This window comes from Triticum aestivum, chromosome 6B (genome assembly GCF_018294505.1).
Source record: "Triticum aestivum cultivar Chinese Spring chromosome 6B, IWGSC CS RefSeq v2.1, whole genome shotgun sequence".
Classification (NCBI taxonomy): domain Eukaryota; kingdom Viridiplantae; phylum Streptophyta; class Magnoliopsida; order Poales; family Poaceae; genus Triticum; species Triticum aestivum.
This window is the reverse complement of record NC_057810.1, coordinates 91,961,109-92,033,197: the sequence shown is the minus strand read 5'-3', so window position 1 is coordinate 92,033,197 and position 72,089 is coordinate 91,961,109.

Genomic DNA, 72,089 nt, shown 5'->3' with positions numbered 1-72,089 from the left:
TTGCATAAAAGTAAATACTGAAAAGTAAAAGATAGGCCCTTTGCTGAGGGAAGCAGAGGTTTCCATGCGCTTATGTGTTTGTATGCTCAACCAGTTCGTACAAAAGAACATCACGTTATATTGCCCCTTATGATAACAACCAGTATTATGCAGTCCATCGCTTTTATTCTTTGCCATCAGAAGTTCGTACAACGTTCAATTTTCTCTTACACTAATTGATCTAACACTTTTAGAAGCAATTTTTATTATTGCATCGATGACAACTTAAAGGATCTTGCTCAATCCATAGGTAGGTATGGTGGACTCTCAAAACAGGATTTGGGTTTAAGGGTTTTTGGATGCACAAGTAGTATCTCTACTTGGTGCGGAATTTTTGGCTAGCAAAGATAGGGGGCAAGCACCACATGTTGAATGATCTATGAGGATATAACTTCTATGTGAATATGAACAAACATAAATCATTATCTTGTCTTCCTTGTCTAACGTCAATAATTTTGACACATAATTTTTTTATGGGGGCTCACAATCACAAAAGATTTCCAAGATAATATATGTGCATGTGAAATTTCTCTTCCTTATACTAATTATTCGTGAATTGCTTGTATGACCAATATTGTGATTGCCACTCTTCAAAAGATTTCACTATCCAAACCCAATGTGAAGCTACCACTAGCCATGATATGAGAATACAATTTCAACTTTATGATATTCAATTCATTCAACAATTTACTCATAGGATATAAGTGAAGCACAAGAGTAAATGACAAGCTACTCCAAAAAGATATAAGTGAAGATCAAGCGAGTGGTTATGTAAATGGGTAGCTATTTGAGGACTCTCTTTTATTTAAAACTTTCAGATCAAAGTATTTTATTAAAACAGAAAGCAAAACAAAACAAAATGACATTCCAAGCATAGCACAACTCATGTGAATAAGCAAAAACTTAGGCTCAACCGATACTAACTGATAATTGTTGAGGAAGAAAGGTGGGATGCCTACCCGGGCATCCCCAAGCTTAGATGCTTGAGACTTCTTGGAATATTAACTTGGGATGCCTTGGGCATCCCCAAGCTTGAGCTTTTTTTTCTCCTAAATTCCTCCCATATCACTGTTTCCCTAAATCTCAAAAACTTCATCCACACAAAACTTAACAAGAACTCATGCGATAAGTTAGTATAAATCAATGCAAAACCATATCATTCTCTACTGTAGCAAATCACTAAAATTATTATTTTACATTGCATACTAAATGCCTCTGCATATTTAATACTCCTATCCTCAAATAGAATCATTAAACAAGCAAATATATGCAAAAAATGCAACCATAACAGCAATCTTCCAAAACAGTATAGTCTGTAAAGAATGAATATTCATCATACTTCCATAACTCCAAAAAATTTGAAAGAGTTACCACACTTTTGAAAATTTATCAGAGTTTATTTTGAAAAAAAGTTTCAGCATTTTATCACATTCTGACTTTTCTAGGGAATTTTCGCAACATCGGTAAACTTTCTGTTTTGAAACAGCAACTCATATACTTGCAAGATAAGCATGGCAAAGGCTATAATTGACATTTTAATTGAAAAGAAAGATGCAAAAAATTATTATAAATAACATCAAGCAAATCCTAACAAAATAAATTGACACTCCAAGCAAAACACATATCATGTGATGAATGAAAACAAAGCTCCAAGTGTGGTTACCGATAATGTTGGAGACGAAAGAGGGGATGCCTTCCGGGGCATCCCCAAGCTTAGTTGCTTGGATATTCCTTGAATATTACCTTGGGGTGACTTGTGCATCCCCAAGCTTAGGGTATTTTTACTCATTATTCTCCTCATATCGTAATCATCGAAAACTTGAAAATTTCAATCACACAAAACTTAACGGAACTTCGTGAGAGGTTAGTATGATAAAGAGCAAACCATTTGACTTTGGTACTACCAAATACAATATTCATAATTGTTTCCACACAATTACTACTGTAGAATATCATTTCCACAATTTATATTGAGGAATATAAGCCATAGAAACTAGGAAACAAGCAAACTATGCATCAAAAACAGAATCTGTCAAAAACAGAACAATATGTACTAATCTGTACTCAATCCGTACTTCTGCTACTCCAAAAATTATTAAACAATTATGAACACGTGATAAATTTGTATATTAATCTTTTGCAAGAAGAATCAACTCAAAATCACTCTTCTGTGAAAAATGAGAGTTATTTTCGTGAGCGCAAAAGTTTCTGTTTTCCAGCAAGATCAAATCAACTATCACCCAACATGATCCCAAAGGCTTTACGTGGCACTTTATTGAAACAAAAACAATAAAACATGATTACTACAGTATCTTAACCACATGATCACACAAAAACAGTAGGTAAAAGTGTTGGGTTGTCTCCCAACAAGCGCTTTTCTATGCCAAACACGTAGAAGATAAGAATTGAAACACAAAGAGAGCATCATGAAGCATATCACTAGCACATTTAAGTCTAACCCACTTACTATGCATAAGGATTTTGTGATCAAACAAATTATGGGATCAATAATCAACCAGCATAGGAAGGTAAAACAAGCATGACTTCAAAACTTTCAACATAAAAAGAGGAAACTTCATATTATTGCACTACCTACAAGCATATGTTCCTCTCTCCTAGTAATTTTCAGTAGCATCATGAATGAATTAAACAATATAACTTTCACATAAAGCATTCTGTTCATGACCCATAAGCATAGAAATTTTATTATTCTCCCCATAAGGAAATTTATTCTCATGAATATATAGTAGTGGGAGAAGTGTCAACAAAATAACTATCATGTGATTGAAAATTAAAATCATAATGAGAAGTTTCATGGTTATCATTATTTTTTGTAGTGTACATGTCATTACCATAATCATCATAGATAACAACTTTGTTCTCATAGTCAATTGAAACCTCTTCCAAAATAGTGGATTCATCACTAAATAAAGTCATGACCTCTCCAAATCCACTTTCATCAATATTGTGAAAAGATTCAACACCCTCAAATATACTGGGATCATTACCTAGAGTTGACACTCTTCCAAACCCACATTCATCATTGTAATCATCATAAATAGGAGGCATCCTACCATTATAACAAATTTGCACATCAAAACTTGAGGGAATAAAAATATCATCTTCATCAATCATAGCATCCCCAAGCTTATGGCTTTGCATATCACTAGAATCATGGATATTCAAATAATTTATACTAGCAACATTGCAACCATGCTCATCATTCGTGGGTTCTATGCCAAACATTTCATGGCACTCTTCTTCTAACAATTGAGCACAATTTTCCTTTCCATCATTTTCACGAAAGACATTATAAAGACGAATAATATGAGGCAACCTCAATTCCATTTTTCTGTAATTTTCTTTTTATAAACCAAACTAGTGATAAAACAAGAAACTAAAAGATTCGATTACAAGATCTAAAGATATACCATCAAGCACTCACCTCCCCGGCAACGGCGCCAGAAAAGAGCTTGATGTCTACTATGCAACTTTATTCTTGTAGACTCGTGTTGGGCCTCCAAGCGCAGAGTTTTGTAGGACAGTAGCAATTTTCCCTCAAGTAGATGACCTAAGGTTTATCAATCCGTGGGAGGCGTAGGATGAAGATAGTCTCTCTCAAGAAACCCTGCAATGAAACACAAGAAATCTCTTGTGTCTCCAACACACCCAATACAAATGGGAAATTGTATAGGTGCACTAGTTCGGCGAAGAGATGGTGATAAAAGTGTAGTATGGATAGTAAATATGAGTTTTTGTAGTGCTAAAAATAAAAAACAGCAAGGTATGAAATAGTAAAACGGAGCACAAACGATATTGCAATCATGGAAAATGAGACCTAGGGTGCATACTTTCACTAGTGCAATCTCTCAACAATGCTAACATAGTTGGATCATATGATTATCCCTCAAAGTGCGATGAAGAATCATTCCAAAGTTCCAGCGGAGAACATACGAATACATTGTCTGTAGGGTACGAAACCACCTAAAGCTATTCTTTCCGTTAGATCAATTCAAGAATTTGTACTAAAATAACACAAAGCTATTCTTTCTGTTCGATCTATCCAAGAGTTCGTACTAAAATAACACCAATGCAAATTCATATTCATAATACTCAATCCAACATAAATAACTTCAAAGAGTGCCCCATGATTACTATCGGAGAAATAAAGACAAGAACGTGCATCAACCCCTATGTGTGGGATTAACCCAATGTCACCTCGGGAATCCGCGAGTTGAGTGCCAAAACATATATCAAGTGAATCAATACGATACCACAGTGTCACCACGAGTATTCAATTGCAAGACATATATCAAGTGTTCTCAAATCCATAAAAGTATTCAATCCAATAAGAACAAAATCTCAAAGGGAAGAACTCAATTCATCACAACAAGATAGAGAGGGGAAAACACCATATGATCCGACTATATTAACAAAGCCCGCGATACATCAAGATCGTGACATCTCAAGCACACGAGAAAGAGAGAGAGAGAGAGAGAGAGAGAGAGAGAGATTAAACACATAGCTATTGGTAGAAATCCTCAGCACTGTGGGTGGATTACTCCCTCCTCATCATGTTGTCGGTGTACTAGAGTAGGGGTACCCTAGTATCCCGAACTTGTGCACGGGCAGTTGCAGCACCCCGCGACAAGGCTTGCCGGGTGACCGCCAAGGTCCTCCGTGGTTCCTGTGGAGCCATTCAAGAACAAAGTATTCAAGCCAAGGAGACAAGGCCCCGGCAAGAGGAGCTTGCCGGGAAGGCCAACCAAGGCATCTCAAGGAACTTGCCGCGACGCGCCACGCATCCCGGCGAGGCCCGGTGAGCGACAAGCTTCCGGACGCGACAAGACAACGACCGCGGCAGGCGCTTGCCGCGGCAAGCTACCACTCTGTACCCGCGCTCCAGCACATCCACCAACGTGTCGCCCTGGGGCCTTTCCAGGCGCGCGTGGCAAGAGGCTGTGCAGCCAGCGGTGCGCGGTGGCAAGCGACGCTGACAAGATTGCCATCGTGGCGAGCGGTGGCGTCCCTGACGGTCCCTTTTTGCACTATTTGGGCGACGTAGACGGGCATTTAATGCCTTTGTCCCCTGCCGCCAGGGTTAGGTATGATACACTGTACAGGTAGTTGTACCAACCGCAATTCCTTTTCCATTTTTACCCTTGTCTACATTGCCACCTGTCGGAGACCCCTTTAGTATATAAAAGGAGGCCCATGCGCAACGTAGAGGGGGGTTCGAAGGCAGAAAGACACTCACGCTCGGTCTCGTTAGCAGCTAGTGTGTACTGTAGCACTCAGCGCTCCCGAGCAAGAACTCAATACACTCAGACATGCAGCAGTAGGAGTATATCTCTCCGGAGAGCTCCGAAGCTGGGTAAACTGCTCGTGTGCTTCGCCTCGATCCGCTCTTCGTGCGATCTCCGCCCCCCGCCGAACCGAAAGGGGCTCGGTCCGCCGGTCCCATAGGTGTTCGTGGATCAGCCTCCCCGACATCTTTCGCGCGCCAGGTAGGGGGGCGTTGAGGTTGTGTGAAACTGATCCGGCGTTCACACGAGCTAGATCTTCATCTTCTTCATCGACATGCCACCGAAGAAGAAGGCTTCGGCGGCAGCTGTTCCGTCCACGTCGATCCCACCACCACCGGAGCAAACGGGTGGTGGGGTAGACGCCGGCGGAAGAACGGGCATCGACGAGGGAGCTCACGGTGCTGCCAGGTCCAAGGACAAGGCTGCGTAGACCTCGGCGTTCGTACATGCACCGCGCCCATCTCAAGAGGCGCAGGACCGACAGCGTCATGGTATTCGCAGGGCCATACGTTCATTGGACCAAGATCGAGCTGGTGGATCTCGGGGTGCTCAAGACCAGCATGCATGCCAACATGCTGGCACGAGCGAGACACGGTCGCCTGGACGGGATACTGCTCCTTCTAACATAGTTAGAAGTCCGAGCATATCCCGCTCCTCGCACCGTTCGCCACTGCCGCCCACCACTCCAACAGAAGCTTTGGCGCGAGCTCAACTGCTCCTGGATTACCCTCCAACGATAGACAAGATCGATGAATGTAGGGCCACCATTCAGAGTCTCATCGGCTTCGCCAACGGCGACACTCCGCGGCAGCTGAGTACATCGCTGCCGCTGCAGGACTGCCAGGCACGAGCCGATGGCGACGAAACCGGTGGGGGTGCAACCACCATGCACTCTCCACCCCGAAGGCCAAGATCGCCGACTCGCCAGATCCACCTCGACAGCGACTCCACCGCATCATCAGATCCACGAGCTCATCGCGATCAGCGCCAAGTTCTTCACGAACGACAACAAGAAGACGCTCGAACTCGCATCGAATGCCAAAGAGAAGCGTGGCGTTAATCGGACCAGCGCGCTGGGCCCTTTGTCGACATGCATGCACCAGGGGAACCAGGCGACTTGCCGTACGCGGTAGGTTGCCCTGCGTTCACTCGTGAGCTGCGGCAAGTCCAGTGGCCCAGCACGAAGAATTTCAAGCCAGACGTACCAGAGAAGTACGACGACAAGTCGCATCCGTCGGAATTTCTCGACGGTTGAGTCCATTGATGGAAGCTTATGTTGATGAAGTGAGAAAGCTAGAAGATCACTTTGACGGCCTACAGATGGAACATGTTCCAAGAGCTCAGAACGACGTTGCCGATGGCCTGTCGAAGTGCGCCGCACTTAAGTTACCTGTGGAACCAGGGATCTTTGTGTTTAAACTGACTCAACCATCTGTAACACCATCAACTGGACAGAGCAAGAAGAGGAAGTTGATTTCTGGTGACTATTTTCCGGCAGAGCTCCCCGAAGCCGCCGCCAAGAAGGTCCTCAAGATCAACACCAAGGGTGCTGAGGAGCAGTCTGCTCCGGCAAGACCTAGGGTTTGTTCCGTTGAAGCAGACGCTCCCGAAACTTTTGCTCCGGCAAGCTTGCCAGGGAACGTCAAGCTCTGGCTGAGCCGCAAGTTCTCGTCATAGAAGCGGATGTTCCCGCAGCAGCAGATGTGCCTTTAGTCCTTGTTGTCGAGCCACAAGCTCCAGCATGGGCACAGCAGATTGTCCGTTTCCCTCAGACAGGAGAACTTCCCGAAGAGCAAGAAGAAGCGAAAAGAGTAGCCCTGCAGTCAAGTATGTACCAGTTTGTCGACAACACACTGTACAGAAGAAGACTCAACGGCGCGAAATTGAAGTGTATTCACCGGGAAGACTGACAAAAGCTGTTGGCAGAGATACATGGAGGCATATGTGGTCACCACATTGGTGCAAGAGCACTTGCCGGCAAAGCGTTCCGACAAGGTTTCTTTTGGCCGACAGCCCTCCAAGATGAAACTGCACAAGTAACCAAGTGTGAAGCGTGCCAGTTCCATTCCAAGCAGATACACCAGCCAGCTCAAGCTCTCCAGACGATCCCTTTATCCTGGCCATTTTCGGTCTGGGGGCTCGACATCCTCGGCGCCTTCCCCCGAGCTGTCGGGGGCTTTGATTACTTGTACGTTGCAATCAACAAGTTCACAAAGTGGCCAGAAGTGGAAGCAGTGAGGAAGGTGATAGCACAGTCAGCAGTCAAGTTCTTCAGGTCGATTGTTTGCCGCTTCGGGATCCCTAACAGGATCATCACCGACAACGGCACGCAATTCACGAGCCGCACCTTCATGTTGTACGTCCAAGATCTTGGCGCTAAGGTCTGCTTCGTTTCTGTTGCTCATCCAAGAAGTAACGGTCAAGTGGAGAGGGTGAATGCTGAAGTGCTGCGGGGGCTCAAGACCAGGACTTTCGACAGGCTGCGCAAGTGCGGAAAGAACTGGATTGAGGAGCTGCCGGTGGTTCTTTGGTCGGTCAGGACGACGCCAAATCGAGCCACTGGCCAGACACCTTTCGCTCTAGTCTATGGAGCAGAGGCAGTTCTCCCCACGGAACTCGTATACGGGTCACCTCGAGTGCTCGCTTATGATGAGCTTGAGCAAGAGCAGTTGCGACAAGATGACGCGCTGCTCCTTGAGGAGGACCGTCTTCAGGCTGCTGTACGAGCTGCTCGATACCAGCAAGCTTTGCGCCGCTACCATAGCCGCAAAGTTAATGCCAGAAGTCTCGAGGAAGGCGACCTTGTTCTTCGGCGTGTTCAGTCCGCCAAGAATTCCAACAAGTTGACGCCAAAGTGGGAAGGCCCTTACCGGGTGAAACGAGTCACTAGGCCTGGCGCTGTCCGCCTTGAGACCGAAGATGGCATTCCGGTGAGCAACTCCTGGAACATTGAGCATCTTCGTAAGTTTTACCCGTAAGGCGCAGTTGCCGGAACCTGTTCCGGCAACCACCTTCCGTACAAGTCTTGCCGATGTTGCATGTAATCCTTTGTACGAAGCCGGGCGCAGACCCCGTGCATAGGTAAAGCTCATGTGCTCCGCACATCTTGTCATTTTCATGCTTTCTACGTTTCTTTGCATGCATTATCTGACACTTTGTGCAGCGCCTACTCCCGGTAAGCAATAACGAGCCGTAAGGCCCCATATCTTTATTTTCTCTTCTTTCCCTTTCTCAAAGAAGGGAAGGTTCCCTCGCCCACAAGTTTGCCGGGGGGAAAGGAGAAGATAATGGTGTGGACCAAGCGTCGTTCGAGGAAGTTTCGCCTTACCGGGAAGCAAACGATAGAAAAGCTAAGTTGCTAAAGTTTGAGCAAACAATTTTAAAATTTTTAAGTTATCTTCCTCGAACGACCGTGCTTTCTATGGGAAACCTGTGCGCGGAGGAACCAACTCGTAGCTAGTTGCGCCCTTACTTTGTTTCGAGTCCGCTCAATAACTTAAGTGAGCTGCGACTAGTTGCGACAAGGTTTCTTGTCGGTAGCGGCACCGCCAGCAGGCTGCTGACGTCCCGCACTCAGCGCTCGCGGCTAAGGTGCCTGCGCCGACAAGTTCCCTAAAAGCGTAGGGCAAAAACATACAAAGGAAGGAATCAAGTAAAGGAAATAACATAGCAATCGCTACCCAAAATAGAGTCATATTATAAGATAGCTTGTCGTAGCTCTAACAGATTATTCTCATAACATGACCAGCAACGACAAGAAAAAGAGAAAACGGGCGGCCTAATCTACGCGATCGCCCTCAACCCTCTTGATCCTGCTCATCTTGTCCACAATGGGTGCGACAAAGGTCTTGAGCACTTCCAGATCAGCATCCGGCGGCAAGGTCCTGAGGACGTTGGTGAGGTTGAGGCCTGGGTTGTGGAAGGCCACCTTCACCAGCACCTTTTGAAGAGCTCCCGTGTAGATCTTGCGCGACTCATCGGCCAACTGCTTTGGGATCTTCTCCCGGAGTCGCTGGAGGGCCACCGCCATGCCTTTGAAGAACAAGCTGAGCTTGGCGCTGGGTTGGAGGTGCTCATCAGAGGAATACCCGAGATCCTCCATCCCCAGCTGCGCCAGCTCCCTGTCGATGGCTGCGGCAACACCCACGATCTCTCCCATGACGCCGCATTCGACGCGTGCTGTTCGAGGAGGGCGCGGTGGATACAGAGTGAAATACGGCGTAAGCCAAGCCGCGCGTGCCCGTGCCCTGTTTTGGGCCTGGCCCAACAGCGCTCGGCACCGTGTGTGGCCCAGGCCCGGGGGCTCCTGACGGTGTACTAGAGTAGGGGTACCCTAGTATCCCGAACTTGTGCACGGGCAGTTGCAGCACCCTGCGGCAAGGCTTGCCGGGTGACCGCCAAGGTCCTCCGTGGTTCCTGTGGAGCCATTCAAGAACAAAGTATTCATGCCAAGGAGACAAGGCCCCGGCAAGAGGAGCTTGCCGGGAAGGCCAACCAAGGCATCTCAAGGAACTTGCCGCGATGCGCCACGCGTCCCGGCGAGGCCCGGTGAGCGACAAGCTTTCGGACGCGACAAGAAAACGACCGTGGCAAGGCGCTTGCCGCGGCAAGCTACCACTCTGTACCCGCGCTCCAGCACATCCACCAACGTGTCGCCCTGGGGCCTTTCTAGGCGCGCGTGGCAAGAGGCTGTGCAGCCAGCGGTGCACGGTGGCAAGCGACGCTGACAAGATTGCCATCGTGGCGAGCGGTGGCGTCCCTGACGGTCCCTTTTTGCTCTATTTGGGCGACGTAGACGGGCATTTAATGCCTTTGTCCCCTGCCGTCAGGGTTAGGTATGATACACTGTACAGGTAGTTGTACCAACCGCAATTCCTTTTCCATTTTTACCCTTGTCTATGTTGCCACCTGTCAGAGACCCCTTTAGTATATAAAAGGAGGCCCATGCGCAACGTAGAGGGGGGTTCGAAGGCAGAAAACACTAACGCTCGGTCTCGTTAGCAGCTAGTGTGTACTGTAGCACTCAGCGCTCCCGAGCAAGAACTCAATACACTCAGACATGCAGCAGTAGGAGTATTATCTCTCCGGAGAGCTCCGAAGCTGGGTAAACTGCTCGTGTGCTTCGCCTCGATCCGCTCTTCGTGCGATCTCCGCCCCCCGCCGAACCGAAAGGGGCTCGGTCCGCCGGTACCATAGGTGTTCGTGGATCAGCTTCCCCGACACATGGTGGCCAACGGGATGATGAAGATGGCCACCGGTGATGATTTCCCCCTCCGGCAGGGTGCCGAAACGGGGTCTAGATTGGATCTTGTGGATACAGAGGCCTTGCGGTGGTGAAACTTCTGATGTAGGGCTGCTTCTGATGGTTTCTCTATTTATACAAATTTTTGGCGTCGGTCTCACATCCATATGGGCCTCGTGGTGAGCATGATACACCGGGGCACGGGCAAGAGCCCAGGCGCGCCCCGGTGGGTGTGCCCACCTTGTGGCTCTTCTGGCCCTCCCACGAAGCTTCGGGGGTCTCTTTTGTTCCAAAAAAATCATCAAAAAGTTTCACCTCATTTGGAGAACTTTCATTTCTGCACAAAAAGCAACACCATGGTAGTTCTGCTGAAAACAACGTTAGTCCGGGTAAGTTTCATGCAAATCATTCCAAAACAATATAAAATTATTGTAAAGATGCATGATTACTTCATAAATTATAGATACGTTGGAGACGTATCAGCCGCCACCAGACCCGCCTCTTGAGTTGCCGTCTTTACACTTGTCTTCTTGGACTTTCTTGGGCCTTCTTTGTTGAGTTGCCAATGGTGTAACCCGGCCCCTCCTGGGCGGGTCACACCTCGGGGTTATATCCCCAACAGTCAATACTTGGGACCTCACCCCTTCCAAGTCACGGTTGTTGCCATGATGAGTCGCCTAAAGACTAAGAACTGCAGGCAAAATATGAATGACGGGTCATCTTTTGTGGGGAAGAAGCCATCAGCTTACTTATATATAATGAACCGGCACAATAATGAAGTTACTACAGTTTTGAGGCGAGTTAACACGTTTGCCCTACTAATGACAAGTCGCCGAGCTACTGAAGGTATTGAGCCGGCTGAGTGAGACATAGTTATGATTATCAAGCTAGGCAGATTAGAAACATGCAAATGATGAGTCAGCAACAGATAAGGCTACTCATCCTCTGTGGAGACTGAGTTTTTATACTATGTGTTGTCTAAAAACAAGTTTCTACAAAAATGACTACAACTATGGATCTACAAATAGCTCAAAAAGAAAAGATATTTGCTAAACCTAGAAAGTGAAGTGGAAGTGCTTACTACTCTATTTTAGGGGTTTGAAGATAATGTGCAGTTTCCAGATTCAAAAATGGTGCAGTCAGAGCAGTTGGAACAGTTTATTGGAATACTAAAAGGGGTCTAGATCTACAAGCTAAGGAATGGCGACAAGCATAGATGAACTCCGACTAAAAATAGATGATTTATTTTGGATTTGGCGAGAAAGTTTTGGCATACCTAGTTGCACCAAAGAGCAGCCGGAAGTTTTGACGGGCTCCAGTGAGGACTTGGGCGGTGCCTTGGTTGCATACAAGGTGGTCAATGAGATCGAGGAAGCGCGGCATTACTCTGGTCGCAGATGAGCTCGAGCGCGAGGAAGAAGAAGAAGTGGGGGAGCGAAACGATAAATGTAAAACTAGGCTCGCATGTGTGTATTTGTAAGGAAAGAAGAAGAGGGAAAGGCAGGCACGGAAAAAGAGGAGACATGGTAAATTTTTGAGTAAGGGACGCCACGATTTTCAGACCTGGCAGATATGCACAAAAGAATTGCTATGATGTCACTCTTGAGCTCCTGGAATTCTGGAGGATGACGTCATTATTCAAAGATATGGAAAAATGCCAAGTCTGGAAGTATCATAAGCCAGAACCTATGACCCGGCCAAGATGTAGATTCAAAGGCAAGATAACCTAGAATTCTTATCAATCTGAAGATTAACATGGATGGACCCAAGTCAATCTGGGGGCTAATGTTGGTGATATAACTCCCTGCTATGACCCGCCCATTTAGGGTCGGGTTATCCAATGGCGGCCTGAAGAGAGATCTTACATGTGCTGTGGCAATCAAAACCCAAGGCCCATGTGTCGACTCATCGGCGGGCCGGCTCATGGACCTACGCCGAAAGTGGTGACTCGCCAAAGGGAGCCGTAGTTATCTTGGGAAATAAGACTAGTAGGAAACTCATTAAGATATGGATCGTAGTATGACCCAAACTCTGTTGTAAGCCCGGGGCCTCAACCTATATATAAAGGGGAGCCCCTGAGGCAGAAAGACTAAGTTACAATCTCTCGAGTACCAGCCAAGTCGCACCTTTGTAATCAAGATCACCATCATCAATATCAATAAAGCAGAAGTAGGTTTTACCTCCACCGTGAGGGGCCGAACCTGAGTAAACCATTGTCTTTCGAGTCCGATCAATCCCATTCAAGCTAATACCTTGTGGCGATGGCCTCATGACTAAGTCCATTTACGAGGGCATATGCCATGACAAAGCCACGACAACAACCTCGACTACAAGTTCACTATGGTGGACACCATCAACGATGTAAAAGCGCTCAAGGTTTTGGGCTTGACCTGCGAGAAGCTTTTTGAAATTCATTGCCACTACAGGGTCTGGGGCAACAAGAAGGAGAAGGACTCCCTTGTTGACCTCGCCTCGGCCATCATCGTCCCCTACTACGAAATCAAGGATGATGCCAAGAAAACTACTGGAGCCTGGCATGGGGCCTGATGCGGAGCTTGGATGCAGCCCACCTCAAGTTCGCAACCAAGAACGTGTACACATGCTACGAGATGCACAGGCGGATCATTGACATGAGGGGGTGCCTCCTTCCTGTAATCGATGAGGGATCGAGCCACCAGCAGAATAGTGGCAGCAACGTCACAAGAGGAAGTAGATGATGATTAGATGATTGTTTATCCTAGTTGATTATATGCATGTAATTGTTTACTTTGTTGTGGGCAAATGTCATGTGTGTACTAGTCACTTATGTAATTAATAAGTATATATGTTGTTATTCTGTAGACAAAGAAAATAACATCACACACGAACTAAACTAGGGAACCCGTCAGTGCCGATTTCGTCAATTGCTGACAATTCTATGCTAGCAAGTGTTTGCCCACAACACACATGGCTTATTAGAAGCAAACGTCTGTGTTACTATCGCTCTTCACACACAATTCTAATTACAGGCCTGTTTACCGTGGATCACACACATCTTATTAAGTTGAACCGTTTTTGTTGTTTTAGCTCATCGCAAATATTTCATCCGAGTGAACAATATGTCGTCTATCGCACAAACCTTGATCTGAAGACCGTTTCTGTTGTGTTGCCTAATCGCAAATAGTTCATCCGAGTGAACTGTATGCCTTATATCCCACACACCTTGATCTGGCTGACCGCTTCTATTGTTCTAGCTCATCGCAAACAGTTCGTATGGCTCCACTCTATTTTCGAATATGTGTTAAAAAGTGTATATGGTTATAAAAATGGTCGTTTGGTGGTCCGTTGTTTCATATACTACAGAATACCCAACGCGTTGCTGCGGGAATGGACTACTATATTTTCAGTGTTTGTTTGTATGAAAGATGAATAGTATAATTAATAATATATGAACTAAAACTAAAAATACATATTATATATATTGCAATTTATTATTGTGTAGTCAAAAAGTATTTTGAATATAAGTGGCATAGCGAACGGGCATGTATCCTAATGGTTGCAAAGATCTTAATAGCACCCAGATCTTGGGTTTGTCTCCCAGTGGGAGGGGATTTAAACATGCCTGGGGAAAAACAAAATAAAAGATTGTAGGGGTGTTGCCCTATAGTAAATTTTCAAAAAGTAATACTATAATGGAAAACCTTTTCCCATGCATGTTGAGTGGACCTTTGATGAGGTGGCATTTGTGGTGATGTGGGATGTATGCATGAGATCAATAATAATGGAAAAGAAGTTCATGCATGTTGTGGTGGGCCTTTGATGAGGTGGCATGTGTGCATGCCAAGATAATAAAGATAGTGAGGATGAACTATTTAGGTATATAGGATATAGGATATATTGCTTGTTAGTTGATTAAATAAACATTTCAAGAATAGTTTTGTATACTTGCATGCATAATATATATTGCTCTAATTTGTTTTTTATTCTCTAGGTGAGAGCATCGAAGACATAGGTAACAGAAAGATAAATCTACCGTATGGATTGTGTGCACCGTCTCAACAATTTGGAAAATGCACGCACAATTGTTGGTGTTGTTTAGTTGGTATCAGCCCCATAAAAAACCTTTGTTATGATACACATGAACACTGTGATGAGGCTTGCCGCAAACATTCTTCACCAACACTAGCAGCAACAATGCCCACCTCCTTCGTCATGCCACCAAATTGAAATATTTGTTCCCTGAAAACAAAAGTAGTGTATACCTTGTTATTTTCGGCACCGTTCTAATATATAATATACTACTTTTCATGATGATTATTAGAATATCAATCTGCACAGCTTTAGTCTTGTGTATTTTTAGTCCCTAAATAAATCTCCCATATTTCAATCTTAATTAAACTCATGTGGCCTCATCTTTAACATTCTGCACCCCCCCCCCCCCCCCCCCCCCCCCCCCCCCCCCAAAGCGCTCCTCCTCTCGTGCCAAAGCCACGAACCTAACTTCTAAATTAATGAATAAAGAGTTCTTAGGTTTTTATCAAACTATATAATTCCTAGTGCGTTTCAATGAGGGCATAAGTATACTAGCAGGTTCCCTGTGACTGCATGTCCATCATTTATACTTCCATTGGTTAAAATTTTAGACTATTGTCATACGCAATCGCCATGATTTTCTAACATTGTATACAATAAATGGGTATGATTTTGTAAATATTTAATAGCTTACCAAAGAAAATATGTTTTTTATTTGGTAGATCAATAAAACGTGGAGCAGTTGCGGTGGTTTGATTTCAGGGAAACCAAGTGGGGAAAAACTACTATGGGAGGAGGAAAAACAAAACGGGGAGGAGGGAGGGGAAGAACTTACGTAGTTGGTTGGATGAAAGAATGATCGAAACGGAAACCTTATTCTCATTTTAAGTAGTAGAGGTAGATATTTGTGATTAATCATAAGCAACCACCTATTCTCATCATTATAAATGGCACTTTCTGTTGGTCCATCCTCTTTCTTGGCCCTGGGCCTAAGTAGCCAGGGCGACCTCTCTGGATCCACACGAGCCCGGGAGAGGGAGGGCATCCAAGTAGGTGTTTGTTTTCCAAATGTATAGTTGTAGTACACCCAATATTAACGGTGGAATCTCCCTCCCATGTATAACATATCCATCAAGTAGGGTAGGACACCCCCCTGCGCTTGCGTGCTTTATGTGTTGGAAAGCATATCATCAATGAGATATATGTTTATTGTCTGATTATGTATTTGAAAATGTCTAAAGAAACTGATTAATGTGATTGTCCTAGCAAGGGGTGGATTTATGTTCAATGGGATGTTCTTAAGTTTATGATTTACCCTTTGTCCTTCTGAAACAATCTCAAAATTGAAATTTTATTTGAATACAGGTTGATCATTTGTAAATGCATATTGAACATTTTTTCGATGCATGGTGAACATTTTTAAACACATGTTTGAACATTTTTCAAAAATTTCATTAACATTTTCTTACGACATAAAATATTTTGGAAAGTGTTAGATATTTCTCTAATGACATGAACATCTCTTTGCATGTTATGAACATGTTTCTAAAATTGTGAGAATTTTTTTTTACTTTTCATGATTTTTTTTCTAAAATTTATTGAAATTTATTTTTAACGTGGGAACTTTTTAAGATGTCATTAAATTTCTTGTTGGTATAAACATTGTTTTACAAATTACATGGACATACTTTTTGTATTTTCATTAAAATTAAGTATTTCATTCGTAAAATTTTAAACATATGTAAAATAATTAGAAATGCCACGAAAAAATTAATGGCATTTACAATTTTTAGAATTGCACAAACAGTTTTTCGCATTTCTTGAAATTGACCTAATGTGTGGTGAAATTTTCTAATATTTAAGTAATTTATCTTGTATATATATAATATGGAAAAAGTTGAATGCAAGTAATGTATGTAATACTAACGGCACTGGACACTACATGCTCTCCTTGAGGCGACTAGTCTGTCTCACAATTAACCAGATACAAACGCCATCGCGCTGGGCTGCGTCTAGGTGAATCCTAGTTGGTGCTTATAATGCCAAATACACTACAATTCATACATGGCGCCAAACCACCTGATTGATTCTTTAACAGGCCGGTCCATCTAGCGTATCATACCCCTCGGAAAGCTTCCCAACCTGGATTTGGGAGAAGCTTCCACCCCAGTTTTTTCAGTTGTTTTTATCATTCGCTAGAAAAGGTTGTTTTTATCTACTTTTGTTTAGCCTTTTCTTTTTTTTCTTTTTTCTTTTTTTCCTTCTTCTTTCTTTAAAAAATGTGAACTTTGTTCAAAGGCCTGAACTTTTTTAAGTGGCAAACTTTTGACAAAATTGTGATCCTTTTAATTTATGAACTTGTTTATATTGTGCATGTGTGCGACGATAAAATTTGGTGCCAGGTACCTTAGATATAAGGTTCAATATCAAGGACTGCAGCTCCAAAACACTTATCCTTGGGCAAGTGTACTAAAACTTTCCGACCGTCATCAAAACCATCAAGCCGGTTTCTATACACGCGTCAACTACTCATTCCGGCGGCAGTAAAGACTGTCAATTGCTTCTTCAAAAAATAGGGCTCTACCAGGGTTGTGGCCTTGTGGGTAGTATTGCTTGGTGGAACCTTAGACTACCCATAGTGGGGGTAACATAGAGAGTAATATAGATGACACCTAAGAAAAAAGGATGATGTGGCAGGTAATTGATAAAGAGAGATATAAATTGAGTAACATAGCTAGTTAACATCACACATAGCAAGACAAGATGAGCCTACAACCTAATAAATGAGGTATTGCATGACACCATAGATATGTTACTTTCCACTATAGTGGTAGTAAAACATAGACTAGTAACATACTACCTCTATCTTGGTTTATTAGTTTCCTTTGTATTCTGTACCAAATTTTAACCTTAAGTTTAACTAATAAAATGTTAATGCATGTCATAAAAAATATAATTCAAAACTATGTTCAAATTTGAGTCCAACGATATAATTTCTTGTGACATGCATCAATATTTTGTTAGTTAAATCTCTAGTCAAACTTTGGCATAAAATAAAAAAACACGACTTATAAAACAGGACGGATGTAGTAATCCGTCCTGGTTTGCTGAAACCCTTACTTTGTGTCAAATTTTGACAATAGATTTAACTAACAAAATGTTAATGCATGTCACTAAAAATTATATTATTGGATTCGTATTTGAACATAGTTTTCAATGGTACAATTTTCTGTGACATGCTTTGACATTTTGTTAGTTAAATATATGGTCAAAATTTGACCAATAAACCAGGACGAAGGTAGTACTAGTCTAAGTATAAGGTGGTGTTTGTTTACAGGGGACTTAAAAAAGTCCCTTTTAGTCCCGTCTAAACCAAACAGAAGGGACTTATAGGGACATAAAGTGGGCATTTGGGACTTACGAAAGAAGACGATGAGGGAGAGTCTTTTTGGGACTTTTAGTTGTAACATGGTCTTTTAGTCCATGTTTAGTCCCAGGAACCAAACAGGTAGGGACTTTTTAGGGACTAGCGACTTTTTAGTTGGGACTAAAAAGATTTTAGGACTTATGAACCAAACAAGGCCTAAGTTACTCCCCATACACACAGTTCCCTCGTTAACCACTACTAGTAACTTGTACGTGCAACGCACCTCTAAATTTTTTATATAGTTTTAAAATATATTTAATGTTTGTGATATCACTTAGTTTGTATTTTTAGGTAAACCGAACGCCACATTGTTAAACATATCGAGTCATTGTGCTTAAATCCAGCAATTAATCTACTAATTAAGCCTCCAAGCCCCCATTGTTAAACATATCGAGTCACTATGCTTAAATCTACTAATTAATCTTCGAAACCCACATTGTTAAACATATCGAATCACTGGACAAGCTAATTCTAGCTCGATACTTCTAAGAACAACATGATTATATTACAGAATATGATTTTAGTATACAACATAAATTGGTCTAAAAAAGATTTATATGAAGAAGAAAATAGAACTACAATTTACACTCTTCGGCACCGCATACCGGGTTGTTCCCTCTTTCTTCATGATGGCATGTAGATTTCTCCAACGGACTCTCGGTGAGCTCTCCATTTCATGTGATTCAAATTGAAGAGGAATCTATCAAACATTTCCCTAATGCCGAAATCAGTATGCACTTATATTTAATTAATTTAAAAAGAACTTGTTACTATAAGTTATAATTGTGTGGTGGCATCGGGTGAGCGTACGAAATAAAATCATGTGCATTTTGGACATAGACAATTCAACTACACCTAACAATAAAGTGAGTAGAAATCTATGAAATGGATGGCATATATTCAAATGTGATTAGTTCAGCTCAGATTATATTCCTACAATATCAGGATGAAATGAAAAATATAGTCTATACTATTGTTTATGTTTTGTAAAAAAAGCTATATGAAGTATCAAGGCTGCCATACCAACTAACAAAACACCAGAGTATCAATTCCACTTGCATAGCCTATTCTCCTATGCAACATCATAGTAGCACACCACTCCCCTAAAATTGAAACACTTTATTACCTTTTATTGGTCATTGCAGTTTCGACAATAACACAAAACACAGAAACATGATGTGCAAAAGGAAACATGAAGTAGCACAAGCATGTAGGGAACTATCATGGGAAAAGGATCAAGAAGATTAGAACCAACATAAAAACAAGAATAGTAATACAAAGAGCACCAAGTGGACTCACCTGTGCCATATGGCATGTCCGTTCCTCGCATCATACATCCCACTAACTACAAGTAATTGAAGTTCCTTCCTCAAACCTGGCTATATGGCTGAGATTTGAATAATACTAATAAGAGGGGATTGACAAGATGCATGCATATTGTAGGGATTCTTCTCACCGGCCGGACATGGAGGCAGGGCCGCTGGGGACACGTGATTTGCAGCTCGCTAGCATTCCAATGCAATAAAGATGGAGAAGATGAAGAGACGAAGAGTACAACCTGAAGGTGCATATCAATCTTGACGTCGGCCAGCGCGCGTGCCGCATGGCCGACCAGGCGACCTCCTGCCTTCGAGGAAAAAATCCGCGTGCCCTCGAAGGATCCATACTCACGTATGTTTACGGTGATTCCGGTGGTAGTCCGAATCGTCTGACCAATCAGGTTACTCTGCATGCGCGCTGGTCGACACCTACTATTCTTTTTACCGGACAGACGGCGGCGCCTTGGGCGCGAGCGGCATCGCCGACCTTGAGTGTTGTGATCAGAACCAATCATGATGGGAGACGGTGGCGGCGGCGTTGGGGCCGGAGGAGAAGGCATCACACGTATGGTCGAGCAGTTTGAAGACGCCCTCTAAGAGCGTCTACCACTACAATGTCGATGTTCATAGCTAGATTGTCTGGTGGTTGGTGCGACATATGCCAAAGGATGGCTAATCATTGTGGGAGCTAGTAAGACATCGCCGGTGCCTGGAAATGGTATGAGGCGAAGACATGCACGCCAGCGGATCTTACCCAGGTTTGGGGCTCTCCTAGGAGATAACAACCCTAGTCCTACTCTGCGGGGTCTCTGCATGATCACTAGATCGACAAGTAGCTACAAGAGGCTCCTTGAGCTATTCGGCTAGAGGAGGAAGAAGAGCAAGGCTAGCGCTACTCCTCTCTCTATGTGGTGTGTGTAGTCTAAGAGTTTAACCCTTTGCATGGGTGACCTGGGGGGTTTATATAGGCCTACCCCCAGGGTTATAATAGTAATCTGGTTGGGTGTAGGCCCAGGCCGTCAGTGTCTGTGGTTGCTGGCTTCTCTGCCAGCTGTGGGGCTCGCCGCCTGGTGGGCCCCACCGGCTAGTGGGCCCTCTGCCGATAGGTTAGGCCCACTACCTGTGGACCTTGTCGGTGGTTCGTTACTATAGCCTTTCCTCTGCTAATGATGGCTTGGTCGATGGGAGCGTGGCTACAGTGCCGCCGCCTGGTGGGCGTTCACTGTTGCCACGCCCCATCTTATCTGATTAATGGTGCACAAACTTCTTGGGAAGGGGAGGGCCGACTATTAGGAGATGGCCTCCCCCTGTGCCGACTGATCTGGGCTAGCCGCCCTCGGGTACCTCTCTGCCAGGTAGGGCCCACCGCCTATGGGCCGTACCGACAGCCCGTCGTGGAGGCATGTGTTGGGGAATGTTGCAGAAAATTAAAAAATTTCCTACGGTTTCACCAAGATCCATCTATCACTTCATCTAAGCAACGAGTCATGGGAGAGAGATGGCATCTACATACCACTTGTAGATCGTGTGCGGAAGTGCTCAAGAGAACGGTGATGATGGAGTCGTACTCGCCGTGATCCAAATCACCGATGACCAAGTGTCGAACGGACAGCACCTCCGCGTTCAACACACGTACGGAGCGGACGACATCTCCTCCTTCTTGATCCAGCAAGGGGAAAGGAGAGGTTGAGGAAGAAGGCCCCAGCAGCAGCACGACGGCGTGATGATGGTGGAGAGGCAGTACTCCGACAGGGCTTCGCCAAGCACTCAACGGAGGAGGAGAGGTGTTGGGGAGGGGAGGGGCTGCGCCTTGGATCAGGTATTCAGCCCTCCCCTCGCCCCTCTATTTATAGGGGAAGGGGGCCGGCCCCCTCTAGATGAGATCTAGAGGGGGGGCAGCCAGGGAGGGGGGCTTGCCCCCCAAGCAAGGGGGCCGCTCCCACTAGGGTCCCCCCCCCCCCCAACCCTAGGCGTATGGGCCCAAGGGGGGGCGCCCAGCCCTCCAGGGGCTGGTTCCCTGCCCCTTGCGGCCCATGAGGCCCTCCGAGAGGGGTGGTCCCTCCCGGTGGACCCCCGGAACCCCTCCGGTGGCCCTGGTACAATACCGATATACCCTCGAAACTTTCCGGTGTCCGTATGACAACTTCCCATATATAAATCTTCACCTCCAGACCATTCCGGAACTCCTTGTGACATCCGGGATTCTCATCGAGGACTCCGAACAACATTCGGTAATCACATACAAGTCTTCCTAATAACACTAGCGTCACCGAACCTTAAGTGTGTAGACCCTACGGCTTCGGGAGACATGCAGACATGACCGAGATGGCTCTTCGGTCAATAACCAACAGCGGGATCTGGATACCCATGTTGGCTCCCACATGCTCCTCGATGATCCCATCGGAGGAACCACGATGTTGAGGATTCAATCAACCCCGTATACAATTCCCTTTGTCAGACGGTATGTTACTTGCCTGAGATTCGATCGTCGGTATCCCAATACCTATTTCAATCTTATTACCGGCAAGTCACTTTACTCGTACCGTAATGCATGATCCCGTGACCAGACACTTGGTCACTTTGAGCTCATTATGGTGATGCACTACCGAGTGGGCCCAATGATACTTCTCCATTATACGGAGTGACAAACCCCAGTCTTGATCCGTGTCAACCCAACAGACACTTTCGGAGATACCTGTAGTGCACCTTTATAGTCATCCAGTTACGTTGTGACGTTTGGTACACCCAAAGCACTCCTACGATATCCGGGAGTTACACGATCTCATGGTCTAAGAAAGAGATACTTGACATAGGAAAAGCTCTAGCAAAACGAACTACACGATCTTGTGCTATGCTTAGGATTGGGTCTTGTCCACCACATCATTCTCCCAATGATGTGATCCCGTTATCAACGACATCCAATGTCCATAGTCAGGAAACCATGACTATCTGTTGATCAACGAGCTAGTCAACTAGAGGCTCACTAGGGACATGTTGTGGTCTAAATATTCACACATGTATTATGATTTCCGGATAATACAATTATAGCATGAATAAAAGACAATTATCATGAACAAGGAAATATTATAATAATCCTTTTATTATTGCCTCTAGGGCATATTTCCAACAGTCTCCCACTTGCACTAGAGTCAATAATCTAGTTACATTGTGATGAATCGAACACCCATAGAGTTCTGGTGTTGATCATGCTTTGCTCGCGGAAGAAGTTTAGTCAATGCATCTGCGACATTCAGATCTGTATGTACTTTGCAAATATCCATGTCTCCATCTTGAACATTTTCACGGATGGAGTTGAAATGACTCTTGATGTGCCTGGTCTTCTTGTGAAACCTGGGTTCCTTTGCAAGGGCAATAGCTCCAGTGTTGTCACAGAAGAGTTTGATCGGCCCCGACGCATTGGGTATGACTCCTAGGTCGGTGATGAACTCCTTCACCCAAATTGCTTCATGCGCTGCCTCCGAGGCTGCCATGTATTCTGCTTCACATGTATATCCCGCCATGACGCTCTGCTTGCAGCTGCACCAGCTTACTGCCCCACCATTCAACATATACATGTATCCGGTTTGTGACTTAGAGTCATCCAGATCTGTGTCGAAGCTAGCATCGACGTAACCCTTTACGACGAGCTCTTCGTCACCTCCGTAAACGAGAAACATGTCCTTTGTCCTTTTCAGGTACTTCAGGATATTCTTGACAGCTGTCCAGTGTTCCTTGCTGGGATTACTTTGGTACCTTCCTACCAAACTTACGGCAAGGTTTACATCAGGTCTGGTACACAGCATGGCATACATAATAGATCCTATGGCTGAGGCATAGGTGATGACGCTCATCTCTTCTTTATCTTTTACCGTGGTCGGGCATTGAGCCGAGCTCAATCTCACACCTTGCAGTACAGGCAAGAACCCTTTCTTGGACTGATCCATTTTGAACTTCTTCAAAATCTTATCAAGGTATGTGCTTTGTGAAAGACCTATGAGGCGTCTCGATCTATCCCTATAGATCTTGATGCCTAATATGTACGCAGCTTCTCCAAGGTCCTTCATTGAAAAACACTTATTCCAGTAGGCCTTAATGTTGTCCAAGAATTCTATATCATTTCCCATCAAAAGTATGTCATCTACATATAATATGAGAAATGCTACAGAGCTCCCACTCACTTTCTTGTAAACGCAGGCTTCTCCATAAGTCTGCATAAACCCAAACGCTTTGATCATCTCATCAAAGCGAATGTTCCAACTCCGAGATGCTTGCACCAGCCCATAAATGGATCGCTGGAGCTTGCATACTTTCTCAGCATTCTTAGGATCGACAAAACCTTCCGGCTGCACCATATACAGCTCTTCCTTAAGATAACCATTAAGGAATGCTGTTTTGACGTCCATCTGCCATATATCATAATCATAGTATGCGGCAATTGCCAACATGATTCGAACGGACTTAAGCTTCGCTACGGGAGAGAAAGTCTCATCGTAGTCAATCACTTGAACTTGTCGATAACCCTTAGTGACAAGTCGAGCTTTATAGATGGTGACATTTCCATCCGCGTCCGACTTCTTCTTGAAGATCCATTTGTTTTCTATCACTCGCCGATCATCGGGCAAGTTAGTCAAAGTCCATACTTTGTTTTCATACATGGATTCTATCTCAGATCGCATGGCTTCTAGCCATTTGTTGGAATCTGGGCCCGCCATCACTTCTTCATAGTTCGAAGGTTCACCGTTGTCTAACAACATGATTTCCAGGACAGGGTTGCCATACCACTCTGGTGTGGAACGTGTCCTTGTGGACCTACAAAGTTCAGTAGCAACCTGATCTGAAGTACCTTGATCATCATCATTAATTTCCTCTCCATTCGGTGTAGGCACCACAGGAACATTTTCCTGAGTTGTACTACTTTCCGGTTCAAGAGGTAGTACTTCATCGAGTTCTAATTTCCTCCCACTTACTCCTTTCGAGAGAAACTCCTTTTCCTGAAAGGATCCGTTCTTGGCAACAAAGATCTTGCCTTCGGATCTAAGGTAGAAGGTATACCCAATGGTTTCCTTAGGGTATCCTATGAAGACGCATTTTTCCGACTTGGGTTCGAGCTTTTCAGGTTGAAGTTTCTTGACATAGGCATCGCATCCCCAAACTTTTAGAAACGATAGCTTAGGTTTCTTCCAAACCATAATTCATACGGTGTCGTCTCAACGGATTTAGACGGTGCCCTATTTAAAGTGAATGTAGATGTCTCTAGAGCGTATCCCCAAAATGATAACGGTAAATCGGTAAGAGACATCATAGATCGCACCATATCCAATAGAGTGCGATTACGACGTTCGGACACACCGTTACGCTGAGGTGTTCCAGGCGGCGTGAGTTGTGAAACGATTTCACATTTTCTTAAGTGCATACCAAATTCGTGACTTAAATATTCTCCTCCACGATCCGATCATAAGAATTTTATCTTTCGGTCACATTGATTCTCTACTTCATTCTGAAATTCCTTGAACTTTTCAAAGGTCTCAGGCTTGTGTTTCATGAAGTAGACATACCCATATCTACTTAAGTCATCAGCGAGAGTGATAACATAACGATATCCTCTGCGAGCCTCAACGCTCATTGGACCACACACATCAGTATGTATGATTTTCAATAAGTTGGTTGCTCGCTCCATTGTTCTGGAGAATGGAGTCTTGGTCATTTTTCCCCTGAGGCAAGGTTCGCATGTGTCAAATGATTCATAATTGAGAGACTCTAAAAGTCCATCAGCATGGAGCTTCTTCATGCGCTTGACACCAATGTGACCAAGGCGGCAGTGCCACAAGTATGTGGGACTATCGTTATCAACTTTACATCTTTTGGTATTCACACTATGAATATGTGTAACATTACGTTCGAGATTCATTAAGAATAAACCATTGACCATCGGGGCATGACCATAAAACATATCTCTCATATAAATAGAACAACCATTATTCTCGGATTTAAATGAGTAGCCATCTCGCATCAAACGAGATCCATATACAATGTTCATGCTCAAACTTGGCACTAAATAACAATTATTGAGGTTTAAAACTAATCTCGTAGGTAAATGTAGAGGTAGCGTGCCGACGGCGATCACATCGACCTTGGAACCATTCCCGACGCGCATCGTCACCTCGTCCTTCGCTAGTCTCCGCTTATTCTGCAGCTCCTGCTATGAGTTACAAATATGAGCAACGACACCGGTATCAAATACCCAGGAGTTACTACGAGTACTGGTAAAGTACACATCAATTACATGTATATCAAATTTACCTTTAGTGTTGCCGGCCTTCTTGTTCGCTAAGTATTTGGGGTAGTTCCGCTTCAAGTGACCCTTCCCTTTGCAATAAAAGCACTCAGTCTCAGGCTTGGGTCCATTCTTTGACTTCTTCCCGGTAACTGGCTTACCGGGCGCGGCAACATCTTTGCCGTCCTTCTTGAAGTTCTTCTTACCCTTGCCCTTCTTGAACTTAGTGGTCTTATTGCCCATCAACACTTGATGTTCTTTCTTGATTTCAACCTCTGCTGATTTCATCATTGAAAATACTTCAGGAATGGTTTTCACCATCCCCTGCATATTGTAGTTCAACACAAAGCTCTTGTAGCTCGGTGGGAGCGATTGAAGGATTCTGTCAATGACCGCCTCGTCCGGGAGGTTGATCTCCAGCTGGGACAGGCGGTTGTGCAACCCAGACATTTTGAGTATGTGCTCACTGACAGTACTGTTTTCCTCCATCTTACAACTATAGAACTTGTCGGAGACTTCATATCTCTCGACCCGGGCATGAGCTTGAAAAACCATTTTCAGCTCCTCGAACATCTCATATGCTCTGTGTCGCTCAAAACGCTTTTGGAGCCCCGGTTCTAAGCTGTAAAGCATGCCGCACTGAACGAGGGAGTAATCATCAGCACGTGATTGCCAAGTGTTCATAACGTCTTGGTTCTCTGGGATGGGTGCTTCACCTAGAGGTGCATCTAGGACATAATCTTTCTTGGCTACTATGAGGATGATCCTCAGGTTCCGGACCCAGTCCGAATAGTTGTTGCCATCATCTTTCAGCTTGGTTTTCTCTAGGAACGCGTTGAAGTTCATGTTGACATGAGCGTTGGCCATTTGATCTGCAAGACATATTTTGCAAAGATTTTAGACTAAGTTCATGATAATTAAGTTCATCTAATCAAATTATTTAATGAACTCCCACTCAGATTGACATCCCTCTAGTCATCTAAGTGTTACACGATCCGAGTCGACTAGGCCGTGTCCGATCATCACGTGAGACGGACTAGTCATCATCGGTGAACATCTCCATGTTGATCGTATCTTCCATACGACTCATGTTCGACCTTTCGGTCTCTTGTGTTCCGAGGCCATGTCTGTACATGCTAGGCTCGTCAAGTTAACCCTAAGTGTTTCTGCATGTGTAAAACTGTCTTACACCCGTTGTATTTGAACGTAAGGATCTATCACCCCCGATCATCACGTGGTGCTTCGAAACGACGAACTTTAGCAACGGCGCATAGTTAGGGGGAACAATTTCTTGAAATTATTATAAGGGATCATCTTATTTACTACCGTCGTTCTAAGTAAACAAGATGCATACACATAATAAACATCACATGCAATTATATAAAGTAGTGACATGATATGGCCAATATCATATAGCTCCTTCAATCTCCATCTTCGGGGCTCCATGATCATCTTCGTTACCGGCATGACACCATGATCTCCATCATCATGATCTCCATCAATGTGTCTTCATGAAGTTGTCACGCCAACGACTACTTCTACTTCTATGGCTAACGCGTTTAGCAATAAAGTAAGTAATTTACATGGCGTTCTTCAATGACACGCAGATCATACAAAAATAAAGACAACTCCTATGGCTCCTGCCGGTTGTCATACTCATCGACATGCAAGTCATGATTCCTATTACAAGAACATGATCTCATACATCACAATATATCATTCATCATTCATCACAACTTCTGGCCATATCACATCACATGACAATTGCTGCAAAAACAAGTTAGACGTCCTCTAATTGTTGTTGCATCTTTTATGTGGCTGCAATTGGGTTCTAGCAAGAACATTTTCGTACCTACGAATAACCACAACGTGATTTTATCAACTTCTATTTACCCTTCTTAAGGACCCTTTTCGTTGAATCTGCTCCAACTAAAGTGGGAGAGACAGACACCCGCTACCCACCTTATGCAACTAGTGCATGTCAGTCGGTGGAACCTGTCTCACGTAAGCGTACGTGTAAGGTCGGTCCGGGCCGCTTCATCCCACAATACCGCTGAAGCAAGAAAAGACTATTAGCGTCAAGCAAGTTGACAAGATCTACGCCCACAACAAAATTGTGTTCTACTCGTGCAATAGAGAACTACACATAGACCTAGCTCATGATGCCACTGTTGGGGAACGTTGCAGAAAATTAAAAAAAAAATCCTACAGTTTCACCAAGATCCATCTATGAGTTCATCTAAGCAATGAGTCATGGGAGAGATATTGCATCTACATACCACTTGTAGATCGCGTACGGAAGCGTTCAAGAGAACGATGATGATGATGGAGTCGTACTCGCCGTGATGCAAATCACCGATGACCAAGTGCCGAACGGACAGCACCTCCGCGTTCAACACACGTACGGAACGGACGACGTCTCCTCCTTCTTGATCCAGCAAGGGGAAAGGAGAGGTTGAGGAAGAAGGCTCCAGCAGCAGCACGACGGCGTGATGATGGTGGAGAGGCAGTACTCCGACAGGGCTTCACCAAGCACTCAACGGAGGAGAGGTGCTGTGGAGGGGAGGGGCTGCACCTTGGATCAGGTATTCAGCCCTCCCCTCGCCCCTCTATTTATAGGGGAAGGGGGAAGGGGCCGGCACCCTCTAGATGAGATCTAGAGGGGGGGCGGCGGCCACGGAGAGGGCTTGCCCCCCAAGCAAGGGGGGCGCCCCCACTATGGTTCCCCCCCCCCAACCCTAGGCGCATGGGACCAAGGGGGGCGCCCAGCCCTCCAGGGGCTGGTTCCCTGCCCCTTGCGGCCCATGAGGCCCTCCGAGAGGGGTGGTCCCTCCCGGTGGACCCCCGGAACCCCTCCGATGGCCCCAGTACAATACCGATATACCCCCGAAACTTTCCTGTGTCCGTATGACAACTTCCCATATATAAATCTTCACCTCCGGACCATTCCGGAACTCCTCGTGACGTCCGGGATCTAATCCGGGACTCCAAACAACATTCGGTAATCACATACAAGTCTTCCTAATAACCCTACCATCACCAAACCTTAAGTGTGTAGACCCTACGGGTTCGGGAGACATGCAGACATGACCGAGATGGCTCTCCGGTAAATAACCAACAGCGGGATCTGGATACCCATGTTGGCTCCCACATGCTCCTCGATGATCTCATCGGATGAACCACGATGTCGAGGATTCAATCAACCCCGTATACAATTCCCTTTGCCAGACGGTATGTTACTTGCCCGAGATTCGATCGTCGTTATCCCAATACCTCGTTCAATCTCGTTACCGGCAAGTCACTTTACTCGTACCGTAATGCATGATCCTGTGACCAGACACTTGGTCACTTTGAGCTCATTATGATGATGCACTACCGAGTGGGCCCAGTGATACCTCTCCGTTATCCGGAGTGACAAGTCCCAGTCTTGATCCGTGTCAACCCAACAGACACTTTTGGAGATACCTGTAGTGCACCTTTATAGTCACCCAGTTACGTTGTGACATTTGGTACACCCAAAGCACTCCTACGGTATCCGGGAGTTACACGATCGCATGGTCTAAGGAAGAGATACTTGACATAGGAAAAGCTCTAGCAAAACGAACTACACGATCTTGTGCTATGCTTAGGATTGGGTCTTGTCCATCACATCATTCTCCCAATGATGTGATCCCGTTATCAACGACATCCAATGTCCATAGTCAGGAAACAATGACTATCTGTTGATCAACGAGCTAGTCAACTAGAGGCTCACTAGGGACATGTTGTGGTCTAAGTATTCACACGTGTATTATGATTTCCGGATAATACAATTATAGCATGGATAAAAGACAATTATCATGAACAAGGAAATATTATATAATCCTTTTATTATTGCCTCTAGGGCATATTTCCAATAGCATGGCTGCTCTGCCATAGGTGATGTCATGGTCAACATGGCAACAGTGTCGCGCCGGGCGGGGGATGGCCGCCTGGTACGTTGCATTGTGGCCACATCTGCTCCGGGATTTGGGGCTGGCATGTTGTACTGTAGCCACGCCCCATCTCATCCCTGTTAGGTGGGTGCAAACTTTAAGGGCGCAGGAATGGGCCGACTACTAGGAGCCAGCCACTCTGGTGGCCGCCTTTTAGCAGTCGGCCGACCCTGGGACTGCTTTCTGGGCCTTGCCGCCTTCTTGCAGCCATCGTCTTTGAGGCTTGCGGGGCGAATCCGGCCCCGATGTCTTGAAATGACATGGGTTATCAATGAGGCTACCCGTGGCTATTTACTCCGACAGTAGTCCCCGAAGCTGGTGGGGTGTCGCGGCTGAAAAAGCAAGAGGCCTCAGCAGCTTCCTACTCTGCAGTTCCGACAGCTAGGAGCCGGCTACGAGCAGGTTCGCCGCCTTGAGGGTTTTGAAACATGAAGGCGGGAGCGAGGTGGCGCGCTCACCGGGCATCGAGCCGGCCACTCGCTGCCCCGATGCCACACGGCCCAGCCGGCTGGGCGAGCCTGCCAGCCCATGCGCGTGACGCGACGTCGCCGCAGGCTAGGGCCCGCCACCACCGCGCCTCGGCCACGCACGGATCTGCTGTGGCCGAGGCCGGCGGTTGGCATTCCGGGCATGGTTAAATGGGCGCCGTTATGGCGCAGTAATTGTGGGGTCGGGGGCGTGGGCGCAGTTAATCCCACGACCCCCATGACTTGCCCCCTCGGCTTCGCTGCCTGGGCTTATAAATAAGGGGAGGAGGGGAAGGACAGGCGTACTCGCGCCCACCTCCTCCGTCGCTATTCTCTTCCTCTTCTTCTTCCCTCCGGTGCTTCAGCGCGCCGTTGCAGACTCTGACCATTCTGCTGCATTGCTGCACCACCGCAGGCTTGCTTTCTCGCCGCCGCTCGTCCCCTCCGCTAGCTCCACGCACCCATGGCGCGTGCCGAAGCATGGGACATGTCCACCGTCCATGAATACCATATCGACTTTCTTCTTCGGACACGGAGGTTGCCCGACCAGTACTACGTGAGGGTCCGCCAGGCGCCCGAAAGGGAGATCTCGCCGGTGCCGGAAGAAGGCGAGCGCGTCATCTTCCAGTCGCACTACATGTGCGGCTTTGGCTTGCCGGCAAGCGGCATCTTGTGCGCCTCCTCAACTACTACGGCCGCCAGGCGCACCACCTCACGCCAAACATGGTGGTGTTGCTGTCCGCATTCGTCACCCTCTGTGAAGGCTTCCTCGGCATCCTCCCCACCCTCAAGCTCTGGGGAGAATTCTTCTACATGAAGCTTGGCACCATCACCAAGGGGGTGCCGGCTCAGTGCGGCGCCTTTGTCGCAGTGCGAAGGCCGGCTACCGAGAACCCCTTCCCGGCCATCACGCTGATACAGTCGGTGAAGATGTGGCAGCAGTCGTACTTCTATGTGAAGAACATCCACCAGAAGGCCGACTTCATCAGCCTGCCTGCCTACGCAGCTGGCCCGCCGGCTGGATCACGTGCCAACTAGTCGTACAATCCCAAGATGTTGTCGGCCGTCTCCTCCGCGGCCGTCGAGCGGCTCAAGGTGATGACGAGGGTCGAGGGCCTTACGGGGGCGGACCTGCTGACCGCCTTCGTGGCGCGCCAGGTGCTCCCCCTTCAAGGTCGGCCGCACATGATTTGTCAAATGAGCAGGACCCGGGACCCCAGCCGTATGAGCACCAAGGAGATGCCACACGCGGAGGTTGCTCATTTGGTGAACCACATATCAAAGTGCAAGCTCCCGGCGGAGGAGTGGCAGTTCGGGAAGGAACCGTATTCGCGTGCACACCCGCCGCCTATTGTAAGTCTGCTTTTCTTCTATTTATCTTCAGTTGTCGGGTTCTCGCATGCTGTCTAACCAGTCGGCCATGACGTAGAATGCCATCTTCGAGTCGGCGGTCATCGCCGCGGGGAATATTCGCGAGTACCTCCCCAACCGATCGGAGAGTGATGCGGACGACCCCGACTTGGGGGTGGCCACCCTCATGGACGATGACGCCACGGGCGGAGGTGGCGGGGCAGGTGGCTCCGGCGGTGGAAGGGGCATTGAGGACTGGCCGGACGATGACGAGGAGGTTGTGTCGCCCCGTCAGCCGGCCGCCGACTGAACGGGTGCGAGCTCGTCTGCCGCGCCGGCTGCTCCAGGCGGAGCACAGAAACACCGAGTTGCACCGTCGAAGTACGGCAGTCGGGAAAAGAAGCCCAGGGCCTCGGCGGCGCCAACTAGGCAGGAGGAGGCCGCCGTGAAGGCAAACCACCTTCGGAGGGTGGTGAAGGAGCCTGTGACGATATCCGCGTAAGTGTTCGACTTCCCTTATGCTATCTTCTTCTTTTTCGCTCACTCCAAACTGAACTCTATTGGTTTGCTTGATTCAGGGCCCCGCTCTCCCTTGAGCGATCTGGCGCTGCCTCCGTGGTTGGGGCGGCCGAGGGCTCCGCCAACACCCACCGGGTGGACCCGCTCGCCGAGCTCTAGGCGGCGATGGATAGGAACGCGTGGGAGGCGCGCGAGAAGAGGGAGGAGGCAGAGCGGAAGCAGGCGACGGCTGCCAAGGCGGCACAGGAGGAGGCGGACAAGGCCGCCAAGGCGCAAGCCAACACCGTGGCCAAGGCCAAGGCGGATGCCGCCGCCAAGGCGTGGGAGGAGGAGGCCGCCCGCAACCGACCCCCGCAGCTCATCATCCCCCTCCGTGTCGTGCCACCCGCGCCCGAAGTATTGCCTCTGCCCGAAGGAGCCGGCGGCAACTAGCGAGCCATGGAGAGGGAGGGGGCCAACTAAATCGCCCCGGAGGCAGAGGAGCCGCTGTCGGTGCCTTCTGTCGAAGATCAGGGTCGCTGGCCTGATGCACCACCGGTGCCGCCGGCTGGTGGTGGCTATCAAGGCGGCCGGCCTGGTGCACCATCGGTGTCACGACCACAGGAAGCTGGCTCATCAGCCCTGGAGGTAGAGGCCTCCATCATCGGCTCGCCGGAGTGGATGCCTGGAGGTGGGACGGCCATGCTGAAAGTGGCAGCATAGGATGTCCGGGCTCAGCTCCAGGCTCAGGCTGCCGCCCTCCAAACTTCCAACCGGGAGTTCCTGGCGTCGCGGACGGCCATCCGGGTAGGCATTTTTGCCTTTGATTCTTGAACTCTTCTGTGGGGGCGCGTCAGCGCACCCACTGGGTGTAGTCCCCGAGTTTTGGGCTGGCTGCTGAGCAGGCAGACTGGAACTTCCAAGTAGGTTCGGGTGCTGACTTGTTTTCTTTCTTGTTTACTCTTGTTGCAGGAATATTGCTACGTCTTGAGCTTGCGTTGGGTTTCCTTGAAGAGTAAAGGGTGATGCAGCACAGTAGCGTAAGTATTTCCCTCAGTTTTTGACAACCAAGGTATCAATCCAGTGGGAGGCTCCTCAACAAGTCCCACGAACCTACACAAACAAACAAACAAAGAACTCGCAACCAAACCGATAAAGGGGTTGTCAATCCTTTCACGGCCACTTGCGAAAGTGAGATCTGATAGAGATAATATGATAAGATAAATATATTTTTGGTATTTTATAATGTAGATGCAGAAAATAAAGATGCAAATAAAAGTAGATTGGAAGCAAATATGATAAGAGATGGACCCGGGGGCCATAGGTTTCACTAGTGGCTTCTCTCGAGAGTATAAGTATTATGGTGGGTGAACAAATTACTGTCGAGCAATTGATAGAAAAGCGAATAATTATGACATTATCTATACATGATCATGTATATAGGCATCACGTCCGCAACAGGTAGACCGACTCCTGCCTGCATCTACTACTATTACTCCACACATCGACCGCTATCCAGCAGGCATCTAGAGTATTAAGTTCATAAGAACAGAGTAACGCATTAAGCAAGATGACATTATGTAGAGGGATAAACTCAAGCAATATGATATAAACCCCATCTTTTTATCCTCGGTGGCAACAATACAATATGTGTCTTGCAACCCTTTCTGTCACTGGGTAAGAACACCGCAAGATTGAACCCAAAGCTAAGCACTTCTCCCATGGCAAGAAAGATCGATCTAGTAGGCCAAACCAAACCGATAATTCGAAGAGACTTGCAAAGATAACTCAATCATATAAAAGAATTCATAGAAGATTCAATTATTATCCATAGATAAATCTGATCATAAACCAACAATTCATCGGATCTCGTTAAACACACCGCAAAAAGAGATTACATCAAATAGATCTCCACAAGAGAGGGGGAGAACATTGTATTGAGATCCAAAAAGAGAGAAGAAGCCAACTAGCTAATAACTATGGACCCAAAGGTCTGTGGTAAACTACTCACAACTCATCGGAGGGGCTATGGTGTTGATGTAGAAGCCCTCCATGGTGGAATCCCCCTCCGGCAGAATGTCGGAGATGGCTCCAAGATGGGATCTCGCGGATACAGAAGGTTATGGTGGTGGAAATTATGTTTCGGGTGCCCCCTGGATGTTTTTGGGGTATGTAGGCTTATATAGGAGGAAGAAGTACATCGGTGGCCGCCCAAGCAGCCCATGAGACAGGGGGCGCGCCCTACCCTCTCGTGGCCGCCTCGGCTGCTTCTTGACTTGCACTCCAAGTCCTTTGGATCACGTTCGTTCCAAAAATCACGCTTCCGAAGGTTTCATTCCGTTTGGACTCTGTTTGATATTCCTTTTCTTTGAAATACTGAAATAGGCAAAAAACAGCAATACGGGTTGGGCCTCCGGTTAGTAGGTTAGTCCCAAAAATGATAATAATGTATAAAATAAAGCCCATAAACATCCAAAACAGGTAATATAATAGCATGGAACAATCAAAAATTATAGATACGTTGGAGACGTATCAAATATCACAGTCTCCGCGCGACCACCTACAACTCCCACGTCCGGGAGCTAGCTCAGAAGACAGCGGACTTGTCCGAGAGCCGGAGTAAGCACTCCGTCTTCTCTCTCTTGCGGGGGCACGTCAGTGCACCTGCTGGGTGTAGTCCCCGAGACTCGGGCCAACTGTTGAGCAGTCGGGCCAGATCTCTTCTGGTGACTTTTCATTTCTTTCTTGCCTACTGATCATCTTTCTTTGCTGTCTTTGCAGAAGCCAATGCCGGCCTGCAGCAACGGCTGGGTGAGGCCCAAACTGGGTTGTGCGTCAAGGAGGAGTGCAGCAAGCTGGCCCAAGAGCGCGACCGCCTGGTCCAGAAGCTGGCCGACCAAGAGGAGCTTCACAAGGCGGCCCTCCAGAAGGTGAAGGACAGCGGGACCTCCCTCCAGTTCGAGTACAAGACCCAGGCGACAAACTGGGCCGAAGCAGAGAGGGCGATGAACAACGGCTATGGCCGGATCGAAGACATGGCCGATGGTGATTTGCTTTCCTCTCATTTCCTTTGTCCGTCGTCTGTTGTACAATCCGGCTTCCGACTTCTTAACCTTTTTATTTTTTTCGTCTTGCACGGTGTACTTCCCTGGCTACATCGTCGCTGCCAGCCAAGCCATTGAAGCCGGTCATGAAGAGCGAAGGCTGGCATGCGTGGAGATCGCGATAAACGCCGGTCGGACGCTTGATGAGCAGCTCCTCACCATCCAAGCCCATCTCCAGCCGGCTCACCGAATGCTCCGCCGGCTGCAGCATGTCGGTGCTGAGGTGCTCTCCGCCCTCTGGCCGGGCATCAAGGCTCCACGCACCACTAGTCGGACTACCGACTGGCTGAACGTGGCAGTCGGCCGCTTTGAGGCGTGGAAGGCCTCTTCGGCCCGGGCAGGCGCCAGGCGGCCTTGGAGTTCGTCAGGGCGTGGTACCCTGGGCTAGATCTAGCCCAGTTGGCCACGTTTTGGCAGGAGGCCCATGTGGAGTTCGTGGCGGTGAGGCCTGCGATTATCCATCATGCCGCGGCGATCACCGACTACACCGACACTAGTATCTTCATCCCTGAAATGAATGAAGAGGGTGGCGAGCTGCTGTCGGACATGTAAGGGCTGAACCCAGAGGATGGTGAGGACTCGGTGGAAGAGATCGCCTTGAGCGACAAGGGCGAAGACAAGGAGAGTGGGGACAATGAAGACGTCACGCCGAAAGGTGGAGCAGACGACCAGCCTCCACTTGATCGTGCCTCAAGCAACGAGCCGCGTGCGAGCACGCCGACTGCCGCTAGAGGTGACATGGCTGAGACTCACCAGCCAGCCACTCCACCAGCCGGTGCCGCCTACTCCACCAGCCTTCCTGGCTCGCCTGTTTCTCCCTTGGCCTAGGTGGCCAATTTATCTTTAGCTTCTTCCTGCTTAGTGGTCTTTTGAACAATATTTGTTAAACTCGAGCAGTTCCAGCTGCTGGGGGTGTATTCAAAACTCTATTTGAATTCGGCTGGAAAGCCTTCCATATGTAAATATTATTATGCATGTGCTATGCTTGTGCTTGATTCTGACTTTGCTTGCTTTTGGGTCCTTATTGCCTTTTTCCTTTGCCGCCCTCCCTTGGCAGCCACCTTGCCAACTGGACAGCCGCTATGCAGACTGTGGCTGGGACAAGTGCTTGGCCTTTGGGAGGGCAAGTACTTCAGCTTTTTGGGGCGTAGCGATGCGAGTGAGAAGCCGGTTGGCCGGCTGCTCAGCAGCCGATCGTCAAGGAAGGGAGCCGACTTATGTTACGTACGTGTGTTGGTCCTTAGCCATTTTTCGTATGGGGCTTCATTTTTTGCCTTTGACTCTTGCCAGCCGAACAGTCGCTCTGCGAGCTACGGCTTGGGGCAAGAGAGGGCTTAGATGTCAGCACACTACTTGTACGACTGCAGGTAGCACTAACATAGTACAAGGCGGCAAGCCTCCGGGCCGACTGGTCGAACCCGGTGCAAGGCGGTAAAAATGTAATAACACATTCATAGGCATATAACTTATCATATAGATAAAAGAGGGTAATCCCTGAGTGCTCCTTGACGGACCCGATGTCTTGTACTCAATACAAAAGATAGCATGGTACATACTGTTGGAAATATGCCCTAGAGGCAATAATAAAATGGTTATTATTATATTTCGTTGTTCATGATAATTGTCTGTTGTTCATGTTATAATTGTATTAACCAGAAACCGTAATACGTATGTCGACTCATCAGTAAGACGGCTCATGGCCCTACACCGAAAGCGGTGGCTCACCAAAGGGAGCCGTAGTTATCTTGGGAAAGAAGACAAGTAGGAAACTCATTAAGATACGGATCGTAGTACGACCTGGACTCTGTTGTAAGCCCTGGGCCTCAACCTATATATGAAGGGGAGCCCCTGTGGCAGAAAGACTAAGTTAGAATCTCTCGAGTACCAGGTTAGCCAAGTCGCACCTTTGTAATCCAGATCACCATCATCAATATCAACCAAGCAGAAGTAGGCTTTTACCTCCACCATGAGGGGCCGAACCTGAGTAAACCATTGTCTTTCGATTCTGATAAATCCCGTTCAAGCTACTACCTTGTGGCGATGGCATCATGACTAAGTCCATTTACGAGGGCATATGCTGTGACAAAGCCACGACAACAACCCCGACTACAAGTTCACTATGGTGGACACCATCATTGATGTAAAAGTGCTCACGGTTTTGGGCTTGACCTGCGAGAAGCTTGTCAAAATTCGTTGCTACTACAGGGTCTGGGGCAACAAGAAGGAGAAGGACTCCCTTGTTGACCTCGCCTCGGCCATCATCGACCCCTACTACGAAAACATGAAGGAGGATGCCAAGAAAACTCCTGCAGCCTGGCGTGGGCCCTAGTTGCGGAGCTTGGATGCAGCCCACCTGAAGTTTGCAGCCAAGAATGTGTACACATACTACGAGATGCACATGCGGATCATTGACATGAGGGAGTGCCTCCTTCCTGTAATTGACGAGGGATCGCGCCACCAGCAGAATAGTGGCATCAAGCGTCACAAGAGGAAGTAGATGATGATTAGATGATTGTTTATCCTAGTTGATTATATGCATGTAATTGTTTACTTTGTTGTGTGCAAAGGTCATGTGTGTACTAGTCACTTATGTAATTAATGAGTATATATGTTGTTGTTCTGTATACAAAGCAAATCACATCACACACACGAACTAAACTGAGGAACTCGGCAGTGCTGACTGTTGGAAATATGCCCTAGAGGCAATAATAAAATGGTTATTATTGTATTTCCTTGTTCATGATAATTGTCTATTGTTCATGCTATAATTGTATTGACCGGAAACCGTAATACATGTGTGAATACATAGAACACAACATGTCCCTAGTAAGCCTCTAGTTGACTAGCTCGTTGATCAATAGATGGTTATGGTTTCCTGACCATGGACATTGGATGTCATTGATAACGGGATCACGTCATTAGGAGAATGATGTGATGGACAAGACCCAATCCTAAGCATAGCACAAGATCGTATAGTTTGTTTGCTAAAGCTTTTCTAATGTCGAGTATCATTTCCTTAGACATTGAGATTGTGGAACTCCCTGCTACCGTAGGAGTGCTTTGGGTGTACCAAACGTCACAACGTAACTGGGTGGCTATAAAGGTGCACTACGGGTATCTCTGAAAGTGTCTGTTGGGTTGGCACGAATCGAGACAGGGATTTGTCACTCCGTGTGACGAAGAGGTATCTCTGGGCCCACTCGGTAATGCATCATCATAATGAGCTCAATGTGACTAAGTAGTTAGTCACAGGATCAGGCATTACGGAATGAGTAAAGTGACTTGCCGGTAACGAGATTGAACGAGGTATTAGGATACCGACGATCGAATCTCGGGCAAGTAACGTATCGATTGACAAACGGAATTGTATACGGGATTGCTTGAATCCTTGACATCGTGGTTCATCCGATGAGATCATTGTGGAACATGTGGGAGCCAACATGGGTATCCAGATCCCGCTGTTGGTTATTGGCCACAGAGCTGTCTCGGTCATGTCTGCATGATTCCCGAACCTGTAGGGTCTACACACTTAAGGTTCGATGATGCTAGAGTTGTTATGGGAATTAGTGTGCAGTTAATTAATGTTGTCCGGAGTCCCGGATGAGATCCCGGACATCACGAGGAGTTCCGTAATGGTCCGGAGGTAAAGATTTATATATGGGAAGTCCTATTTTGGCCACCCGAAAATGTTTGGGATTTTTCGGTATTGTACCGGGAAGGTTCTAAAAGGTTCCGGAGTGGGGCCCACTTGCATGCGGGGACCCACATGAACGTGGGTAGTGGGGGCAAGGCCCCACACCCCTGGTCAAGGCGCACCAAGATCCCCCCTTAGAAGGAATAAGATCATATCCCGAAGGGATAAGATCAAGATCCCTAAAAAGGGGGGATAACAATCGGTGGGGAAGGAAATGATGGGATTTCTTTCCTCCCACCTTTGCCAACGCCCCAATGGACTTGGAGGGCAAGAAACCAGCCCCCTCCACCCTTATATATAGTGGGCAGGCGCATGGGTGCTTCACCCTTGCCCCTGGCGCAGCCCTCTCCCTCCCCAACACCTCCTCCTCCTCCGTAGTGCTTGGCGAAGCCCTGCCGAAGAACTGCAAGCTCCACCACCACGCCGTCGTGCTGCCGGAGCTCTCCCTCAACTTCTCCTCTCCCCTTGCTGGATCAAGAAGGAGGAGACATCCCCGGGCTGTACGTGTGTTGAACGCGGAGGTGCCATCCGTTCGGCACTAGGATCTCCGGTGATTTGGATCACAATGAGTACGACTCCTTCAACCCCGTTCTCTTGAACGCTTCCGCTTAGCGATCTACAAGGGTATGTAGATGCACTCTCTGACTCACCTCTCTCTTGTTGCTAGAATCTCCATAGATTGATCTTGGTGATGCGTAGAAATTTTTTAATTTCTGCTACGTTCCCCAACAGTGGCATCATGAGCTAGGTCTATGCGTAGATTCTTTGCACGAGTAGAACACAAAGTAGTTGCGGGCGTTGATTTTCTTCAATATGCTTACCGTTACTAGTCCAATCTTGTTTCGACGGTATTGTGGGATGAGAAACTTGTATTTCCAAAGAAGTGAGTGGGAGCACTATAGAATTTCTGAAAAGTATATGTTGTTGACATATTGTTGATCAGAAATGATGTAGAATTTCTGGCAAGCATATAGGGTTATTTGAAAAGTGTTTTCCAATAGAAAACCTGAATTAAGCTGCTTGAACATTGAGCATCAAGATCTATGAGGATAGATCAAAAAACCGCTAATGGTACTTTCAAATGAGCACATACCTTGACAAGATCTTGAAGGTGTTCAAGATGGATCAGTCAAAGAAGGAGTTCTTGCCTGAGTTTTAAGGTATGAAGTTAAGAGTTAAAGCTCGACCACGGCAGAAGAGAGAGAAAGGACGAAGGTCGTCCCCTATGCTTCAGACATAGGCTCTATAGTATGCTTTGTTGTGTACCACATCGAAAGTGTGACTTGCTGTCACATCCCTAGTCTGGTATGACCTAGACTAGCTAGCCATTTGTGCATCATATTCAAATTTCATTTAAATTTGAAATGAGGATTGGTGGAACCCTCAGAATCATTTTTGAAAATGACCCAAATAAAAATTTCTCCAAAAGGGTCCAAGAAAATGCTCATGTTGCCCTCTGAAAATATTGGACAGAGATAAAAATCAAACCAATATTTTTAGGAGCTCATGGATATTTAATTTTGGCCATTTGGATTAATCCGATAATTATTTGCTTGGATATATATTGTTATATATATGAAATATGGTCCAAAAATTATGCCATTTATAAAGGAGCTCTGGAATAATATATCTAGCTCCTGCAAAAAATGGCATAAGTAAATAAATTGATTTAGTATTATTACTAAATCAGAACAAATGTCAGAAAACTTAGAAAAAGAAATAAAACAGGAAAACCTTACCTGGGCTTCTGCCTGGCGCCTCTGGCCCAGCAGCAGCAGGCTGGCCCAGCCAGCAGGCGGCCCAGGCCGCCTCCTCCTCTGTCGTCTTCATCCTCGACAGAGGGAGGGGAGCGTGCCCGGCGCGCGCGCGCGCCACCGCGCCACACCACCTCCCTCCCTGCCAGCCTGGCGCCCTTCTCGTCGCCCTCGATGCCCCGGACGACGCCACGCAGCCACCCCGACCCCCTCGCACTCTCCCTCGCCCTCCTTCCCTTCCCCTGCTCTCTCTCTCTCTCACCCGAGAATTACCGCCGCCGCCGACGAGCATCACTGTAGCCACCGCCTTCCCCTCGCCTCCCCGACACGCGCAGGAGCTCCGCCCCCTCGCCCTGAAGCTCTCCGTCAAGCCACAAGACGCCGGACGCCCTGTGGAGCCGCCGTCTCCATCGTCTTCCTCCTCGGGCTCCGACCACCATCGCCGTCGATTCGCCGTCTCCAGTGCGTCCCCGAGCCCGCTTCGACACCCGCTGCAACCGCGGTGAGCTCCGCCGCCGTTCCCCTCTCTTCTCCCCCTCGTCTCCGCGCCGTAACTCCGTTCCCCACCACGGCCGAACCTCCGCCGTCGCCGAGCTCGCCGTCGACGCAGCTCCGGTGACCATTTGGTCACCCTGGCGAGTCCAACAAGTCCGTAAGGCCCCGTAGAGCATCCCTAGCGCTTTGCTTCGCTCGCCTTCGAGCTCCAACCGCGTTTCCATGCACGACCGAACTCCGGCGGCCGCAGCCGAGCTCGCCGCCGTCGACTCCAGCCACCCCAGGCCCAGCCACGGCCACCGCCCGACGCGCCATCGAGCTAGCTTTCCAACGCACCTAGCCACACGCCATTTGGAGCACCACAGAGGAAACCCGGGGCACATGTACGCCGCGGACCTCGCCGGCGACTAACCGCCGGCGGGTTTGACTTGTTCGACCTGGGGTTTGACCCCCCCCCCAGGGTCACTAACGCGTGGGCCCTGTCGGCCAGGTGATTAGCTTAGTGCTAATCGCCGTTAACTAACCCCCCTGACACTGACAGTGGGCCCCATCGCCACTAAATTTTAATTAGGATTAAACTAACCCCCCTGTTTAACCCCCTGTCACTGACGTGTGGACCCCACACGTCAGGTTTGACCCTGGACAGCCGCGTTGACCGCTGATGTAGTGATGACGTCATGCTGGCGCAATAATATGATTTCTGGATTTAAATTAAATCAGGAAATTCCAGAAATTGATTTAAACTTCAAAAATTCATAACAATTCAACCGTAGCTCAGATTAAAATAATTTATATATGAAAAATTATCAGAAAAATGCAATCTTTCCATCTGTACTAGTTTCATGCATGACAAACCAACTTATACATGCTGAATATGAGAAAACACATTATGGCATATATAGGAGCTTATCCTGGAGATACATTTGAACCTTTGGTTCAAATGGACTTCAAACCAAATGATTACTAGTTGCATTAGCTCAAACAACATCACATCTTCATGCCATGTTCATGCATCATATTGTTGCATATGTTTGTGTATTGATTGCCGGCACCGTTCCTTCTCGATAGGTCCTGCTCCGGAGTCTGTTCCAGAGTGCCTGTCTATGAAGCAGTGCCTCCTTGTTGATTTACCAGGCAAGCAAACCCCCTTGTTCATTTCGATAAAACCCTACTCTCTCGCTCCTGCTCTCAGTTATTGCATTAGGACAACAACGATTCATCTGCTACTTTGTGCTGCGGTAGTTGAACCCATTCCTCTGCATGACCTGTCATTGCCACAGTAAATAGTTGAAACCCACTAGCATGTGTAGGAGTTGATTGAAGCCATGTTGTGTTCCTACCATGCTATGCCTGCTATTGCTTAGAGTTGTGTCAGGTCTGGTTCATTGGGAATGAATTGGAGTGTTACGATATGTTCTGATGCTGAGAGTGAAGTGTGTGAACACGATTTGGTAAAGGTAGCGGTGAGAGGCCATGTAGGAGTACATGGTGGGTTGTCTCACTGGAACCGTCCTTAAGCACTGAGTTCTATGTATGTTGTCCAATGACTCGATACTACCACACATTGGGTTCCGGTAACTCGACCCCTCTCGACTTATTAACCAACTTGGTCTCTGTCCAGGAGTCGCAACTAGTTTCTGGTGTTTGTAGGTAGTGCTATTTTTCTACCAAGTGGCACCCGGCAGGGTGGGCTTGGGACAGACTAGGCACACGTGGCCTGGTGTACCGAGTGGCACCCGGATGGTGGGCTCGGGAACCCTGTACACATCGTTTGGGGCCGTGAGCGACACCCCGGCCGGATCTCCTTGCGGATGGAACCCGAATAGGCGATAAACCTGGACTAGAGTCTTGTGTGGTTAGTCAGGTCGTGGCCGACACCCTCGCCAGGCTTCCGCTTGAAGGTTGCCGAGATACATGACGTGTACATGGCGGTAAGTGGCGAGAGCGTGTGTGAAGAAGTACACCCCTGCAGGGTTAACATGATCTATTCGAATAGCCGGGTCCGCGGTTATGGACTTCTTGGATGCTTACATGGTACATAGACAACTTGAAGTGGATACTCTAAAATGCTCAAGACAAGTGTGAGTGCTATGGATGGCCTTCTCGTAGGGAGACGGGGATGAATCCATAGTAGTGTATTGTATGGTGATTAGTGGACTCGTGTACGTTGTCTCACCTCCAGAGTTTCTGGTAGTCGTAGAACAGGATAGCCACAGAGTCAAAGCTGGCTTGCTGCAACTAAACCCCACATTACCCTCTTGATACAAATGCATGTATGATAGGATCTGATGTAAGTCTTGCTGAGTACCTTTGTACTCATGTTGCTTTATTTATGTTTTTGCAGCGGAGACTTCGGTCTTACTAGGGTTCTCATGGACTTCGACTAGTAGCTAGTACCTCAGCTACGATCTTGATCGGACGTTGTAGATAGTCAGGCTTTCAGCCTTTTTCATTTGTAGATGTCTGTACCCAGACATGTAATGCTTCCGCTTGTTGCTTGTATGCTCTGTATGATGGGTCTTGTGACCCCTGTTTGCAATAATGCTATGATGGCTCTTCTGAGCCTTTATCTATATGAGTTGTTGAGTTATGCTGTGATGCCATGTTGTACAGCACATACTTGCATGTTATGCGTACGTGTAATGTGTATTGCTATGTGTGGGATCTGACTATCTAGTTGTTTATTCTTAGTAGCCTCTCTTACCGGGAAATGTCTCCTAGTGCTTCCACTGAGCCCTGGTAGCTTGCTACTGCTCCGGAACACTTAGGCAGGCCGGCATGTGTCCTTCTTCGATCCTGTGTCTGTCCCTTCGGGGAAATGTCACGCGATGAATACCGGAGTCCTGCTAGCCCGCTACAGCCCGGTTCACCGGAGTCCTGTTAGCCCAGTGCTACAGCCTGGATTCACTCGTTGATGACCGACACGTTCGATGCTGGGTCATGGATGCCTGTCCCTGTAAGTTAGTGCCACTTTGGGTTTACGACTAGCCATGTCAGCCCGGGCTCTTTATCATATGGATGCTAGCGACACCATCATATACGTGTGCCAAAAGGCGCAAACGGTCCCGGGCAAAGGTAAGGCGACACCCGTGGGGATACCGTGCGTGAGGCCGCAAAGTGATATGAGGTGTTACATGCTAGATCGATGTGGCATTGAGTCGGGGTCCTGACAGCGCTGGTATCAGAGCCTGACTGCCTGTAGGATTACCAAGCCAAACTGGTCGAAGTTGAGTCTAGAAATCTTTAGTTATGTAAGGGAATTGATTGTGGGTTGAAACGTAAGGCTCTTTTTACTCCTTATACCTCATGGCCTTCTGATCTGAGTCGTCCTATCTTTCCTACGGGGTTAAGGAACTAGGCTTTCTCTTCCGTCTATCAGGATCACGTGTTACTACTCCGTAGTCCCATAGGATTGGTTGATCAGAGTCATACCCCAGTTTTGAGTATTTCCGGTGTAGTCTGTTTAGTACTGATCTCAGAACCTTGAGTAATGATGATGAGTATGTTACCACCCCATTTTTAGTAGGATGTCTCATTCTGAGCATTTTACTGCCGTTATGCTGCCGGAATTTCCCTAGGAGTTCGAGAGATACTAATTCCTTGTCCTACATTCTACAGTCCATAGTTGATGCTGATTCCGTCCTTGGTTCGTTTCTCAGGATGTCATCAGCTAAGCGAAGTTCCGTTGCTCGTAGCCAGAACCACGGAGATGGTAGGGATGAGGATCCTCCCGATCAGCCTTCGTTGACAGAGTTCATGCTAGAGATGGAGAGGAACAAGCGTGAGTCTAACCGCTTGTTGGCACGTATCGAGGAGAACACCGCACATCAGTTCAAAGGTCTGCTGACCATTCATGACTTTCATCCGCTTGCACCCACCCACCTTTCATCATTCCATCGAGCCACTCGATGCAGATGACTGGCTCCGTAGCATCACTCATAAGCTGCGTTCCGCGAACGTAGCTGAAGATGACAAGGTCACTTATGCCACATATCACCTGGAAGGTCCTGCTAGTCTTTGGTGGCAGAACTATGAGGCTATGCTTCCAGCTGGCCAGATTCCACCTGGAGGGATTTCGTTGAGGCTTTTCGCGAGTATCACATTCCTGAAGCCCTCATTGATCGCAAGAGAGAAGAGTTCTGTAGTTTCACCCAGGGTAAGATGGCTGTTGATGCCTATAGTAGAGAGTTTGAGAACCTCGCCCGTTATGCCACAGAAGAGGTGTCCACGGACGCCAAGAGGCAGGCTAGGTTCCGGAAGGGTCTCAACCCCAAGTTGCGTCGTGATCTCCACCTGCATCATTGTGATACATTCCAAGCCCTTGTGAACAAGGCCATTAATGCAGAGACAGCTCAACTCACTTACGAGGAGTCTCGTAAGCACACTCGTGCTTTGGGATCTTCCTCCGGTTCTAGCTCTCAGAAGCGCCGGATTTGGGTTCCAAACTCCGCTCTTCCACCCAAATATGTACCGAGGCCATCTTATGTGGCACCTCATCAAGTTCAGCAGTATGTTCCACCCTTGCCTACTGGTAGACCGTTTGTCAGTGCGGGTCCACGTCCAACCTCAGGGACTTGCTTCACATGCGGGAAGCCAGGACACTATGCACGTGATTGCTCTCAGACTAGTTATGCTCCACCCCAGCCCGAGAAGACTGTTGGCTGTATTAAGCCATCACGCAAGATGATCAGTGTCAAGTCAGTTCCCCACTGAACGTGGACGTGTGCATCACGTCTCAGCTAAAGACGCTCATGATGATCCGGATGTCGTTCTTGGTACACTCCTTGTCAATTGTCACCCAGCATCAGTTCTATTCGATACTGGAGCATCTCACTCCTTCATTTCTGAAGGCTATGCTCGTTTGCACGACATGTCATTTTGTGATATGCCAACTCCGCTTGAAATCCAAACCCCAGGGTCTAGATGGCAGACCACCAGAATCAGCCATGGTAACGAAATCCTTGTTGATAGACTTGTATTCCTTGCATCACTTGTAGCCCTCAAGTCCTCAGATATTAACATCATCTTGGGTATGGACTGGATGACAGCTCATCATGCCAAGATTGATTGTTACACAAGATCTGTTCAGCTTACACACCCATCTGGCAAGATAGTCACCGTCTCCACTAGAGTTGCAAAGCGTCAGCTCTATTCTCTTAATGCCAGCCCTCTTCCAGACCTTGAAGATATCCCGGTAGTCCGTGACTTTCCGGATGTCTTTCCAGAGGAACTGCCAGGTGTTCCACCTGACAGAGATGTAGAGTTCGTCATAGATCTTATCCCAGGAACAGCTCCAATCTCCCGGAGACCTTACAAGATGGCACCCTTAGAACTAGCCGAGCTTAAGAAACAACTTGATGAGTCCTTGCAAAAGGGTTTCATCCGTCCTAGTTCTTCTCCTTGGGCTTGCCCCGTCCTCTTTGTCAAGAAGAAAGACGGTACGGACCGGATGGTTGTAGATTATCGTCCCGTTAATTTGGTCACGATAAAGAACAAGTATCCGCTCCCCAGGATCAACGACCTGTATGATCAGCTCGCTGGATCCTCAGTCTTCTCCAAGATGGATTTGAGGTTAGGATACCACCAAATCAAGATCAGAAACGGGGACATTCCCAAGACAGCCTTTGTCACTCGTTATGGCCAGTACGAGTACACCGTCATGTCCTTTGGCCTAACCAACGCCCCAGCCACATTCTCCCGCTTGATGAACTCGATCTTCATGGAGTACTTAGATAAGTTCGTCGTGGTTTACCTCGATGACATTCTTATTTACTCGAAGAACGAGGAAGAGCATGCCGAACATCTTAGACTTGTGTTAGAAAAACTCAGAGAGCACCGCCTTTATGCCAAGTTCTCCAAGTGTGAATTTTGGTTGCCAGAAGTGACCTACCTAGGCCACGTAATCTCTGGTAAGGGCATTGCTGTCAATCCCGAGAGAGTTCAAGCCGTTCTCGATTGGACTCCACCTGAGACCGTTAAACAAGTTAGGAGTTTCCTTGGTCTAGCCAGCTATTGTCGCCGCTTTGTTGAAAACTTCTCCAAAGTAGCCAAACCCCTCACGGAACTTCTCAAGAAAGATAAAAAGTTCGAGTGGTCCCCACAGTGTGAGTACAGTTTTCAGGAACTGAAAAGACGCCTGACTTCTGCTCCCATACTTGTGCCACCGGATTTCACTAAAGACTTTATTATCTACTGCGACGCCTCACGACAGGGACTAGGTTGCATTCTTATGCAGGATCGTCATGTGATTGCCTATGCATCTCGACAGTTGCATCCACATGAGGAGAATTATCCTACACATGATCTAGAGCTTGCAGCCGTAGTCTATGCACTCAAGACCTGGCGACATTACCTTCTTGGTAAACGTTGCGAGATCTACACCGATCACCAGAGTCTCAAGTATATCTTCACCCAACCGGATCTGAACCTTAGGCAAAGACGTTGGTTGGAGTTGATCACAGATTATGATCTAGGGATTACCTACACCCCAGGCAAAGCCAATGTCATGGCTGATGCTCTAAGCCGTAAATCCTATTGCAACAATCTCATGTTGCAGCAAGGCCAACCACTTCTCCATGAGGAATTCTGTAAGCTTAATCTTCACATAGCTCCTCGCGGATTTCTTTCTACCTTGGTGGCGAAACCTACCCTTGTGGATCTTATCATAGAAGCCCAGAAGCATGATACGGGGGTTACCCGGATCAAGAGAAACATTAAGAAGGGAGTTGGTGGATGTTTCTCTATGGATGATCGTGGTGTTGTTTTCTTTGAGAATCGCTTGGTGGTTCCCAAGAAGCAACATCTTCGGCAGTTGATTCTTAAGGAGGCGCATGAATCTCCTCTCACGATTCATCCCGGTAGCACTAAGATGTATCAGGACCTACGCCAGAGGTTCTGGTGGACTAGGATGAAGAGAGAAATCGCTGAGTTCATTGCTAAATGTGACGTTTGTCGTCGCGTTAAGGCAGAGCATCAAAGGCCTGCTGGCACCCTTCAGCCTTTAGCTATTCCTGAGTGGAAATGGGATAAAGTTGGTATGGACTTCATCACCGGCTTTCCCAGGACCAAGAAAGGGAATAACGCTATCTTCGTAGTCGTTGATCGTCTTTCCAAAGTGGCTCACTTCCTTCCTGTTCGGGAAAGTATCACTGCTAGTCAGCTTGCTGACTTATATATTTCTCGAATAGTGTCACTTCATGGTGTTCCACTAGAGATCAATTCAGACCGTGGCAGTCTTTTCACTTCTCATTTCTGGGAGAGTTTCCAAACTGCCATGGGAACCCATCTTTCCTTCAGTACCGCTTTCCACCCTCAGTCGAGTGGTCAGGTGGAACGGGTCAATCAAATTCTCGAAGACATGCTTAGAGCTTGCGTTATCTCATTCGGTATGGATTGGGAGAAATGTCTTCCTTTTGCCGAGTTTGCTTACAACAATAGCTATCAATCCAGCCTCAAGAAAGCTCCTTTTGAGGTTCTCTATGGACGAAGATGTCGAACACCTTTGAACTGGTCAGAAACCGGTGAAAGACAATTCTTTGGACCGGACATGATCCAGGAGGCAGAAGAGCAAGTTCGCATCATTCGTGAGAATTTGAAAACAGCCCAGTCTCGTCAAAAGAGTCAGTATGATCGTCATCATAAGGATATGACTTATGAAGTTGGCGAAAAGGCTTACCTTCGGGTTACTCCTTTGAAGGGTACCCATCGTTTCGGTATCAAGGGCAAGTTGGCTCCTCGTTACATTGGTCCTTTTCGCATTCTCGCTAAACGAGGAGAGGTTGCCTACCAATTGGAACTACCCCCACATCTTTCTCGAGTTCATGATGTCTTCCACGTCTCTCAACTCAGGCGTTGCTTCTCGGATCCCATCCGCGGAGTGGACCACGAAACGCTTGATCTCCAAGATAACCTCACATACCGAGAGTACCCGGTTCGCATTCTTGATCAAGCAGAGCGTGTTACCCGACGTCAGAACATCAAGTTTCTCAAAGTTCAGTGGTCTCATCATTCCGAGAGAGAAGCTACTTGGGAGCGAGAAGATCGTCTTCGACTGGAGTACCCCGCTTTCTTTCCGTCAACCCTTGAATCTCGGGACGAGATTTTTTCAAGTGGGGGCGAGTTGTCACATCCCTAGTCTGGTATGACTTAGACTAGCTAGCCATTTGTGCATCATATTTAAATTTCATTTAAATTTGAAATGAGGATTGGTGGAACCCTCAGAATCATTTTTGAAAATGACCCAAATAAAAATTTCTCCAAAAGGGTCCAAGAAAATGCTCATGTTGCCCTCTGAAAATATTGGACAGAGATAAAAATCAAACCAATATTTTTAGGAGCTCATGGATATTTAATTTTGGCCATTTGGATTAATCCGATAATTATTTGCTTGGATATATATTGTTATATATATGAAATATGGTCCAAAAATTACGCCATTTATAAAGGAGCTCTGGAATAATATATCTAGCTCCTGCAAAAAATGGCATAAGTAAATAAATTGATTTAGTATTTTATTAAATCAAAACAAATGTCAGAAAAATTAGAAAAAGAAATAAAACAGGAAACCTTACCTGGGCTTCTGCCTGGCGCCTCTGGCCCAGCAGCAGCAGGCCGGCCCAGCCAGCAGGCGGCCCAGGCCGCCTCCTCCTCTGTCGTCTTCGTCCTCGACAGAGGGAGGGGAGAGTGCCCGGCGCGCGCGCGCGCCACCGCGCCACGCCACCTCCCTCCCTGCCTGCCTGGCGCCCTTCTCGTCGCCCTCGATGCCCCGGACGATGCCACGCAGCCACCCCGACCCCCTCGCACTCTCCCTCGCCCTCCTTCCCTTCCCCTGCTCTCTCTCTCTCTCACCCGAGAATTACCGCCGCCGCCGACGAGCATCACCGTAGCCACCGCCTTCCCCTCGCCTCCCCGACACGCGCAGGAGCTCCACCCCCTCGCCCTGAAGCTCTCCGTCAAGCCACAAGACGCCGGACGCCCTGTGGAGCCGCCGTCGCCATTGTCTTCCTCCTCGGGCTCCGACCACCATTGCCGTCGATTCGCCGTCTCCAGTGCGTCCCCGAGCCCGCTTCGACGCCCGCTGCAACCGCGGTGAGCTCCGCCGCCGTTCCCCTCCCTTCTCCCCCTCGTCTCCGCGCCGTAACTCTGTTCCCCACCACGGCCGAACCTCCGCCGTCGCCGAGCTCGCCGTCGACGCAGCTCCGGTGACCATTTGGTCACCCCGGCGAGTCCAACAAGTCCGTAAGGCCCCGTAGAGCATCCCTAGCGCTTTGCTTCGCTCGCCTTCGAGCTCCAACCGTGTTTCCGTGCACGACCGAACACTGGCGGCCGCAGCCGAGCTCGCCGCCGTCGACTCCGGCCACCCCAGGCCCAGCCACGGCCACCGCCCGACACGCCATCGAGCTAGCTTTCCAACGCACCTAGCCGCACGCCATTTGGAGCAGCACAGAGGAAACCCGGGGCACATGTACGCCGCGGACCTCGCCGGCGACTAACCGCCGGCGGGTTTGACTTGTTCGACCTGGGGTTTCACCCCCCCCAGGGTCACTGACGCGTGGGCCCCGTCGGTCAGGTGATTAGCTTAGTGCTAATCACCGTTAACTAACCCCCCTGACACTGACAGTGGGCCCCATCGCCACTAAATTTTAATTAGGATTAAATTAACCCCCTGTTTAACCCCCTGTCACTGACGTGTGGACCCCACACGTCAGGTTTGACCCCATCAGCCGCAGTTGACTGCTGACGTCAGTGATGACGTCATGCTGGCGCAATAATATGATTTCTGGATTTAAATTAAATCAGGAAATTCCAGAAATTGTTTTAAACTTCAAAAATTCATAACAATTCAACCGTAGCTCAGATTAAAATAATTTATATATGAAAAATTATCAGAAAAATGCAATCTTTCCATCTGTACTAGTTTCATGCATGACAAACCAACTTATACATGCTGAATATGAGAAAACACATTATGGCATATATAGGAGCTTAATTTGGAGATGCATTTGAACCTTTGGTTCAAATGGACTTCAAACCAAATGATTACTAGTTGCATTAGCTCAAACAGCATCACATCTTCATGCCATGTTCATGCATCATATTGTTGCATATGATTGTGTTTGATTGCCGGCACTGTTCCTTCTCGATAGGTCCTGCTCCGGAGTCTGTTCCAGAGTGCCTGTCTATGAAGCAGTGCCTCCTTGTTGATCTACCAGGCAAGCAAACCCCCTTGTTCATTTCGATAAAACCCTACTCTCTCGCTCCTGCTCTCAGTTATTGCATTAGGACAACAACGATTCATCTGCTACTTTGTGCTGCGGTAGTTGAACCCATTCCTCTGCATGACCTGTCATTGCCACAGTAAATAGTTGAAACCCACTAGCATGTGTAGGAGTTGATTGAAGCCATTGTTGTGTTCCTACCATGCTATGCCTGCTATTGCTTAGAGTTGTGTCAGGTCTGGTTCATTGGGAATGAATTGGAGTGTTACGATATGTTCTGATGCTGAGAGTGAAGTGTGTGAACACGATTTGGTAAAGGTAGCGGTGAGAGGCCATGTAGGAGTACATGGTGGGTTGTCTCACTGGAACCGTCCTTAAGCACTGAGTTCTATGTATGTTGTCCAATGACTCGATACTACCACACATTGGGTTCCGGTAACTCGACCCCTCTCGACTTATTAACCAACTTGGTCTCTGTCCAGGAGTCGCAACTAGTTTCTGGTGTTTGTAGGTAGTGCTATTTTTCTACCAAGTGGCACCCGGCAGGGTGGGCTTGGGACAGACTAGGCACACGTGGCCTGGTGTACCGAGTGGCACCCGGATGGTGGGCTCGGGAACCCTGTACACATCGTTTGGGGCCGTAAGCGACACCCCGGCCGGATCTCCTTGCGGATGGAACCCGAATAGGCGATAAACCTGGACTAGAGTCTTGTGTGGTTAGTCAGGTCGTGGCCGACACCCTCGCCAGGCTTCCGCTTGAAGGTTGCCGAGATACATGACGTGTACATGGCGGTAAGTGGCGAGAGCGTGTGTGAAGAAGTACACCCCTGCAGGGTTAACATGATCTATTCGAATAGCCGGGTCCGCGGTTATGGACTTCTTGGATGCTTACATGGTACATAGACAACTTGAAGTGGATACTCTAAAATGCTCAAGACAAGTGTGAGTGCTATGGATGGCCTTCTCGTAGGGAGACGGGGATGAATCCATAGTAGTGTATTGTATGGTGATTAGTGGACTCGTGTACGTTGTCTCACCTCCAGAGTTTCTGGTAGTCGTAGAACAGGATAGCCACAGAGTCAAAGCTGGCTTGCTGCAACTAAACCCCACATTACCCTCTTGATACAAATGCATGTATGATAGGATCTGATGTAAGTCTTGCTGAGTACCTTTGTACTCATGTTGCTTTATTTATGTTTTTGCAGCGGAGACTTCGGTCTTACTAGTGTTCTCATGGACTTCGACTAGTAGCTAGTACCTCAGCTACGATCTTGATCGGATGTTGTAGATAGTCAGGCTTTCAGCCTTTTTCATTTGTAGATGTCTGTACCCAGACATGTAATGCTTCCGCTTGTTGCTTGTATGCTCTGTATGATGGGTCTTGTGACCCCTGTTTGCAATAATGCTATGATGGCTCTTCTGAGCCTTTATCTATATGAGTTGTTGAGTTATGCTGTGATGCCATGTTGTACAGCACATACTTGCATGTTATGCGTACGTGTAATGTGTATTGCTATGTGTGGGATCTGACTATCTAGTTGTTTATTCTTAGTAGCCTCTCTTACCGGGAAATGTCTCCTAGTGCTTCCACTGAGCCCTGGTAGCTTGCTACTGCTCCGGAACACTTAGGCAGGCCGGCATGTGTCCTTCTTCGATCCTGTGTCTGTCCCTTCGGGGAAATGTCACGCGATGAATACCGGAGCCCTGCTAGCCCGCTACAGCCCGGTTCACCGGAGTCCTGTTAGCCCAGTGCTACAGCCTGGATTCACTCGTTGATGACCGACACGTTCGATGCTGGGTCATGGATGCCTGTCCCTGTAAGTTAGTGCCACTTTGGGTTTACGACTAGCCATGTCAGCCCGGGCTCTTTATCATATGGATGCTAGCGACACCATCATATACGTGTGCCAAAATGCGCAAACGGTCCCGGGCAAAGGTAAGACGACACCCGTGGGGATACCGTGCGTGAGGCCGCAAAGTGATATGAGGTGTTACATGCTAGATCGATGTGGCATTGAGTCGAGGTCCTGACACTTGCCATGAGTCAGTCAAGGGGTACAACAACAATCCAGGAATGGATCATTGGACAGTGGTCAAAAATTGTCCTTGGAGTAAATAAAGGACATGTTTCTCGATTATGGAGGTGATAAAGAGTTCGGCGTAAAGGGTTACGTCGATGCAACCTTTGACACCCATCCGAATGACTCTGAGTAGAAAACCGGATACGTATAGTGGAGCAACCATTTGGAATAGCTCCAAGTGGAGCACGAAAGCAGAATTTACAATATGACATAGAAAATTGCGAAGTACATACGGATCTGAATGTTGCAGACCCGTTAACTAAAAACTCTCTCACAAGCAAAACATGATAAAACCCCGGAACTCATTGAGACTTAATCACATGGTGATGTGAACTAGTTTAGTGACACTAGTTAACTCTTTAAATGTTGGTCACATGGCGATGTGACCTATCAGTGTTAATCACATAGCGATGTGAACTAGATTATTGACTCTAGTGCAAGTGGGAGACTGTTGGAAATATGCCCTAGAGGCAATAATAAATTAGTTATTATTATATTTCCTTGTTCATGATAATCGTTTATTATCCATGCTATAATTGTATTGATAGGGAACTCAGATACATGTGTGGGTACATAGACAACACCATGTCCCTAGTAAGCCTCTAGTTGACTAGCTTGTTGATCAATAGATGGTTACGGTTTCCTGACAACGGACATTGGATGTCATTGATAACGGGATCACATCATTGGGAGAATGATGTGATGGACAAGACCCAATCCTAAGCCTAGCATAGATCATGTAGTTGGTATGCTAAAGCTTTTCTAATGTCAAGTATCATTTCCTTAGACCATGAGATTGTGCAACTCCTGGATACCGTAGGAATTCTTTGGGTGTACCAAACGTCACCACATAACTGGGTCGCTATAAAGGTGCACTATAGGTATCTCCGCAAGTGTCTGTTGGGTTGGCATGACTCGAGACTGGGATTTGTCACTCCGTGTAACGGAGAGGTATCTCTGGGCCCACTCAGTAGGAAATCATCATAATGTGCACAATGTGACCAAGGGGTCGATCACGGGATGATGTGTTACGGAACGAGTAAAGAGACTTGCAGTAACGAGATTGAACAAGGTATCAGCATACCGACGATCGAATCTCGGGCAACTACAATACCACTAGACAAAGGGAATTGTATACGGGATTGCTTGAATCCTTGACATCGTGGTTCATCCAACGAGATCATCTTGGAACATGTGGGAGCCAACATGGGTATCCAGATCCCACTGTTGGTTATTAGCCAGAGAGCTATCTCAGCCATGTCTGCATGATTCCCGAACCCATAGGGTCTACACACTTAAGGTTCGGTGACGCTAGAGTTGTTATGGGAATTAGTGTGTAGTTACCGAATGTTGTTCAGAGTCCCGGATGAGATCCCGGACGTCACGAGGAGTTCTGGAATGGTCCGGAGGTAAAGATTTATATATGGGAAGTCCTATTTTGGCCACCGGAAAATGTTCGGGATTTTTCGGTATTGTACCGGGAAGGTTCTAGAAGGTTCCGGAGTGGGGCCCACCTGCATGGGGGGATCCACATGAACATGGGTAGTGGGGGCAAGGCCCCACACCCCTGGTCAAGGCGCACCAAGATCCCCCCTTAGAAGGAATAAGATGATATCCCGAAGGGATAAGATCAAGATCCCTAAAAAGGGGGGATAACAATCGGTGGGGAAGGAAATGATGGGATTTCTTTCCTCCCACCTTTGCCAACGCCCCAATGGACTTGGAGGGCAAGAAACCAGCCCCCTCCACCCCTATATATAGTGGGGAGGCGCATGGGAGCTTCACCCCTTGCCCCTGGCGCAGCCCTCCCCCTCTCCAACTCCACCTCCTCCTAAGTGGTGCCTGGCGAAGCCCTGCCGGAGAACTACAAGCTCCACCACCACGCCGTCATGCTGCCGGAGCTCTCCCTCAACTTCTCCTCTCCCCTTGCTGAATCAAGAAGGAGGAGACGTCCCCGAGCTGTACGTGTGTTGAACGCGGAGGCGCCATCCGTTTGGCCTTAGATCGGATCTTTCGCGATTTGAATCGCCGCGAGTATGACTCCCTCATCCACGTTCTTGTAATGCTTCCGCATCGCGATCTTCAAGGGTATGAAGATGCACTCCCCTCTCTCTTGTTGCTAGTCTCTCCATAGATTGATCTTGGTGATGCGTAGAAAATTTTGAATTTGTGCTACGTTCCCCAACATTGGTATCAGAGCTAGGTGTATTGCGTAAATTCTATGCACGAGTAGAACACAAGTTGTTGTGGGCGTTGATTTCATTCAATATGCTTACCGTTAGTAGTCCTATCTTGTTTCGACGGTATTGTGGGATGAAGCGGACCGGACCGACCTTACACGTACACTTACGTGAGACAGGTTCCACCGACTGAAAAGCACTTGTTGCATAAGGTGGCTAGAGGGTGCTAGTCTCTCCCACTTTAGTCGGATCGGATTCGTCGAAAAGGGTCCTTATGAAGGGTAAATAGCAATTGGCATATCACGTTGTGGTTTTGGCGTAGGTAAGAAACGTTCTTGCTAGAAACCTATAGCAGCCACGTAAAAACTTGCAACAACACTTAGAGGACATCTAACTTGTTTTTGCAGCATATGCCGTGTGATATGATATGGCCAAGAAGGATGTGATGAATGAAATATATGTGATGTATGAGATTGATCATATTCTTGTAATAGGAATGACGACTTGCATGTCGATGAGTATGACAACCGGCAGGAGCCATAGGAGTTGTCTTTACTTATTGTATGACCTGCGTGTCACTGAATAACGCCATGTAATTACTTTACTTCATTGCTAAACCGTTAGCCATAAGTAGTAGAAGTAATAGTTGGCGTGACAACTTAATGGAGACACGATGATGGAGATCATGGTGTCATGCCAGTGACGATGATGATCATGGCGCCCCGAAGATGGAGATCAAAAGGAGCAAAATGATATTGGCCATATCATGTCACTATTTGATTGCATATGCTGTTTATCATGTTTATGCATCTTATTTGCTTAGAACGACGGTAGTAAATAAGATGATCCCGCATAATAATTTCAAGAAAGTGTTCCCCCTAACTGTGCACCGTTGCGAAAGTTCGTTGTTTCGAAGCACCACGTGATGATTGGGTGTGATAGACTCTAACGTTCACATACAATGGGTTTAAGCCAGATTAACACACGCGAAACACTTAGGTTTACTTGACGAGCCTAGCATGTACAGACATGGCCTCAAAACACAAGAGACCGAATGGTCGAACATGAGTCGTATAGTGGATATGATCAACATGAAGATGTTCACCGATGATGACTAGTTTGTCTCACGTGATGATCGGACACGGCCTAGTTGACTCGGATCATGTATCACTTAGATGACTAGAGGGATGTCTATCTGAGTGGGAGTTCATGAGATGAACTAATTATCCTGAACATAGTCAAAAGACCTTTTGCAAATTATGTCGTAAGCTCGACGCTTTAGTTCTACTGTTTTAGATATGTTCCTAGAGAAATATAGTTGAAAGTTGAAGTAGCGATTATGCGACAGTAGAAAGCTTATGTCCTTAATGCACCGCTTAGTGTGTGAACCCCAACGTCGTTTGTGGATGTTGCGAACATCGGACATACACGTTTTGATAACTACGTGATAGTTCAGTTAAATGGTTTAAGTAGAGGCACCAAAGACGTTTTCGAAACATCGCGGAACATATGAGATGTTTCGAGGGCTGAAATTGGGATTTCAGGCTCGTGCCCATGTCAAGAGGTATAAGACCTCCGACGATTTTCTTAGCCTGCAAACTAAGGGAGAAAAGCAATCGTTGAGCTTGTGCTCAGATTGTCTGAGTACAACAATCACTTGAATCGAGTGGGAGTTGATCTTCCAGATGAGATAGTGATGTTTCTCCAAAGTCATTGCCACCAAGCTACTAGAGCTTCGTGATGAACTATAACATATCAGGGATAGATATGATGATCCTTGAGTATTCGCGATGTTTGACACCGCGAAAGTAGAAATCAAGAAGGAGCATCAATTGTTGATGGTTAGTGAAACCACTAGTTTCAAGAAGGGCAAGGGAAGAAGGGATACTTCATGAAACGGCAAATCAGTTGCTGCTCTAGTGAAGAAACCCAAGGTTGAACCCAAACCCGAGACTAAGTGCTTCTGTAATAAGGGAACAGCCACTGGAGCAGAATTACCCTAGATACTTGGTAGATGAGAAGGCTGGCAAGGTCGATAGAAGTATATTGGATATACATTATATTAATGTGTACTTTACTAGTACTCCTAGTAGCACCGGGGTATTAAGATACCGGTTCGGTTGCTAAGTGTTAGTAACTCGAAATAAAAGAGCTACGGAATAAACGGAGACTAGATAAAGGTGAGATGACGATATGTGTTGGAAGTGTTTCCAAGGTTGATGTGATCAAGCATCGCATTCTCCCTCTACCATCGAGATTGGTGTTAAACCTAAATAATTGTTATTTGGTGTTTGCTTTGAGAATAGACATGATTGGATTATGTTTATCGCAATACGGTAATTCATTTAAGGAGAATAATGGTTACTCTGTTTATTTGAATGATACCTTCAATGGTCTTGCACCTAAAATGAATGGTTTATTGAATCTCGATCGTAGTGATACACATGTTCATGCCAAAAGATATAAGATATAATGATAGTACCACCTGCTTGTGGCATTGCCATTTGAGTCATATTGGTATAAAATGCATGAAGAAGCTCCATGTTGATGGATCTTTGGACTCACTCGTTTTTGAAAAGATTGAGACATGCGAACCATGTCTATTGGTATATACGCATGAAGAAACTCCATGCAGATGGATCGTTTGGACTCACCTGATTTTGAATCACTTGAGACATGCAAATCATACCACATGGACAAGATGACTGAAAGTCCTCGTTTTCAGTGAAATGGAACAAGAAAGCAACTTGTTGGAAATAATACAATTTGATGTGTGCAGTCCAATGAGTGTTGAGGCATGCAGTGGATATCATTATGTTCTTACTTCACAGATGATTTGTGTAGATGCCAAGTGTATTTACTTGATGAAACAAAAGTCTGAATTATTGAAAGGTTCAAGTAATTTCAGAGTGAAGTTGAAGATCGTCGTGACAAAAGGATAAAATGTCGATGATATGATCATAGAGATGAATATCTGAGTTACAAGTTTGGCACACAATTAAGACATTGTGGAAATTGTTTCACAACTAATACCGCCTGGAACACCATAGTGTGATGGTGTGTACGAACATCATAGCTGCACCCTATTGGATATGGTGCATACCATGATGTCTCTTATCAAATTAACACTATCGTTTATGGGTTAGGCATTAGAGACAACCGCATTCACTTTAATAGGTCACCACACAATTCCATTAAGATGACACCGTATGAACTATGGTTTAGAGAAACCTAAGTTGTCATTCCTTAAAAGGTTTGGGGCTGCGACGCTTATGTGAAAAAGTTTCAGGCTGATAAGCTCGAACCCAAAGCGGATAAATGCATCTTCATAGGACACCCAAAAACTGTTGGATATACCTTGTATCTCAGACCTGGAAGCAAAAGGGATTGCTTCTACAAACGGGTCCTTTCTCGAGGAAAGGTTTCTCTTGAAAGAATTGAGTGGGAGGATGGTGGAGACTTGATAAGGTTATTGAACCATCACTTCAACCAGTGTGTAGCAGGGCACAGGAAGTTGTTCTTGTGGCACCTACACCAATTGAAGTGGAAGTTGATGATAGTGATCATGAAACTTCGGATCAAGTCACTACCAAACCTCGTAGGACGACAAGGACAGGTAATGCTTCAGAGTGGTACGGTAATCCTGTCTTGGAGGTCATGTTCTAGACAACAATGAACCTACGAGCTATGGAGAAGCGATTGTGGGCCCAGATTCCGACAAATGGCTCGAGGCCATAAAATCCGAGAGAGGATCCATGTATGAAAACAAAGTGTAGACTTTGGAAGAACTACTTGATAGTCGTAAGGCTGTTGGGTATAGATGGATTTTAAAAGGAAGACGGACAATGATGGTGAGTATCACCATTAAGAAAGCTTGACTTGTCGTTAAGATGTTTTCCGACAAGTTCAAGGAGTTGACTACGATGAGACTTTCTCACTCGTAGCGATGCTAAGAGTCAGTTGGAATTATATTAGCAGTTACTGCATGATTTATGAAATCTTGCAGATATGATGTCAAAACATTGTTTCCTCGACGAGATTCTTGAGGAAAGGTTGTATGTGATACAACCAGAAGGTTTTGTCAATCCAAAAAGATGCTAACAAGTATGCAAAGCTCCAGCAATCCTTCTAAGGACTGGAGTAAGCATCTCAGAGTTGGAATATACGCTTTGATGAGATGATCAAAGATTTTGGGTTTATACAATGTTTATGAGAAACTTGTATTTCCAAAGAAGTGATTGGGAGCACTATAGAATTTCTGATGAGTATATGTTGTTGACATATTGTTGATCGGAAATGATGTAGAATTTCTGGAAAGCATATAGGGTTATTTGAAAAGTGTTTTTCAATGAAAAACCTGGATTAAGCTACTTGAACATTGAGCGTCAAGATCTATAAGGATAGATCAAAAACGCTTAATAATACTTTCAAATGAATACATCCCGTGACAAGATTTTGAAGGAGTTCAAAATATATCGGCAAAGAAGAAGTTCTTGGCTGTGTTATAAGGTATGAGTACTGAGTAAGACTCAAGACCTGACCACGGCAGAAAAGAGAGAAAGGACGAAGGTCGTCCCCTATACTTTAGATGTAGGCTCTACAATATGCTATGCTGTGTACCGCACCTGAAGTGTGCCTTGCCATGAGTCAGTCAAGGGGTACAAATGTGATCAAGGATTGGATCATAGCACAACGGTCAAGGTTATCCTGAGTAACTAGTGGACTAAGGAATTTTCTCGGTTATGGAGGTGGTAAAAGAGTTCGTCGTAAAGGGTTACGCCGATGCAAACTTTGACACTAATCTGGATGACTCTGAGTAGTAGACCGGATTCGTATAGTAGAATAGTTATTTGGAATAGCTCCAAATAGCGCGTGGTAGCTGCATCTACAAGATGACATAGAAATTTGTAAAGCACACACGAATCTGAAAGGTCCAGACCTGTTGACTAATAACCTCTCTCACAGGCGAGATATGACCAAACCCCATGGGTGTTGGATTCATTACAATCACATGTTGATGTGAACTAGATTATTGACTCTAGTGCAAGTGGGAGACTATTGGAAATATGCCCTAGAGGCAATAATAAAATGGTTATTATTGTATTTCCTTGTTCATGATAATTGTCTATTGTTCATGCTATAATTGTATTGACCGGAAACCGTAATACATGTGTGAATACATAGAACACAACATGTCCCTAGTAAACCTCTAGTTGACTAGCGCGTTGATTAATAGATGGTTATGGTTTCCTTACCATGGACATTGGATGCCATTGATAACGGGATCACATCATTAGGAGAATTATGTGATGGACAAGACCCAATCCTAAGCATAGCACAAGATCGTGCAGTTCGTTTGCTAAAGCTTTTCTAATGTCAAGTATCATTTCCTTAGACCATGAGATTGTGTAACTCTCTGATACCGTAGGAGTGCTTTGGGTGTACCAAACGTCATAACATAACTGGGTGGCTATAAAGCTGCACTACGGGTATCTCCGAAAGTGGCTGTTGGGTTGGCACAAATCGAGACTGGGATTTGTCACTCCATATGACGGAGAGGTATCTCTGGCCCACTCGGTAATGCATCATCATAATAAGCTCAATGTTACTAAGTAGTTAGTCATGGGATCATGCATTACGGAACGAGTAAAGTGACTTGCCGGTAACGAGATTGAACAAGGTATTGGGATACCGACGATTGAATCTCGGGCAAGTAACTTACCGATTGACAAAGGGAATTGTATACGTGATTGCTTGAATCCTTGACATTGTGGTTCATCTGATGAGATCATCGTGGAACATGTGGGAGCCAACATGGGTATCCAGATCCCGCTATTGGTTATTGGCCAGAGAGCTGTCTCGGTCATGTCTGCATGATTCCCAAACCCGTAGGGTCTACACACTTAAGGTTCGGTGATGCTAGAGTTGTTATGGGAATTAGTGTGCAGTTACCGAATGTTGTTCAGAATCCCGGATGAGATCCCAGACGTCACGAGGAGTTTCGGAATGGTCCGGAGGTAAAGATTTATATATGGGAAGTCCTATTTTGGCCACCGGAAAATGTTCGGGATTTTTTGGTATTGTACCGGGAAGGTTCTAGAAGGTTCCAGAGTGGGGACCACCTGCATGGGGGGACCCACATGAACGTGGGTAGTGGGGTTAAAGCCCCACACCCCTGGTCAAGGCGCACCAAGATCCCCCCTTAGAAGGAATAAGATCATATCCTGAAGGGATAAGATCAAGATCCCTAAAAAGGGGGGATAACAATCGGTGGCGAAGGAAATGATGGGATTTCTTTCCTCCCACCTTTGCCAACGCCCCAATGGACTTGGAGGGCAAGAAACCAGCCCCCTCCACCCCTATATATAGTGGGGAGGCGCATGGGAGCTTCACCCCTTGCCGCTGGCGCAGCCCTCCCCCTCTCCAACTCCACCTCCTCGTTAGTAGTGCTTGGTGAAGCCCTGCCGGAGAACTGCAAGCTCCACCACCACGCCGTCGTGCTGCCGGAGCTCTCCCTCAACTTCTCCTCTCCCCTTGCTGGATCAAGAAGGAGGAGACGTCCCCGGGCTGTACGTGTGTTGAACGCGGAGGCGTCGTCCGTTCGGCGTTAGATCGGATCTTCCGCGATTTGAATCGCCGCGAGTACGACTCCCTCATCCGCGTACTTGTAACGCTTCCGCATCGCGATCTTGAAGGGTATGAAGTTGCACTCCCCTCTCTCTCGTTGCTAGTCTCTACATAGATTGATCTTGGTGATGCGTAGAAAATTTTGAATTTCTGGTACGTTCCCCAACAGATTGATCTTGGTGATGCATAGAAGATTTTGAATTTCTGCTACGTTCCCCAACAGTGGCATCATGAGCTAGGTCTATTTCGTAGATTCTATGCACGAGTAGAACACAAAGTAGTTGTGGGCGATGATTTGTTCAATATGCTTACCGTTACTAGTCCTATCATGTTTCAACGGTATTGTGGGATGAAGCGGCCCGGACCGACCTTACACGTACACTTACGTGAGACAGGTTCCACCGACAGACATGCACTTGTTGCATAAGGTGGCTAGCGGGTTCTAGTCTCTCCCACTTTAGTCGGATCAGATTCGATGAAAAGGGTCCTTATGAAGGGTAAATAGCAATTGGCATATCATCGTTGTGGCTTTGTGTAGGTAAGAAACGTTCTTGCTAGAAACCCGTAGCAGCCACGTAAAACATGCAACAACAATTAGAGGACGTCTAACTTGTTTTTGCAGGGTATGCTATGTGATGTGATATGGCTAAAAGGATGTGATGAATGATATATGTGATGTATGAGATTGATCATGTTCTTCTAAAAGGAATCACGACTTGAATGTCGATGAGTATGACAACCGGCAGGAGCCATAGGAGTTGTATTAATTTATTGTATGACCTGCGTGTCATTGAAAATGCCATGTAATTACTTTACTTTATTGCTAACCGTTAGCCATAGTAGTAGAAGTAATAGTTGGCGAGACAACTTCATGAAGACACAATGATGGAGATCATGATTATGGAGATCATGGTGTCATGCCGGTGACGAAGGTGATCATGCCACGCCTCAAAGATGGAGATCAAAGGCGCAAGATGATATTGGCCATATCATGTCACTTTATGATTTGCATGTGATGTTTGTCATGTTTACATCTTATTTTCTTAGAACGACGGTAGCATAAATAAGATGATCCCTCCTAAAATTTCAAGATAGTGTTCCCCCTAACTGTGCACCATTGCGAAAGTTCGTTGTTTCGAAGCACCACGTGATGATGGGGTGTGATAGATTCTAACATTCACATACAACGGGTGTAAGCCAGATTTACACATGCAAAACACTTAGGTTGACTTGACGAGCCTAGCATGTACAGACATGGCCTCGGAACACAAGAGACCGAAAGGTCGAACATGAGTCATATAGTAGATACGATCAACATGAAGATGTTCACCGATGATGACTAGTCCGTCTCACGTGATGATCGGACACGGTCTAATTGACTCGGATCATGTATCACTTAGATGAACTAAATTATCATGAACATGGTCAAAAGGACTTTGCAAATTACGTCGTAGCTTGCGCTTTAGTTCTACTGTTTTAGATATGTTCCTAGAGAAAAATTAGTTGAAAGTTGATAGTAGCAATTATGCGGACTGGGTCTATAAACTGAGGATTGTCCTCATTGCTGCATAAAAGGCTTACGTCCTTAATGCACCGCTCGGTGTGCTGAACCTCGAACATCGACTGTGGATGTTGCGAACATCTCACATACACGTTTTGATGCCTATGTGATAGTTCAGTGCATAATGTTAAACGGTTTAGAATTGAGGCACCGAAGACATTTTGAAACGGCGCAGAACATATGAGATGTTCCAAGAGCTAAAATTGGGATTTCAGGCTCGTGCCCACATCAAGAGGTGTGAGACCTCCAACAAGTTTCTTAAGCCTACAAACTAAGGGAGAAAAGCTCAATCATTGAGCATGTGCTCAGATTGTCTGAGTACTACAATCGCGTGAATTGATTGGGAGTTATCATCCAGATGAGATAGTGATGGTTCTCCAAAGTCACTGCCACCAAGCTACTATAGCTTCGTGATGAACTATAACATATCAGGGAGAGACATGATGATCCTTGAGCAATTCGCGATGTTTTACACCGCGAAAGTAGAAATCAACTAGGAGCATCAATTGTTGATTAGTAAAACCACTAGTTTCAAAAAGGGCAAGGGGAAGAATGGATACTTCATGAAACGGCAAATCAATTACTTCTCTAGTGAAGAAACCCAAGGTTGAACCCAAACCCGAGACTAAGTGCTTCTGTAATGAGGGGAACGGTCACTGAAGCAGAACTACCCTAGATACTTGGTAGATGAGAAGGCTGGCAAGGTCGATAAAAGTATATTGGATATACATTATATTAATTTGTACTTTACTAGTACTCCTAGTAGCACCAGGGTATTAGATACCAGTTCGGTTGCTAAGTGTTAGTAACTCAAAATAAAAGCTGCGGAATAAACAGAGACTAGCTAAAGGTGAGATGACGATATGTGTTGGAAGTGTTTCCAAGCTTGATGTGATCAAGCATCGCATACTCCCTCTACCATCGAGATTGGTGTTAAACCTAAATAATAATTATTTGGCGTTTGTGTTGAGCATAGACATGATTGGATTATGTCTATCACAATATGGTTATTCATTTAAGGAGAATAATGGTTACTCTGTTTATTTGAATAATACCTTCAATGGTCTTGCACCTAAAATGAATGGTTTATTGAATCTCGATTGTAGTGATACACATGTTCATGCCAAAAAGATATAAGATAGTAATGATAGTACCACATACTTGTGGCACTGCCATTTGAGTCATATTGATATAAAACACATGAAGAAGCTCCATGCTGATGGATCTTTGGACTCACTTGTTTTTGAAAAGTTTGAGACATGCGAACCATGTCTATTGGTATGTATGCATGAAGAAACTCCATACAGATGGATTATTTGGACTCACTTGATTCTAAATCACTTGAGACATGCAAATCATACCACATGGGCAAGATGACTGAAAAGCCTCATTTTCAGTAAGATGGAACAAGAGAGCAACTTGTTGGAAGTAATACATTTTGATGTGTGATGTCCAATGAGTGCCGAGGCACGCAGTGGATATCATTATGTTCTTACTTCACAGATGATTTGAGTAGATGCTGAGTATATTACTTGATGAAACACAAGTCTGAATTATTGAAAGGTTCAAGTAATTTTCAGAGTGAAGTTGAAGATCATCATGACAAGAGGATAAAATGTCTATGATATGATCATAGAGATGAATATCTGAGTTACGTGTTTGGCACACAATTAAGACATCGTGGAAATTGTTTCACAACTAATACCGCCTGGAACACCATAGTGTGATGGTGTGTCCGAACATCATAGATGCACCCTATTGGATATGGGGCATAGCATGATGTCTCTTATCGAATTACCACTATCGTTTATGGATTAGGCATTAGAGACAACCGCATTCACTTTAATAGGGCACCACATAATTCCGTTGAGATGACACCGTGTGAATTATGGTTTTGAGAAACTTAAGCTGTCATTTCTTGAAAGTTTGGGGCTGCGACGCTTATGTGAAAAAGTTTCATCCTAGTAAGCTCGAACCCAAAACTAATGAATGCATCTTCATAGGTCACCCAAAATAGTTGGGTATACCTCCTATTTAAGATCCCGAAGCAAAAGTGATTGTTTCTAAAACGGGCCATTTCTCGACAAAAGGTTTCTCTCGAAAAAATTGAGTGGGAGGATGGTGGAGACTTGATGGGGTTATTGAACCATCACTTCAACCAGTGTGTAGCAGGGCACAGGAAGTTGTTCCTGTGGCACCTACACCAATTGAAGTGGAAGCTGATGATAGTGATCATGAAACTTCGGATCAAGTCACTATCAAACCTCGTAGGATGACAAGGACGCATACTGCTTCAGAGTGGTACGGTAATCCTGTCTTTGAGGTCATGTTGCTAGACAATAATGAACCTACGAGCCGTGGAGAAGCGATGGTGGGCCCGGATTCCAACAAATTGCTACAGGCCAGAAAATCCGAGAGAGGATCCATTTCTAGAAACCAAAGTGTAGACTTTGGAAGAACTACTTGATGGTCGTAAGGCTATTGGGTACAGATGGATTTTAAAAGGAAGACGGACAATGATGGTAAGTGTCACCATTAAGAAAGCTCGACTTGTCGCTAAGATGTTTTCCGACAAGTTCAAAGAGTTGACACGATGAGACTTTCTCACTCATAGTGATGCTAAGAGTCAGTTGGAATTATATTAGTAGTTACTGCATTATTTATGAAATCTTGCAGATAGGATGTCAAAACATTGTTTCCTCGATGATTTTCTTGAGGAAAGGTTGTATGTGATACAACCAGAAGGTTTTGTCAATCCTAAAAGATGCTAACAAGTACGCAAAACTCTAGCAATCCTTATAAGGACTAGAGTAAGCATATCGGAGTTGGAATATACACTTTGATGAGATGATCAAAGATTTTGGGTTTATACAAAGTTTATGAGAAACTTGTATTTCCAAAGAAGTGAGTGGGAGCACTATAGAATTTCTGATGAGTATATGTTGTTGACATATTGTTGATCGGAAATGATGTAGAATTTTTGGAAAGCATATAGGGTTATTTGAAAAGTGTTTTTCAATGGAAAACCTGGATTAAGCTACTTAAACATTGAGCATCAAGATCTATAAGGATAGATCAAAAATGCTTAATAATACTTTCAAATGAATACATATCGTGACAAGATTTTGAAGGAGTTCAAAATAGATCGGCAAAGAAGGAGTTCTTGGCTGTGTTATAAGGTATGAGTATTGAATAAGACTCAAGACCTGACCACGGCAGAAAAGATAGAAAGGACGAAGGTCGTCCCCTATGCTTTAGACGTAGGCTCTACAGTATGCTATGTTGTGTACCGCACCTGAAGTGTGCCTTGCCATGAGTCAGTCAAAGGGTACAAGAGTGATCCAGGAATGAATCACAGGACAGCGGTCAGACATATCCTTAGTAACTAATGGACTAAGTAATTTTCTCAATTATGGAGGTGGTAAAAGAGTTCGTCGTAAAGGGTTATGTCGATGCAAACTTTGACACTAATCCGGATGATTCTGAGTAGTAAACCGGATTCGTATAGTAGAACAGTTATTTGGAATAGCTCCAAATAGAGCGTGGTAGCTGCAGGATGACATAGAGATTTGTAAAACACACACGGATCTGAAAGGTTCAAACCTGCTGACTAATAACCGCTATCACAAGCGAGATATGATCAAACCCCATGGGTGTTGAATTCATTACAATCACATAGTGATGTGAACTAGAATATTGACTCTAGTGCAAGTGGGAAACTGTTGGAAATATGCCCTAGAGGCAATAATAAAATGGTTATTATTATATTTCCTTGTTCATGATAATTGTCTATTGTTCATGCTATAATTGTATTAACTGAAAACCGTAATACATGTGTGAATACATAGACCACAACATGTCCCTAGTGAGCCTCTAGTTGACTAGCTCGTTGATCTGTAGATGGTTATGGTTTCCTAACCATGGACATTGGATGTCATTGATAACGGGATCACATCATTAGGAGAATGATGTGATGGACAAGACCCAATCTTAAGCATAGCACAAGATCGTGTAGTTCGTTCGCTAAAGCTTTTATAATGTCAAGTATCATTTCCTTAGACCATGAGATTGTGTAACTCCCGGATACCGTAGGAGTGCTTTGGGTGTACCAAACGTCACAACGTAACTCGGTGACTATAAAGGTGCACTACAGGTATCTCCGAAAGTGTTTGTTGGGTTGGCACGAATCGAGACTGTGATTTGTCACTCCATATGACGGAGAGGTATCTATGTTCCCACTCGGTAATGCATCATCATAATGAGCTCAATGTGACTAAGTAGTTTGTCACGGGATCATGCATTACGGAACGAGTAAAGTGACTTGCCGGTAACGAGATTGAACGAGGTATTGGGATACCGATGATCGAATCTTGGGCAAGTAACATACCGATTGACAAAGGGAATTGTATATGCGATTGCTTGAATCCTTGACATCGTGGTTCATCCGATGAGATCATCGTGGAACATGTGGGAGCCAACATGGGTATCCAGATCCCGCTGTTGGTTATTGGCCAGAGAGCTATCTCGGTCATGTCTGCATGATTCCCAAACTCATAGGGTCTACACACTTAAGGTTCGATGATGCTAGGGTTATAAGAGAAGTTTGTATGTGGTTACCGAATGTTGTTTGGAGTCCCGGATGAGATCCTGGACGTCACTAGGAGTTCTGGAGGTAAATATTTATATATGGGAAGTCCAGTTTCAGTCACCGGAATAGTTTTGGGGGTTATAGGTATTGTACCGGGACCACCGAAAGGTTTCTGGAGGTCCACCGGGTGGGGCCACCTGCCCCGGCGGACTTTATGGGCTGAATATGGGAGGGAACCAGCCCCTAGTGGGCTGGTGCGCCCCTCCCCAAGGGCCCAAGGCGCCTAAGGTTGAAAACCCTAGGGGAGTGGGGCGCCTTCACCTTGCTTGGGGGGCAAGCCTCCCCTCCTGCCCCCCCCCCCCTCTAGATGGGATCTAGAGGGCCCGGCCCCCTCTCCCCTTCCCCTATATATAGTGGGGGTTTTGGGGCTGCCAAGAACACGAGCTTCCCTCTCTCCTGGCGCAGCCCTACCCCTCTCCCTCCTCGTCTCTCGCAGTGCTTGGCGAAGCCCTGCTGGAGTGCCACGCTCCTCCATCACCACCACGCCATTATGCTACTGCTGGACGGAGTCTTCCCCAAACTCTCCCTCTCTCCTTGCTGGATCAAGGCACGGGAGACGTCACCGGGCTGCACGTGTGTTGAACACGGAGGCACCGTTGTTCGGTGCTTAGATCGGATTCGGCAGCGATCTGAATCGCTTCGTGAACGACTCCACCGACCGCGTTTTTGCAACGCTTCCGCATCGCGATCTTTAAGGGTATGAAGATACACTCCCCTCTCTCTTGTTGCTAGAATCTCCATAGATTGATCCTGGTGATGCGTAGAAAATTTTGAATTTCTGCTACGTTCCCCAATACCGACTTCATCAATCGCTGACAATTCTATACTAGCAAGTGTTTGCCCACAACACACACGGCTTATTAGAAGCAAACGTCTGTGTTACTCTCGCTCTTCACACACAATTCTGATTACGGACCTGTTTGCTGCGGATCACACACATCTTATTAAGTTGAACCGTTTATGTTGTTTTCGCTCATCGTAAATATTTCATCCGAGTGAACTATATGTCATCTATCGCACAAACCATGATCTGACTGACAGTTTCTGTGGTGTTGCCTAATCGCAAATAGTTCATCCGAGCGAACTGTATGCCTTATATCGCACATACCTTGATCTTCTGACCGCTTCTGTTGTTCTGGCTCATCGCAAACAGTTCGTATGGATCAACTGTATGCCACATGAAGATATCAGCAGCATTCCCCTTAAAATGGATGCTACGAGGTTGGTACATGAAACTAGCTGTTGTGCCACAAATAAATAGAAGCTTGCGGGTGCTCCTGATGGCGCCAGTGTCACCCTCAGTAGCAGCGTCTACTACTTTAGGCGTGCTATTGAATAAAAGTAACTCTCTTTAGTTCTATTGTAATTTTGAAAATGAACACACAAGTACCCATAAAATTTAAGTAAATATATCCAAAACTTATAAAAGCCAGTGAATCATGTGGCTTCAAGCATGACTTATTGCTATCGATTGCGATGAGTACTATAGGGCATGGTCAGCAAGAATTATCTATTGGGGACATACAAACTGGTGAGCATAAGACTTTTTTCCTTTTATTACTATTTCCTCCGCTTAATGGATAACCATTTGCTACCACTTGGGCAATTGCTTCTTATTTCCAATTTAGATAACTGGATTTGCACTAAAAGAGAACATGAATTCCATCTGCATTTAAAAAAATTGGCATGTAATTCGCCCCTGTTCCTATGATTTAATGGTGTAAATCTTGTGTAGTTAGCCTTCAAAACTTTGGGTCATTATTTATTTCATCCCAAAATTATCATCCTGATTTAATGTTCATCACCAATTTCCAACCATTGTAAAAATTATTATTGGCTAGACAATCGTCGGCATTAAAAGAATTCCTTATTAATGTTCTGTCACCTAGCTATATATACGCACGAAAGATATCAGTTGGATAACAAGCACCACCTAATTCGTATCACACACACACACACACACACACACACACACACACACACACACACACACACACACACACACACACACACACACACACACACACACACACACACACACACACACACACACACACATATTGTGCCTCCAAAATCACTGAGTGTTCAAAGTAATTCAAAGTCTGTGTGCATGGCGAAGTACACAGAACGTGTGCACCTGCTAGTGCCACTTTCGCTAATTCTGGTCGTGTGCTTTGTTGTTGATGCGCAATGTAAGTAGCACAATATTAAAAAAATCCTGATTTTTATCTTGTTTTTTTTGGCTACTATGAGTTTTGTCTAATATTTTCGAATATGTGTTAAAAAGTGTATATAGTTTTTTGTGGAATAAAGTGTATATGGATATAAAAAAGCTCGTTTGGTGGTCCGTTGTTTCATATACTAGAGAATACCCCACGCGTTGCTGCGGGAATGGACTAATATATTTTCAGTGTTTGTTTGTATGAAAGATGAATAGCATAATTAATAATATATGAACTAAAACTAAAAATACATATTATATATATTGTAATTTATTATTGTGTAGTCAAAAAGTATTTTGAATATAAGTGGCATAGCGAACGGGCATGTAGCCTAATGGTTGCAAAGATCTTAATAGCACCCAGATCTTGGGTTTGGCTCCCAGTGGGAGGGGATTTAAACTTGCCTGGGGAAAAAACAAAATAAAAGATTGTAGGGGTGTTGCCCTATAGTAAATTTTCAAAAAGTAATATAATGGAAAACCTTTTCCCATGCATGTTGAGTGGACCTTTGATGAGGTAGCATTTGTGGTGATGTGGGATGTATGCATGAGATCAATAATAATGGAAAAGAAGTTCATGCATGTTGTGGTGGGCCTTTGATGAGGTGGCATGTGTTCATGCCAAGATAATAGAGATAGTGAGGATGAACTATTTAGGTATATAGGATATAGGATATATTGCTTGTTAGTTGATTAAATAAACATTTCAAGAATAGTTCTGTATACTTGCATGCATAATATATATTGCTCTAATTTGTTTTTTATTCTCTAGGTGGGAGAATCGAAGACATAGGTAACAGAAAGATCAATCTACCGTATGGATTGTGTGCACGGTCTCAACAATTTGGAAAATGCACGCACAATTGTTGGTGTTGTTTAGTTGGTATCAGCCCCATAAAAAACCTTTGTTATGATACACCTAAACACTGTGATGAGGCTTGCCGCAAACATTCTTCACCAACACTAGCAGCAACAACGCCCACCTCCTTCGTCATGACACCAAACTGAAATATTTCTTCACTGAAAACAAAAGTAGTGTATACCTTGTTCTTTGCAGCACCGTTCTAATATATAATATACTACTTTTCATGATGATTATTAGCATATCAATCTGCACAACTTTAGTCTTGTGTATTTTTAGTCCCTAAATAAATATCCCATATTTCAATCTTAATTAAACTCATGTGGCCTCTTCTTTAACATTCTGCACCACCACCACCACCCCCCCCCCCTCCCGCCCCTAGCGCTCCTCCTCTCGTGCCAAAGCCACGAACCTAACTTCTAAATCAATGAATAAAGAGTTCTTAGGTTTTTATCAAACTATATAATTCCTAGTGCGTTTCAACGAGGGCATAAGTATACTAGCAGGTTCCCTGTGACTGCATGTCCATCATTTATACTTCCATTGGTTAAAATTTTAGACTATTTTCATACGCAATCGTCATGATTTTCTAACATTGTATACAATAAATGGGTATTATTTTATAAATATTTACTAGCTTACCAAAGAATTTTTTTTTTATTTGGTAGATCAATAAAACGTGGGGCAGTTGTGGTGGTTTGATTTCAGGGAAACCAAGTGGGGAAAAACTACTATGGG